Source organism: Lytechinus variegatus, chromosome 4 (assembly GCF_018143015.1).
Source record: "Lytechinus variegatus isolate NC3 chromosome 4, Lvar_3.0, whole genome shotgun sequence".
Classification (NCBI taxonomy): domain Eukaryota; kingdom Metazoa; phylum Echinodermata; class Echinoidea; order Temnopleuroida; family Toxopneustidae; genus Lytechinus; species Lytechinus variegatus.
The window spans coordinates 54,331,218-54,384,894 of NC_054743.1; the positions used below are offsets into that span (position 1 = coordinate 54,331,218).

At 36.5% G+C, this 53,677-nt stretch overlaps 2 protein-coding genes and 2 long non-coding RNA genes across 4 annotated transcripts in view; 2 read left to right on the forward strand and 2 right to left on the reverse strand.

Moving 5' to 3' along the window:
* Positions 1-7,606: 7,606 nt before the first annotated feature.
* On the forward strand, positions 7,607-9,000 carry LOC121413068. Its single transcript, XM_041605828.1, has 3 exons — positions 7,607-7,821; positions 8,221-8,385; positions 8,989-9,000. Exons 1-3 carry the CDS (start codon positions 7,612-7,614, stop codon positions 8,998-9,000), a joined length of 387 nt encoding a protein of 128 aa, XP_041461762.1. The 5' UTR covers positions 7,607-7,611.
* An 8,135-nt stretch (positions 9,001-17,135) lies between these two features.
* Positions 17,136-26,503, reverse strand: LOC121412749. The gene is made up of 3 exons (XR_005969662.1): positions 26,465-26,503; positions 25,823-25,898; positions 17,136-17,330 (listed from the first exon to the last, which is right to left on the reverse strand). It is a non-coding gene; the product is annotated as an uncharacterized LOC121412749 (long non-coding RNA).
* An 11,349-nt stretch (positions 26,504-37,852) lies between these two features.
* LOC121414342 lies at positions 37,853-43,737 on the reverse strand. The gene is made up of 4 exons (XR_005969836.1): positions 43,465-43,737; positions 40,665-41,040; positions 39,215-39,330; positions 37,853-37,957 (listed from the first exon to the last, which is right to left on the reverse strand). It is a non-coding gene; the product is annotated as an uncharacterized LOC121414342 (long non-coding RNA).
* A 7,883-nt stretch (positions 43,738-51,620) lies between these two features.
* LOC121412750 overlaps positions 51,621-53,677 on the forward strand; it is a 2,430-nt gene continuing 373 nt past the window's right edge. The window contains exon 1 of the mRNA XM_041605518.1: positions 51,621-51,998. Within this exon, the coding sequence (XP_041461452.1) occupies positions 51,670-51,998 (329 nt within the window). The 5' untranslated portion in view covers positions 51,621-51,669. The remainder of the gene's footprint in view (positions 51,999-53,677) is intronic.

Genomic DNA, 53,677 nt, shown 5'->3' on the forward strand with positions numbered 1-53,677 from the left:
AGAATTTAACCCAAAATCTTCCATATTTTGGTCAACCACATCTGATTCAGAAGGTACTTTCCTCATTAGCCTACGATTCACTATCTTTGGATTACCTCCATTAATAGGTCGGATACGATAAATATCCTCAGTAGGATTTATCCAATCAATAACATATAATTCATCAAAATAAACATTCTCCAACTTGTGTCTTTTACTAAAAGCACACTTCTTTAAGTAAACAAGAGATCCTATGCCCAGGGGAGGGGAACTTGCAGAGATATTTGCATCAGCTCGGGCCTTATTCCGGGCTGCTACCTTGTCAGTCCTTTCTCTGACAACCTTTTGAGCCCTCTCAACCAACTCGGCTTGTTCTTTAACAAAGTCTTGTTCCCATTCTACATCAGACACACCCAACAAATGATCTAAAGGAATACGCTCTTTCCTACCAAACATAAGAGCAAAAGGGCTGACCCTCGTAGTTTCGTGGGGGGTGGTATATGTAGACAAGATGAGGCAATAATTCAGGCCATCTACGTCTATCACGCTGATCCTGCGATTTGATTAGGCCAAATAAAGTCCTATTGAATCTTTCAGCCTGAGCATTACCCTCAGGATGATATGGTGTTGTACGAGTCTTACATATACCATAAAGCCTACATAATTCTTTTATCACCTGACCCTCAAAATTACGTCCCTGATCACTATGAATTCTATTTGGAATTCCATACTTTGTGAACCAGTGCTCTTGTAGAGCTTTAGCTACTGTTGAGGCGTGTTGATTTCTACAAGGGATTGCCTGAGCTAATTTCGTATATACATCTGTAATAACAAGTACATCCTCAAATCCTCCCTTACCAGGATCTAACTTAACAAAATCAATAGCAATAATTTCCAATGGACTAAATGCCATTAGATGTCTCATTGGGGTTCTTACCCGAGGCTGCATCTCCCTTGACCTAGCTAATTGTTCAGTTTTATTTCTACCTTGATGTCCCCATTCATCATGACATCCAACTAAAATACTCTTACGCAAACACTGTGGGAGTAAAATTTGAAATATATTACCAAATAAAGGATCAAGAACCTTCCTTCCTAATATTCCATCTTTAACAGTAAAATTAGACCATTGACATAACCATTGTTTCAAACTTATCTGGTTCTGAAAAACGTGCGGGAAATTCAACCCCCGGTTTCATCTACCGGTTTCCAGTTTGCGCACCCGCGTTCCACCGTTCCCACACAAATCTCAGTTCTGGGTCCATTTTCTGCATTTGAATGAGTTGTTCAGGCGAAAAGGAAGGAAACAAATTAAAAAAAGTGGGACCTAACAAATTTTCCTGGTCAGAAACACCAGACTTCGATTGGATTTCATAAAAGGCTTGCTGCAAAGATTGCACAGTTTGTTTCTTTCCAAAATATTTATGAAGTAGTTCAATAATACTTTTAGCATCCAATGTCCCCGAAAAAGAACTAACTTCTTTACGTGCTGCACCTTCCAAATTTGCTTTGATTATGCCGCACTTTTTGAGTTTCAGAGATTTGGTATTGTTCACAATAAAGATCTATTTCTTCTAACCATTCGGTAAGGGAAATGCCACCTTGCCACCAGAAAATCTCTCAAAGTCTGGTACTTCTACCACTAGGGGTAAACCTACACCCTTGTAATGCTCCGGTTAAACCGGTTACTAAATCTTCAACTAACTTTTCAGCCATAATTTTACTATGTATATGTGAATACTACTGAAAGGAGATGCAACCTCAACTACGATAAACCTTCAGTTATAACACACTTATTAAATAGTCTACTATCTAACTCTGGGAGAGAAAGGTAACCAATCGAACCAGACGCAGAACCTAGGAAAAAAGGCATTTAGTTAAAATTGTGACATGTGTAAGTCCAGACCACAATAAACATTGGGGGTCTGACATAAAGGTAAGCACAAAAGACTGCAAATTCTATATAGATTTTCTGAAGATGTATTTTCATGTGTTGCCCAAGAACACTACCAGAATCTAGATTTTTACTATTATTATTCTGTCTAATGGTGTATTTGCATAATTTATTTGTGCTATCTCCTTCAGATCCCAATGCACACTAATGCAAAACAGACATAATAACAAACTGCATAGCTACACACATATCTTAACACATCGTCATGTTGAGAAGATAACGAGTTCATATCTTTTCAGATACAGATCAAGCATATCTTATAGTTTGTAATATGAGAGTCTACATTAAATGTGAATGACTGTTCTGGAAAAATCTTAACAAGGGCTTCATTACATACCAGCGACTCCTGCTGCTTCACTCGCCAAGGCTATCGGCTTCCAAACGACAGTGCCAGCTTCCACCGTCGAAGATATCGAAGACGGGTCTACCACACCACGTCGATTACGAAGATGAAGGGCCGTGTCGAAGCGTTGGTTGGAAGAACAATGTCTCGGAGCTCCTCGATAGCGTCCAACTCCCCGAGCCGGACTAGCGCCTGCGGCCTTCAGTACCTAACCTCAATCCATCCTCATGAGACGACCAAAGGAAAAGCAATCGCCCTGCTGAGTTCCTTTACAGCCCCTTCCAAGACGATTCTCGCGCAGTTAAACGACTCCTCTCACCGCAGTGTAATGTGAAATCACCAGACTTCGTCGGTACCAACTAATCCGGAGGGTTTTAGTGGAAACCAGCTATGCTACCCCGTCAGGTCTATTTGCAGTGGTTTTCACAGGTCCCTCGACTCCTCGCTACAATGCAGCCACGCGTGAGTCCCAGGACGAAGGGTTCTTTCTCCTGAGCTCAACGGCACATGTAAGGTCCCAACGTCGAAAACCCGGGCGATGTGGGGGCTCAATCCAACCCCTGCAGCTGAATTTCTCTCTCCAACGTTAAAGTTAAAATAATATCAATTCACATCCTCGAACAAAAAATAAGCCGGAACCGGTGACATGAAGTGAAGCTCTCCTTGTTGAATTTATATCAATGTCCGATAAACATTGTGTTTATGCGTAAAACCAGACTGAAGGACTAAAACGTTCCCCGAACATGCTGAAGATGACGGTCGACCCCATCCGTACTACCAATTTTGTAGCGGCACAGCTTTGCAAGACGGCCGGTGGCCGCCCACCGTCTTGCGCTGCCCACGTACAAAAAAAAGACGGGAGTCAAAGAATGACAAGTTCGATGAAGTTAAGTTGTGTATCAGGTTTTATTCTAAATCAAAGTCAAATTACATGCTGGATAATAATATATGTCGCATCTCTGGGCTGGACGACCGACGACAGACAAAAATTAAACCGACATGGCCTACGGCGGCAAAACAAATCGGGAACGAAAAACTGCCCCTTGGCAACTAATCACTCCCTTTTTATCCCCTTTTTGGTCAAACACCGCGTGGCGAAAAAAACCTTTCCCCAAGTCGACCCTATCACTTTTGGTGTAATGCGCGAAATTAATCCGCCTATAATGTAAGTATATAAAACGGAACTTAATTATTGTGTACTCCGATTCCAAATTCAAGTTCTTCGGCTTTCCATTATTCTTCCAACTTACGTAACTCTCTTAACCACTCCCCCAACTGCTCTCTCAGTCAATTAATCCTCTTTTGCGACTCTTGTCACTTCAGCCACTCCCACTCACAGCTCACTTCCACCAAGGAATTCACTCCTTGCTTCCACACCTGTTCACATTCTCGCTCTCTCTCTAATCACTGAAGAATGCAAGCGAGCCGAAGAACATGAATAAGAAGCAAAGTAGTAAAATAACTGAAGTTCCAATGGACTTCTATTAGCCCTGAACGCCTAGCAACCCAGTCAGTTTGCCCTCTTTCACTTCCACATTCCAATCGCTAGCCTGGCCCAGAAAAACTAGCAAACGAAATCAACACCTTTAAGGAATGTAAACAATGGAAGAAGGCGAACGAACTTCTTTACCCAAACAAACAAATCTCTATTTTCCATCCCGCTATATTATTATTTCATTATAATCCGTTATTTATTCCAGTAAACCGAAATGAGCAGACATTGCTTCAAAGTGGATTCCCTTTTCTTTTATGTCCTTTATATTTCACTTGAGTTTGTGTTTGAATAGAAAGAGAAGCAGAAGAAATTAAGTCAATCCCTTAATCAATCATGATAATCTTAATTTCGCCATCTTAGAGTGACATACCCCAGCCCGCAACAATAAAGGGCTTTCCTTCCCTTAGCCCGAGAATCATTCAACGTTAGCCTATAAGCCAGTTCGTAGTTCCTTTCTGCGCATGATCAAAAGATTCTACGCATGATCAGAGGAAGGTTATTTGTACTAAAGTGACATGGTTCTTTAAAATCTAACGAGATAAGCACGAACTTTGATGTCTTGGTTATTCATATATTCTTTTAAATTGTCGTTTTCATTTACATCCACAAAAAACAACAATGCTTCCACGAACGACTAGTATTTCACAGTTTGCAAAGTACATTGTGCAACATGCTAAGATATGCATTCAAAGAAGGGATGCAAGAAATGCCTTCATTATGTGTTCATTTGTGTGCTATTCTAGTCACCTGGTCTATCTAATTTCTTCATCCTGCTATGTAAGACAAGCTTACGCAATACCTTGCTTTGAAATTTCCCTATCATGATGAAAGAAATGAAAGGTCATTTGACCAAAATTGTCCATGAAGTAACTACGAACTGGTCTTATTGTCTGCGGTTTTGTGTGTGTGCGTGCGGGGGGTGCTTGTTGTTTCCAACCATCCGTCGAATGGGTAGAATCAAGCATGTTTTCATCCAACCATTTCTTAACTTTGCGTCAATCATATTTTACGCTTTGGGTCTCATATGGAAGAAGAGATGGCTGATTGATGTATGACTTTTTATCCAAACAGATAGCAATAAAAGCCAGAAAAACTCACTCAGAATTGCAAATTTTCTCGTGCAAATTAGATTGGTAGCACCATTTTCCATTGTTTTTACTCAGTCATGCATGCGTTATAGAAATGTTGAGGTGAATATCAAATAAAAGAGTTTAAGCATAATTATCTTTCCATTCATTTTAGGAGGAAAATTTATGATTCTAATGGCAAAAATTACATTTGATTCCGGTGTCCCTCTTTTCGGTGACGCACTGTACTTTACATTTTCCTTCTTGAATAATTGAAGACAATTACTTGTTACTCTTTTCCCCTGTTGACAATTACGTATAAAATAGAAACAAACGATTATAGAACAAACAACATCAGACGCATCCATCTAGTAATGTACATAATGTCTAAAATATTACGTTCAAATAATCTTTAGCATCATCTGCACAGGTATATATTTTTACCCCTTCAAATCTATTTTTACCTTCTAAATATTGAAGCGGCTAGGGATAAGCATATATTCATGATAGCCTTGGTTTCGTTTTAATCATGATAATCTTGATTTAAAGCTTTCTTTTTTGTGTGTGTTTTGAAAAAAATAAATCTAGTTGCATATTGCAAGGTTCATGACAAAGGCAATTGTCATTTGAAAATTATTATATAGCCATCAAGATGCTTACAATATTCGAAATGACAAACATTAGTCCAGTCATTTATTATGTAAAAAACAGGAAATGTTTGATTAGTGCTAAAAAAACAATAATAATAATAAAAACGATGAGAAAAAAATATTTGTTTTAGCGCATTCTCTACATTACCCATATGAACCAGCACTTGTTTAGGGTAAAAAGCTCGTTTCATTTGTGTTGTTCATGAGCATGGAAAATCAAAACAAATTTCGTTTTTTTCTCTCTGGTTCGTTTCTTTGCATTTGTTTCATTGAAACTTTACATGTATATGCATTCGTATCTTATGAAATTATGATGTTGTCTAATAATCTTTTGCATAAGGATTTGTATTATAAATGAATGTACCTCAGACAATGGCCCAATAAGTAAAATTTGCGTTTACTGTTCAGTCAAAACTTTTATTTTTTTAAAGGTTATATTAATTTGCCAGTATGATTTATTTCTGTGTAATAAAACAAAATATGATAAACACATCCAGAACTGAAGTTGCTTAAGTTGATAGACTCGTCCAACATTAACAATAATCTGTAGTTTTGCAATCATTAATTTCAGTATGTTTTTGATGTATTATTTTTCAGGCCGTGCGAACTGAAGATCTTTAGAGTTATACTCTAAATGGAACAAGCATCTTGAGCACAGAACCCGTCAACATAATTATAAAAAAAATGATAGGCATTGATATAGCGCCATCTATAAAGACATAAACTAATCCGAGGACATATATCGCCCTCGCTATATTGATATCACCCTCGTCTGCGACTCGGGCGATATAAATCTAGTTTGGGCGATATATGTCGTATTCCCCCGAGGCCAGTCAATATTGCTTAATTATTAATCGGATCAGACATCTAAGCAGGGCAACTTTGAAGCATTGATGCCTGCTTAAGACTGGGATCAAATTGCCGGTCAATACAATTCCAATTGTTTTTTTACGGGCCCAATGAGAAAATGAGTCGTAATGTAGCGGGCAATAAAAAGCAGCGCTAATATCCGGGTATTCTACGCGTTTCTGCACGCGTCCTTGAACGGCGCAGTGCTATACGTCATGATGGTAATCAAGTTAAGACAACGCTGGATACTGCGTCCCCAGGCCAGGGACGCGGCATTTCAATTACGTCACAATGGTAAAGTTCAGAGGTCCAGTATGCTCAACATGATAAACTAGATTCTCATTCTAAAAAATTAATATATCTAGATTTTAATGATTTTTGCTTTGGATGCCTGATTTGGTTAATAATAGCAATATTGACTGGCCTGGGGGCAAAAGGATATATCGCACTCACTAAATTGATATCACCCTCGTCTGCGACTCAGGCGATATAAATCTAGTTTAGGCGATATATGTCGTATCGCCCCGAGGCCAGTCAATATTGCTTCATTATTACTCGACTTTAGCTAAAGCTGCCTTTCAGCACTCAGTGCTTTTGAGAAAATTCATTCTGCCATGTGTCCATTAATGTTCCTCACTTTGGTTGGGTGCAACACAACGTGGATAAATTGCTTGCTGAAGGAAATTACGCCATGGCTATGAATCGAACACACGAACCTTTGTTTCAAGACTAATACACTGGGCAACAATGCTCTACATGTAAATTATTAGTACTTAAAATCCAACCTTATTATTCATTGTTTCTTACGTTATTCGAATTCAATATAGTTATTATGATAGTTTTATTCAGCAGTTAAAATATCAAATCATATTTTGGTTTCACTGGTGTTAATGTTTTCAATAAACCACTTGCAGTCCTTGAAATTAAATGAATAGATTTATTTACCAAAACTTGAAAACTTTTTAAAAACATTTTAAATGTTAGTTACTCATAAACCCACCAAGTAATTGTGCTATAACCAAACATTCGTTTCATCTGACTAAAAGGACTATATATTTCACCTTAAGTTTTTATTGTTTATTTACAGTCGGGCCGATACTTAAAAAAAAACTGAGTGTGGTATATGCAAAACACGATTTCCATTACGATTTTCTGTTATGATATCATTTTGTATTACCATGATTACAGCCATACTAGCTAGATTGGTGTGTTGTTTAGTGGATAATTTTCATGATCAATTTGATGCTAATACTCCCATTTCTGTGTACGAATTAATGTACAGTAACCTTGATTCCATCTTTATTCAACCATTCTATCAGATTGAGATTCTTCATCACTATGATTATCTCAATATACGTCCGTCTGCATCCCGTGATCTCGCTCAGTTCATCTGTAAGATGAATCATCTGAAGAACCTCAAACTCGACGGTTGGTATCATGATGACTTCTACTCAACATCATCGTCGATGGCATCAACTACAAAGGTATTTATGTTAGGAGGTTTTTACATGTAAAAAAGTAGCACTTACAAGCAAATCATGCAAGTTCTGATTTTTGTTCATGCTCCTCATACGGCTTTTTATCAAAACCTAAAATATTTCACCTTAAGTTTTTATTGTGTATTTTCAATTAATAATCGGGCCGATACTTTCAAAAATATGGAGTGTGGAATGTAAGCAGATATGCAAAACGCGATTTCCATTAAGATTTTTTATTTTCATGACTATGATAACAATGTTTATTACCATGATTGCAGCCATAATAGATTGGTGTGTTGTTTCGTGAATAATATTCATGCTAGATTTGATTTTTATATCCCCATTTCTGTGTACGAATTAATGTACAGTAACCTTGATTCCATCTTTATGTTACTATTATATCAGATTGAGATTCTTGATCTCAGAGAGAATCTCAGTGAACGTCCGTCTGCATCACGTGATCTCGCTCTGTTTATCTGTAAGATGAATCATCTGAAGAACCTCACACTCCGTTTTCAGTATCATGATGACTTCTACTCAACAGCATCGTCGATGGCATCAACTACAAAGGTAATATGTGTTAGGAGGTTTTTACATGTAAAAAAGTAGCACTTACAAGCAAACCATACAAGTTCTGATTTTAATTGATTCTCCTCATTCTGTTGCCATTAATTTGTCTAATGGGGCTGTGATGCCTCATTTGTGGCGACATTGTACATATCTATACTCAATTGTTTTTCTTGTTATTCTTATTTGATTCTTTCAAATACGTTTAGGGTATTCAAGTAAAACACCTCTTATTCCTGTTCATTATAGAGTAATATGACTTTTTTTCAACAATTAGGTTTCATTGGTGGTATTGTATTCAATAAACCACTTGCAATTCTTGAAATTAAATGAAAAAATCAATTTATAAAAACTTAAAAACCTTAAAAATACACTTCAAATTAGACCGTCGGCCATTGGTCATAATTCTTAACTTTCATGACCCACATCGAGTAACTACTAAATTTTAAAATATTATTGTCCAAGAACATGTTTAAAAACATATCATATAACTCGGCAATCTCAGAACCCCACCATTTAAAAAAAAATGGAAAAAAAGCTCAATAATTTCGACAAGAACCTCGATAAAATTATCCAATCATAGTTGTCCTTTCATAAACGCATCAGATTCTCCCGTAAGGAACAGCCAATCAGACATATCAGATAACGCGTTTCAAAGAAGCGACTCTAGAAAACATGGCGACATTCACGTCGTCGTCAGATGCTGATGCTAGTAGTAGTGCATCTGCCGATGAATCAGAAGGGACATCATCTGGATTTTGCTGTATGCACGTCATTGCAACCCACAGCAGGGTTATTCCTCTTGCCGAAAAATCCTTCAAAAAATTCAAAGAATGTGCTAATCTTTGGAAGGAAATAAAAAAAACGCCCGAAAGCAAAATAGCTAATAGCACACAACGCAGACCGCTATGAGTGGGACAGTGTATTAGCGGCAGAGGCACCGGCAGATGCAGCTGCAGAGCTGCCAGACGGAATACGACTGAGGCATGTCGATGATGACGCTGAAAGAAGTGGGAGGTACGTACCTAGATCTCGACTAACTTTTTTAGTATAGAACCCTATAATTTTTAATATTGGTATCATTTTTATTAATGAAATGTTGAGTGTGTTTACAATTACAGTGTAACTGTAAGTACTTAAGTCTTAAAGTAGTGTAAGCAACCAACATGAAATGATAAATATTCCACCACTGTTCCCAACCATGTACAATGTAATAAACAACAGTGGGCGTTTTGGCTTGCGCCTGTAATCCAAGCTGTGGTAAAGTTACAAATTGATGCAGAGGTTCGAAGTTCGAGCCCTGGTCACGTCTTTCGGATGGTGACGTTAAAGGTCGGTCCAGACGTAAATAATCATATCTGATTGATACACGTCTGACAAAACTCATATACACAAAGTGAGGCAAATCTTAGGGACCGGAACGCGCACACATACTCAGTTGTGTGCAAACAAATGCAGCTGGTGGCAGCGGCGGATTTGGCGGCGAGGGGGACGATCTGCACAAGATTCATTGAAACATTTGTGAGTACGAGAACATTTCTGGCAAAAATCAAAATGATTTTCACCACGTACTCACACATTTGAAAGCGGAGAGGACAATGTTATATATTAGAACATAATTACCTGATTAAAACATATTTTAAAGTAATTTTGAACTTGATTATGGACTTGTCACATACCCTGACTTTCGGCTGTCTCTGCCGATCTCTGCACAGTACGAATGGCATGCGTGCGCGTTCCGGTCCCCTATTCTCCGGGTTTGCCAACAGTTAGATCAAGACCATGTAATAAAGTTCATTTTTTAAATAAAAAAACAGTATTTGGGACTTTTAAAATTTAGAGTTAAAAATTAATTTTTCAAGTATTCCACCTTTGTCTTAAAGTTTAATGAGTTTCATAATTAATCCTTTTTTATTGTTTTGAATTATTAGTGAACCATATAATAATGGTACCTAGACAGTATGACTATATTATTGTTAGGAATAGTCAAATCTATTAATAATTGACTACCAACCAGATCCCTTACCGACATTTGAAACTTTGGCAAAAAGAAGCTGCTGAAAACTGTTTTTCTAAAAAAAAGAGCCAATGGAGTAAATTAGAGAGTCAAAAGGGGCCTAAGCTTTCGATCCTAGCAGAATCTTCGTCGGAGGCAAAATGACTGTCATTTTGCCTCCGACGAAGATTCTGCTAGGATCGAAAGCTTAGGCCCCTTTTGACTCTCTAATTTGAAACTTTGAACAATATAATCCAACACCTTAAATGCCTTATTTCAAATGTATCAATCATTTCATCATGTAGCAGACTTTCGTGTAGTTTAATTTTCATTGATTTTTGTGATTCATATTTTCAATATTGTTAGTATTTTTGTGTGAATTTAATTGATTCATGTGACCTCTACACTGTTTTTCAGATGTATAAAAATAATACTTTCTATGTACTTTAGGATGATGCCCATAGTATTTTTAGATATTTTTTAAAATGTAATTTACATTTATTATTTTTTCTAACCTCAGGAGAAAATGAGGCACTCCAGGATATCATGCTGAATGCTACCGCCAATTTTGCAATGTTACTGAGATCAACCGAGCCATTCGGAGGAATAAAAGGCAAAAAGGTAAAATATACTAATTTTATTTATGTTTTCTCAACTAAAAAAAAATACCCGGTAATTTTGCAATTGTGTTCTAAGTGGAAAACCAAGAACCAAATCACATTGAAAATAGTCATACTCACATAAAGGGGTAATTATAAGTTGGTACTGTATTTTCCAAAATCAAGTTTATTGCCTTTCATTGATCGACCTATCTTTGCTTAGTAATTCTGTAACCATAAATTATTAACCTAAATGAGCTTTTTTGTGTGTAGATATTTCTAATTTGTAATGCAATAGGTTACAATGTATATCATTTGTAATTGATTATTTTACAAATTAGTAAAGGAAAAAAAATCACATCTTGCAAATCATATATTTGTATGTATGTGGACATTCATAATAATGAATATGATTTGTGTAATTTTCAGAGGCTGCAACGAGCACATCAAGACTGGCTGTTATTCCAGAAGTTGAAGACTCGCCAGATGAAGAAGCCCCCAAGAGATGTCTTCGCTCTTACATTGATAAAGTGACACCATCAGTTTGCAGGACGTGAGCATGTGTTGCCAATACGATATGTCATCTGCAGAACCAACCAGTAATATGTGAAGGACTCAGGAACAGGGAAAAGAAAGGTTGAGAAATTAATGAATTGTGAAACCATGAGTGGGGGACAATTGTTAAATGCTGCAATGATGAAACAAGATTAAAGGTTGTGTTTAGGAAGCCATATCAACCAAATGTCTGTATTTAAGGCATGAAATTTTTGTATTTATATTTGTTTGAATATTTCCTTATATCACACCAAGGAAATATGGAGATTGTTGTGTTCGTAATTACATATTTTTGTTGTCAAATTTATGGAAGAAATGATTGATTTTTGTTTAGAGCCTTTATTTAGTGTTTAAAACGAAGGTTTCAAGAAGTGACCCAAACATCAAATGACAGTAACCAACAGTTAGTCATGTGTTGACGATTGAATCCCATTCTCGTAAAAAAAAATCAGGGACAGGTAAAGTACTTGTGAGTCATGATTACAATGGCAGGGACAGTGAGATGCAAGTGTTGCATTTTTAGTGATCCATAGTATTCATTCATTTGGTTCAGGAAGTGAGATGGACAGCTTATGTTAAATTGACAAAATGTGGAATTATATGATCTTTGATATAGTAGTCAGTATGTTTGAAATCAATATTTTAGTATTCATCTATTTGGTTCAGGAAGTGAGATGGACAGCTTATGTTAAATTGACAAAATGTGTATGTATATGATCTTTGATATAGTAGTCAGTATATTTGAAATCAATATTTCAGTGGTGTACCAGGTGAAAATGATTCTTACATGTATGTAATCCAAGTAGATTGTATTGCTTTTTGATGGATGGTTGTGTAAAACTGGGGAGTAGGAATACAAATTAAAAATCACATTTGATATAATATTGTTTACAACTTCTGTACAGTAGTATTTAATGTGAAAAGAATTGAAAATTTCAAAAACAAAACCGACCTTTTCTTGTGAAGCTGAGCCTGTTTTATGTACATCAGCAGTGTTGAAAAAATGTCAGACTGGTCTACTGGATGCCAGGATATATTTCTCTGTGCAGATTTACACGTACACAAAAGTAAATGTAATTCATCATCATATCAATTTTAGGTTTTTTTCTTAGTGTCGACACCACTTTTCTTGTAGTAATGTATCGTATGTGGTGACTCACTCCCAAGGTTTTGTAATGAAATTCAATAATTGTTTTGCATGAACTTTTCAATGTATAAATATATTAAAAGTGAAGAGTAGATTTAAACCATGTATCTTCCTTTTGACAAGAAAGGAGCCAAATTTATACTCCGTATACACCATGATATTTTGTTGGATACACAATAAAACACATTGTGGACATGATGGTAAACAAGTCTGAAATATTTTAGTTATGCGAGACAGATATGAGTGAGTGAATGAGAGCTGGATAAGATTATTAGGACTTAAGAGTGGCCCTTCCCTTAAGGAACAAACACAGTATTACCAACGTATGAACCACAGTGTGTTCACAGTGTGTAACACGCGTGTTAAATATATTGCCACACAGTCACCACATAGTCCGAAACACACATTAAACACACTGTGTACCACATGTTTATAACCACATAGTCCTTTACACTGTGGCATTCACCACCACGCTATGACATATACCACATAGTCCACCACACTATGACATATACCACATAGTCCACCATAGTCAAAAGCCGTGTCCCGTGAACGCTGAATACGTGGTCAAAACAGCACGTATGCGTACGTATGGGACTACCGTGACGCTTCCATTATAATGGTAGTTAAAACAGCGCGTTTATAGGATGAAATTATTAATTCCTATGTACGAAAACATTTTCAGTACCGATACATGATAACTTTTCAAACTGAATTCGTTTTAGGTCTAAATTTGTTTCCATTAACGCAGCAGAGCTCAAAGACCGTGCCAGCTATCTGACCCTGTTTGGGGCCGGCAGTTTCAATTTAATCACTTATACCAATTTTAGTGCATGAAATACAAATTCAATTCAAATCTATAAATAAAGCCCTTGAACTACATTTTTTTCATAATTCAAGAATTATGATCAAATATATTTAAAAACAATCAGTAGGCCTATAGAATGTTTATTTAACCCTAATAAGACTGGGACAGGCTCATTCAGCCCCCCCCCCCTGTCATTTTTCGTGATACATCCACTGCTCAGTTTTTTTTACCGCGTCACAAACTTTCCTTTTTCGATTCTCACGCAACTTTTGAGACCAAAATTGCAACCCCCTGGTATGCGGTTCTGAAATTACGCAACATTTTGTAAGTGCATGCAGACCCCAAAATGCTCAAAACGTGAATTTGTGTACAAATCTAAATCAATAGTCTTTTTAGCCATAATTCATAAATATGCTATTATTTTTCATTTTATTGATTAAAATCAATTAATTTCACCTTGTTTATGGTCAAAATATAGTCCCTGACTATTTCCATTGAAAAAACAATAAAATACATCAGAAAAAAATGTGATGTTGAATTTTTTTTAAAAGAACATTTGATCAGATTCCTATAAAGAGCCTGTAAACCAAAAATGATAATTTCAGGGGCATTGTTTAGTTAATAAGAGCAAACTTTTGATATTATGCATAAATTAGCAATGAGATTTATGCAAAATGTGATTTATAGTTTGTTTTAGATTATGCCATGGGTAATGCATATGCCAATTTTTGTTGTGATCCCGCAATCGACGGCCCAGATCATAGGCCCCCCCCCCTCTCAGTCTTCTTAGGAAACGAAATAGCCCAGTCTATTTATGTTACTGGTAATGTTTTTTTTTAATACATTTTTATGTTTATGTACGGATTTTTAAAACTTTTTTATTACTAATAGAAATTTTTGACAATTTTCCAATCATTAACAAGTAAAAATAATGATACAGACAAATTTTGGCAAGAACTCACATTGGGATTATACATGAAATCAATTTTTAAGCAATTCAGGATCTGTTAATATGCACTTGTGGTGTAACTGCATACCCATGCATACATCCCAAAAATAGTTTTGAACGATATGGCATGGCCCTGTCATGTTTATGGATTTTACATTTTTAGGGGGCCATTAAGCTCCCCTGGAATTGTTAGAGTTACGGTTCGCTAGCTGATTATCTTATACTGTTGAAAGTACTTTTCTTCATCTTTATGAAGTGCAAAGTTATACCAACTTTTGTGTGTACCTCAAGAGTATGATGTCAGGTTTACAGAATTTGTAAAATATTATTGTGCTTGTGTAACACTTCCATTTCTGTACATGTACATGTATTTTAGCTTATTTTAATAGTGTTTCTTTACCTGTCCAAAAAATGAGCATATTCTTAATATGGAAGAGGAACACGACAAAGCAATTGAGAAAGAATGAATAAAGGGGGAAAGAGAAAGAGGAGTGGTGTTGAAAAAGAGTTTTAGTTAGAAGAAAAAAAATACACCACTTCAGAAATAATAGTATAAAAAAAATCACATCCATGCAAATGTATAACACACAAGTCTATGCGGTGTTTTAAAACACCGTTATTTTTGTAAAAAAAAAACGGGTGTTTTAAAACGCGTTTTAAAACATGTTTTAAAACACACCGTTTAAATCGCGCCAACCCTGGTTGTGGAATGAAATTCCTGGTTGTGGAATGAAATTCCAGGCTTGTTTGGGAGAACAAGCCTGGTATGAAATATTTCTTAAATGGAAACATATTAACAGGGTGTTCCAGGCTGAAATAATACAATTATAACAAATAAAGTAAAATGAGACAAATAAAATATTGAAAATTTCATCAAAATCTGACAAGGATGACAAAGTCATTACATTTTTAACTTTTGCATTACTACGGCAAAACAGTGCTATGCATGTCTTCATGAATAAGCAATTCCCACGTAATATTTTGTATTTTATTTCAAAAAAATATGTTTAGTCAAATTTTGTCACCAAATATAATAAAAAAAAATTGGATTGACAACTGATTTAGTTTGTAAGAAAATCATCGTGCCAACTAATTTTGTTACAAGGGAGACATGTCATGTACACATGTAGGAAAATATGAAATGATCATGATTTTATTAACCCTTATGATCTCGGCCGCCGATCGCGCAAGCGACGCAAAAATTTGCACGCTGGTAGTGTGCGATGTAATCTACAAGGCTGTATGGTAAAATTTTCCAAAATAATGAGATTTTATTTTATATGAATTATGCTAATTTATGCATAAATCATACTTTTTGCTCTAATTCACTAAATGAAGCTCCTAGAATGCTATTTTTTGGTAAAAATTTTCTTTGTAGCATTCCTAACATCGTAATTTAAAAAAAACTTTGGTTTGGAAATAAATTTCTTATGTATTTTATTGTTTTATGAATTTCTTATGTATTTCTGTGTTTTTTTACTTTTTGTTTTTTATTGTTTTTTCAATGGAAATTGTTCCAGACATAATTCTGATAATAAACAAGGCAAAATTAATTAAGTTTAATCAGTAAAAGTAGAAATAATGATACATTAATGAATTTTGGCTAAATACGCAATTTGCATTGGATTTGTACATGAAATCACGTTTATGAGCAATTTTGAGTCTGACATGCACTTGCATAATGTTGCGTAATGTCGTAACCACGTACCCGGGCGTCACAACTTTGGTCTCAAAATTTGCGCGAGACTTGAATGTAAAGTCAGTGAGCTGGGAGGTGAAAAAAATTCGCGCAGCAGATACATCGCGAAAATTGTTGAGGGGGGGCCATTATGGCCCCCCCCCCCGGGAGAGTTAGGGTTAAATAAAATAAGAAAAAGGAAGGTGGGGACATGACATCATTACTTTACCAATTACACATTCATGATGACTTGCATATGACTATTTTCACAAAATATTGCTAAGCTTGAAATTCTATAACTTCGCTATTTGCTATTAGATTTTCAGCGTTTTGCTCGGTGGATTTTATTTTTATATGATTATTTTCAGCCTGGAGTACCCCTTTAAGGTATCTAACATTTATGAGTCTATAACACTATATTCTGACAAATTTATCGTTGAGGGTGTTCTTCATTCAAATGCAAGTATCTTCATTCGAAACAAGACTTGCAAGGTTACAAGTGATGAAAATACCGAACTAAAATAACCTGTTTAACCTTAAAAGAAAAGATTACTTGAAAAAAAAAAGTGGAACGCCTCTGACAGTCTCGCCTGCGTTACGCAATTCAATATAGCAGCAATGCTGACTTTGAATAAAAAACAGTGATACTTGATTACCCTAATGTTCAAGTTTACTTTCAAAGTTATGAAGACATTTCTAAAATTACTCCCAACATAGTCAAAGTTCTTTGACGCTAAATGACATTTAACCTTAATCATTTGACTAAAAACTAGTGCAAGACTATCAATGATACTTGATTACCCTTATATCCAAGTTTCATGAACCAGATCCATAAACTTTCAAAGTTATGACATTTAAAAAAATATCTCAAGCATGGTCACAGTTCATTGACCCTAAGTGACCTTTGACCTTAATCATGTGACCTGGAAACTCATGAAGGATGATCAGTGATACTTGGTTACCCTTATGTTCAAGTTTCATGAACTAGGTCCATATACTTCCTAAGTTAGGACATTCCATAAACCTTGGTTAAGATTTCAATGCAGATGCCCCAGCATGGTCAAAGTTCATTGACCCTAAATGATCTTGATCTTAATCATGTGACCCGGAAACTCATGCATGATGATCAGTGATGCACGGACATCTTTCAGCTTCTGGCCCATACGTGCACGTACTTGGCCCGTTGAAGTGCAGGGAAATTTGCTTGTTGTGTGTGCTGAATATAAGAAAATGAAAGGAAACAAAAACTGGCTCAAAGTCTCAAACTTTTATCAGACTCTACATCATTTATAAATATTAATTAAAGCCAAGTCAAGTTCCGTCTGTTTGTGACTGTTGGTTACTCAGCCGCAGTGGAGTAGGTAAGAGTCACAAACATAACAAAAAAACATGCATGCCCATGAAACAGGATTATGATATTAGGGGCAGATAAGTTAAAGCAAGAAAATCAAGATTTCAGGCTCGGTAATTTTATTTCTATAGTCCTACTTGATTGAAAATATCTTATGAAATGACAAGGAAATGACTTAAAGGAAATTAATTTCTTAAACTGGTTGATTGTCTAAGCCTTTGACTCTGTGAATTTCTAATTTCATTGGTCCGCCGCTCTGGAAGAAATTGTAATGGTGACAGACAGCATCGTTGTAAATGTAAAATGACAATACACTTGTCAGGGAAGATCAATCACTTACTTAACCCTATCTAGGCCGGGGGGCGCCTCGGAGGCCCCCCCCTCAACAAATTGTGCGATATTTTCGCCGCGCGAATTTTTTTGACCGCGCCGCTCGCTGTCTTTTTACATTCAAGTCTTGCGCAACTTTTAGATCAATTTTCGTCACCCGGGTACGTGATTCCGAAATTACGCAACATTATGTAAGTGCATGTGTGGAGCCGTGATATGTGCAAACGCCGGGATATGTGCAAACAACGGTATATGTGCAAAATTTCGCCGGGATTTGTGCAAACGGAATTTGTGCAAACGCCACGCCGGGAAATGTGCAAATCTATCAAAATTTATCAACGGCATCTGTGCAAACGTGACGACGGGATATGTGCAAATGAACAATTTTCACGGGAAAAGTGCAAACCTCCGGGATATGTGCAAATCACTGCATTTATCCATATAAAGGCTATTTCTAATGAAATGTTTCATAAAATTACTGTTAAAAAATGAGAAACATGCCTGCATAAAGGAGAAGCTATACAGTGACATCGGCAATGAAAAGCTATTCAGAGAGGCAGGGGGGGGGGACTGTTGCACCCACCTTGTAATAACGCCCACAAATGTAATAACACTTTACCCACAAATGTAATAATTTTTGATCGCCCACAAATGTAATAATTCCCACAAATGTTATGAATTTGAAGGGCTTTTTGGCAAATCCGTTCTTAACTAAAATCCTATAGTAATGCGTTCATATAGCACACAAGTGCAAAGTCTCTTTTCCTGACCCGGTTATTTAACAAATTATAATATAAATCCAAAGTCTTTATTCCAGACCCGGTTGTTTCAAAAATAATAATATAAACCCAAAGTCTCTTTTTCCAGACCCGGTTGTTTAAAAAATAATGATATAAATCCAAACTTCTTTTTTCCATACCTTGTTGTTTAAAGAATTATGATATAATTCTAAAGTCTTTTTTCCAGACCCGGTTATTTAAAAAATTGTAATTGAAGTCCAAACTAAGATGCAATAATGATATTCCAGTGGAATAAAAATGAGAATCGAGCTTAGTTTTTTCTTCAGCCGCTAATAGTAAATTTAGAATCAAGCATAGTCTTTGCTCCAGACCCGGTAACTAAAAGCTGAAACCCTATAGTAATGCATCTATATTGCACAAAAATGCGAAATCTTTTTCCATATCCACTTAATTCAAATATCATAATATAAGTCCAAAGTCTTTTTTCCAGACCCAGTTATTTCAAAAACTTAATTAAAAAAAAAAACAAAGACCCATGATCCTATTTATGCTAAATAACGTTGTTGTTGTTAGCTTGGGTTTTGAGGCGCGTGTCATTCAGATATGAATGTCATTCAGATATGAAAATATAGCGTAGTCTTTTTGTCAGACCCAGTTATAGAAATCATTAAAACACAACAATAACAACAAAAGAACGACCCTGCAAACCATAAAAAAATAATTTCTTGTATATTCCTTCCTTTTTTCTATGAAAAAACACAAATAACAGAACTTTTAATACATATGAAAAACACTGATAAATAAGATATCAGTAACCAATAGGGGGATTACTTCCCGAAAACGATAAGGTTGTTGATCAACGATCTATGATATATTATATAAAAGAAAAACATTTGATTAAGAGGGAATAACCATTCCATTCCATGTTTTCATTTGGCAATAAGTCATGATTGACTATTTTTGCCACCCACTGTATGAGAAGCAGGGTAACAATTTTAATTAGTGTTACTTTTATTACATCTTTTTAGCATTATTATTTCTTATATATTCATTCCTTTTTTTTTCTATGAAAAAAACAAAACCTTAAAATATAAACAAAAAGCTGAGGAATAAGATATCAGCACACAATATGAGGATTACTTCCCAAAAACGATAAGGTTGTTGACCGACGATCTATGGGATATTATATAAAAGAAAATGATTATAACAATAGGGGATAACGTTTTAACAAGTTCTTCGGTACTTTAAATTTTCAGTGGGCAAGCACCATTTGTAATATATTCAGCATTTTTTTATTAGTTACAATTCCAATAATCTCAGAGGCCTAAGATATATTTTCTGGGGTTATATTGACCCGTAAAGTAAAGAGAGAGACAGAGAGAGAGGATTTATGTGATCAAGAAGTGATAAGATAGGGAAAAATGATTTTAAATGACTGAAAGAGAGACAGGCATAGAAAGAGGAGCCCCCTCCCACACCCGTACCAGAGTTACGGGGTTAGGCTGTCCTGTCGATGGATTCAGGTCCATCAACATCTTAAGGTTTGATCTTTCCAGGGGACAAACGTCTTTAAATATGGTGTAGTCTTTGCTCTAGACCATGTTATTTCAAAATAGGAAATTATTAGAAAGGATAAAAACAGACAAACAATATTAACAAAGACGCCCCAATATCATTAATGTAGAATAACGTTGTTATTTTGGGTTTTTAAGGCGCGTACCATTCAGATCTGAATATTTACGCCTTTTGTTAATTTGTCGTTTTTGTGGTATGCGTTATCACAGTTTTTTTATAGTTTGGGAGAGGCTGGTGTCTAAATTTTCCTGATTACTCTTTTGCTTAATTTGTATTTTTAAGAGAACTGGGTGTGGGGTAGAGACAACTCTCTAAACCCAAGCATTTTAACTGGGTTTAATTTTAAAAAATGGTCTTAGCTTTGTTTTTTTATATATTTTTTATCTTATAAAGAAGTCTAAGCATAATATCCATGTTATTCAACAGGAATAAGAATATGACAAAGTCTAATGTTTTTAAGAATGTTTAAATTAATTTCTTAATGACTGGGTCTGTAAAAGAGACAACGCTCTAAACATGTGCTTTTCTACTTGGTCTTAATTTGGAAGATTGTTTGTTCTTAGATTCGCTGTTGGGGGTTGGGTTTTATTGGGTTTTTTATTCATGAAATAATTGTGTCTGGAGAAAAGTCTACAATCGATCTCCATGTTATTCCACAGTAGATAGATTATTGGGTATTCGTTTTAGAATATGGGTAAAAACTATTAAAAAAAAATAATAATAACAAAGTCTGGAGAAAGGACGTTTGCTATATCCATGCATAATTACAATGTTGTGGAGGGGTCTTAGTATTATTATATAAAAAAAACTGGGTGTGGGGTAAAGACATATTTTTTTAGTGGGTGTAACTTTTGAAAATTGGTTTTAGATTTGATTTTCTTTTTTAATTCATTTTTATATGACCTGGTCTGGAGGAAAGAGAACGTTTTAAAACTTGTGTTATTCCAAAAGAATGTGATAGGGTCTTATGTTAGAAGATTCTTTTTCGTAATTTTTGTACATAATGATTAGGTCTGGAATAAAGACAACGTTCTAAACTTCTGTTTAAAAGAGGTTCTTAGGTTCAAGGATTGCTTGGTCTTAGATTTGGAGTTATTTCTAATTTTACTATTAGCGTTATTTTGACAAACAAATGACTGAGTCATTATCCAGCATTAATAAGATTATGGAGTCTTTATACAGTTTTTGTTGTTGTTGTTTTGTTATTTACAATTTTTGATTAACAGGGTTTGGAGAAAAGGCTAAGCTCGATTTTGTTTTTTCCCCACTGGAATATCATTATGGTATCTAAGTTTTGACTTATATTATAATTTTTGAAAATTACCGGGTCTTGAAAAAAAACTTTGGACTTATATTATAATTTCTTGAAACTACTGGGTCTGGAAACGAGACTTTGGACTTTTGTGCTATATGAAGGCATTACTAGAGGGTTTCAGTTTCTAGTTTTAAATAACCGGGTCTGGAGAAAAGACTATGCTTGATTCTCAATTTACTCATGGCGAATATATTCACAATACATTCCGTATAATTCAAAACAACAACAAAGACATTGATTCCACCAGTTTTAATTAACTGGGTCTGGAGAGAAGACTAAGCTTGATTCTTATGTTTATTCCACTGGAACATCATTATCGTATCTTAGTTTGGACTTATATCATAATATTTGAAATAACGGGGTCTGGAAAAAAAGACTTTGGACTTATATTATAATTTTTTAAACAATCGGGTTAGGAATAAAGACTTTGGATTTACCTTATAATTTTTTAAACAACCGGGTCTGGAGGAAAGACTTTGGACTATATTATAATATTTGAAACAACCGAGTCTGGAATAAAGACTTTGGATTTATATTATAATCTTCTAAACAACCGGGTCTGGAGAAAAGACTTTGGACTTATATTATTATTTTTTAAACAATCGGGTCTCAAATAAAGACTTTGGGCTTATATTATTATTTTTTAAACAATCGGGTCTGGAAAAAAGACTTTGGACATATATTATAATTTTTGAAACAACCGGGTCTGGAAAAAAGACTTTGGACATATATTATTTTTGAAACAACCGGGTCTGGAATAAAGACTTTGGATTTATATTATAATCTTCTAAACAACCGGGTCTGGAGAAAAGACTTTGGACTTAAATTATTATTTTTTCAACAACCAGGTCTCAAAGACTTTGGGCTTATATTATTATTTTTTAAACAATCGGGTCTGGAAAAAAGACTTTGGACTTATATTAGGAATTTTTGAAACAACCGGGTCTGGAAAAAAGACTTTGGACATATATTATGATTTTTTAAACAACCGGGTCTGGAAAAACGACTTTGGACTTATATTATAATTTTTGAAACATCCGGGTCTGGAAAAAAGACTTTGGACATATATTGTTATTTTTTAAACAACCGGGTCTGGAATAAAGACTTTAGATTTATATTATAATTTGTTAAATAACCAGGTCAGGAAAAGATACTTTGCACGTGTGTGCTATATGAACGCATTACTATAGGATTTTAGTTAAGAACGGATTTGCCTAAAAGCCCTTCAAATTTATAACATTTGTGGGTAAAGTCATTATTACATTTGTGGGCTATCAAAAATTATTACATTTGTGGGTAAAGTGTTATTACATTTGTGGGCGTTATTACATTTGTGGGTGCAACAGTTCCCCCCCCTGCCTCTCTGAATAGCTTTTCATTGCCGATGCCACTGTATAGACCAATTTCACAACGTGAGAGGGCAGCAGACTGGTCGCCATGCTGCGGTGGGCGAATCAACTTTTATAGTACACAAGTCAATAGGGTATTTGGTACATTCGTTCGATTTTTTTTTTATTTTGGACCAATTGAGCAGATTTCTTGTAAGATTCACAATGAGCATTAATCGGAGAAGTTCAGGTCGCAGCTGTGCTGTGTTCAATTGCCACAACAATTGGAGAAAGCTTCAGGATTGTAAGCAAAGTGAATGTGAAATTCACTCGCCTTGGACTCATGAAGCCCGTTTGTGTGTGAAGCCGTACTCCCTGCATAGGTTTCCATACCAGGCCGTGATGAAGGAATGCGTCGCCAGTGACCCTCTCTTCCCCTTCCTCCTTTCTCCTAGCTTCCTCTCTGTTTTATTCTCTTGTCTTGCCCCCTCCTCTTGGATCCTTACAGGCCTGCATAAAATGTGGTGGTGGTGGTTTTTGTGGGGGAGGGGGAGGGAGGGGGATTTATGTGATCATGCTTAGATGGAAATATCAGTCCCTCTCTCCCTCTCTATCTCTCTCCCTCTCTATCTCACACTATCCCTCTCTCTCTCTCTCCCTCTCACTATCCCCTTCTCTGTATTACATTATCCCCCTCTCCCTCTCTCTCACACACTCTCTCGCTAGCCCCCACCCCTCTCTCTCTCTCTCACTACCCCCCCCCCTTCTCACTATTCCCCTCTCCCCTCTTACTATCTTGGTCATCATCAACTCACTTTTACTGACAAAACTAAGGGGAAAAAGTAGCCAAAGTGCAAAAATTCAACACACCTTCATCGGTCAGATATGGCCATTGTCTTACATCGTCTACCCAGGTGTCCATGCTTTATTTTATTGATTTATGATGAAGTTAATGACACAATATCAGAGCTTATCTGTAATCTTTCATTGAATTTGTACACAGAGCCAATCGCGGTCAGCGCACTTGCCCACCGCAGCAATGGCGTCGCCGATAGAGGGCCAAATACATAAACCGGCCGTGAAATTGGTCTATAGCTTCTCCCTTATGCAGGCATGATTCTCATTTTTATTAGTAATTTTATGAAACATTTCATTAGAAATAGCCTTTATATGGATAAATGCAGTGATTTGCACATATCCCGGAGGTTTGCACTTTTCCCGTGAAAATTGTTCATTTGCACATATCCCGTCGTCACGTTTGCACAGATGCCGTTGATAAATTTTGACAGATTTGCACATTTCCCGGCGTGGCGTTTGCACAAATTCCGTTGTTTGCACAAATCCCGGCGAAATTTTGCACATATACCGTTGTTTGCACATATCCCGGCGTTTGCACATATCACGGCTCCACAGCATGTCAGACCAAAAATTGCTCAAAAACGTGATTTCGTGTACAAAGTCAATGCAAATTGTGTTTTCAACCAAAATTCATAAATGCATGATTAATTTTAGTCTTGCTGGTCTAAATGTAATTATTCTATACTTTTTATAATAATAATAATAATAATAATACATATAATTTATATAGCGTCTTTTCCATTTTGATTAAATGCTCAAGGCGCTTAAGAGAGTAAGACATATAAGTAAAGAGAACTAAGTACAAAAAAGGGCAAATTTAAAAATGAGGAAATTTACTGTCTTCAAACCTACAAACCTAGTACCTGCTGGTGAACAAAAGCGATTTTAGGTTGCCCTTAAAGGATGTTGCAGAGTTTGAGTTATTCAGCTCCTGTGGTAGTGAATTCGACAGGGCTGGTCCTGTTATGATCACAGAAGAGTCCCCAACAAATTTCATTGAAAAAAACAATGAAAAACGAAAGGTCAAAAAACAGAGAAATACATAAGAAATTGCAAAAAACAATATAATACATAAGAAAATGATTTGATATTGCAATTTTTTCCATGTACACTTGCTAAGAACAGCACAAAGAGTTTCTATACCAAGAATTAGTACAATTGGAGCTTTATTTAAGGAGTTAGAGGAAAAAGTATGATTTCGCATACTAATTACGCATAAATTAGCATAATCACGTAACAGCAATTCGCATGAAATAAATTACTATACGATCTTGTACATTATGTCCCAGGCAAATCGCATGCCAATTTTCGGCACTATCGCGCGGTCGACGGCCGAGATCTTAGGGGGGGCCTGGGAGGCCCCCCCCCCCCCGGCCATATGAACTCCCAAAATACCCCGGCCTAGATAGGGTTAAAACATTAAAATGTTTTCTATGGTTACGTAGATTCAAATCAAAGTCGGTGTCCTTTTCCTCCGTTTTCTGTTCGTTTGTTTTTGTTTCCACGTCAAAAACTTATTTTGTAGTTTCTATTTCAGGGAGATTCACCCTAACCCTCCGCCTTGAAATTATTGACAAGCTTGGTAATATGAGAAATTACAGAGCATCTTCCTATTTACATTTAAATATTTAAATATGATTTTATGATATCACAGACGATATTTATTGCCCAAAATGTCATTTTCTCAAAAATTGAAAGTGATTTTTTTATTTTTGCGGTGGATATATCATCAGACACATCATTTCATAGCCCCTTGTACTAGAATTTACCATAATGCAAATCTGTGTGTGAGACAGTGTTATTTGTGAATGTCGATATGCCAGGGCTAGCAATGGAATTCATCCGTTTAGAGTGCCAATATCCTACAATCATATACCAAGAAAGTCAGAAAGAAACTTTAACATAAAAAAAAATCACCAATTCAATGAAAAAGCATGTCCGGAAAACATAACTCTCATATAGATGTATGTCCTGAAAGAGCATCTACTCCATCGTAATTTTAGATACCATTTTTATGTGGTATATGTTTAACCTTGGATAATTAAGAGGTATTCTTTGTTGTGATGTAAAATTCTATTTGCACCAAAAGCATGAATGCAATGCTCTGGAGAAGATACTCTTTCTTGACATATGATATTTTGTTTTCTGGTCATGGTTTTCCATTTAATTGGCCACAGAATCTTGCCGTAAATAATAAACTTTTAAACTGACCATCATGGTTCCGCTGGTCTTCAGTCTTTTTCTTCTTTAGAAGCTCTGCCATAGCAGATCTGTCAGCTTTCCCAATCTGCAACAAAAAAATGGAAATAAAATATGAACACATATGGAATATGATTAGAATTTTGAAAATTGAAATTCAATTTAGCCCCCCCCCCCTGCTCAACATTTTTCAAAACCATTCAGCTGCGATTTTTTGGGGTGACCGCGCCGCGCCACTCACATTTAAGTCTCGCATATCTTCTGAGTTCAAATTTGTGACACCTGGGTACGCGGTCATGTGCAAATCCAATGCAATTCTGTATCTAGACTAGGAATCCAGACAAAATTCATAAGTGTATCATTATTTTTAGTTTTTCTAAAGAATTTTCTTTTATTGAAGTAGTACCACCAATACTTTCCAATTCCATCAATTTTTTTTTCAAGTAGAAATTTAAGAGTAATTTTTTGAATCACCACTGGCAGCGATATCAAAGTTATGTAGAAGTCATTTTTTTGCAAATCACAGAATAAAGTCTGGCCTGCTTCAGGTAAACACTTATCACTTTGGACTAAATTTCCTGGCTAGTATGCTTCAAAATTTCCTGATCCATGCACATCTTAAAAATTTAAGTTGAATGTAAAGTTTCAATGTACCCTCTTTCTCACATCTTTTTTTGAGGTTGAAGCCTCATCATCCATGTCCTCATCTGTGGCATCAGACTCATCCATAGCCTCATCTACTCTGGTTGCGGTGTTTAGGAACTCCTTCTCTTTCTTTAGTACATCAGCTTTTTTTCTGTAAGGGACAGGCACATTAAGGACAGACATAAATAATCAGAGTAATTTCAAAGAGCCATTAATGAAATGCATTGTAAAAATGGGGTTTTAGGATTATTAGATTTATTACTACAGAGTACAGACAAGTTATCAAATCAGAATGCAGAAACCAGTTTTTAAGTTATAGACGTAAATAATTTTATCTGAATTCTGTACACACAAACTATTTTGAGTTGTAGACATATTTTTCAGTATATCTAATTAAGATAATTATTTAAAAACTAGTAAGAACTTTCACATTATTGAATTTGCCCCCAAATTTGTTAATTAACCGATGTTATGCTAATCCAGTCTAGCCAGGAGGCTTCTAGACAGTAAAATTCATTTACTAACGTAACTTACTCTCATACGAAGCCAGGGCTTCTATCGTATACATGTGCGTGTAGGCAGCCAAAACCTGAAACTTTCGCCCCTGAGATTTCTACTTTCTCTCTAAAAGATCTAGCCCTAAATAATGTACCTGGGATACTTCATTTCCGACATTTCTATGCTATGGATTTTATTTTTAGACAAGAATTCATTTTAAAAATGACAAAAATATCATGAAAAAAAGAGACTTGCCCGATGTTTACACCGCCATCTTGTTTTCTATTGTTCTTCACCCACGATACGGACGCTTGCGTCGCATAACGTGGGTGAGAGTAGCCAGGCGGCTTCTAGAGAGTAAAAATCATTTTTTAACGTAAGGTTACTCTCATACGAAGCCAGGTCTTCCTTCTCATAGACACGTGTGTCGGGTAACGTTGACGAAGAACAATACTCAGTAGGAAGCAAGATGGCGGCGTAAATATCGGGCAAGTCTCTTCACAATATTTCTCTCATTTTTTTATGAATTCTTGTTCAAAAATAACGAGAGTGCAGCCGTCACATGGCAAAACGATGTATCTGAAAATGTTGACTTTTTCAGGTTTTGACATTAGGGGGGGGGGGGGTTCAGGGAGCTCTTTTCATTTATCTTACTCTCATAATTACAGGTGTTTTCCTTTTCAAGATAGCATGGGCTATCTGCAGTACTTTTTTTCAAATTTGCCAACTCGTTTGATGGTAGAAGGATGTATCTTACAGATACACTCCAAAAATGCCGCAGTAGAGCGCAATGTTTTTCGATAAAAAGGTGTATCTGTTAGTTCCACTTTTCTGCCATCAAATGAGTGAGCGCACCCAGCTTCGTGAAATATGGCAAAAGGGTGCATCTGCAACATGCATCTTTTTACCATAATCGCTGAGCCACAAACTTCATAGACTAGTTTATGGCAAAATAATGTATCTGCAACATACATCTTTTTCCACAAATTGTGAGCCCCGAAAGTCAGAGACTAAAAGAGTGCAGGCGCGGATCCATGGGGGGCGAGGGGGCCTTGCTCTCCCCCCCCCCCCCCCCTCTCGGCCCAAAAAAGAGAGAGGGAAAGAAAGAAAAAAAAGAGAAGAGGGGAAAGAAAAGAAGAAAGGAAGAAAAACAGAGAGGAAAAGGAGGGAAAGAAAAAACGAAAAGAGAGAGAGAAGAGGGGGAAAAGAGGAGGGGGAAAGAGGGAGGAAAGGGGGAAAGAAAAGAAAAAGGGAAGAGGGGGAAGGAAGGGAAGGAAAAGAGAGAGGAAAAGGGGAAAGGAATAGAAAGGAAAAGAGAGGGAAAGGAAAAAGAGAGAGAGGGAAAGAGGGGAAAGGAAGAGAAGAAAAAGAAAGAGGAAAAAGAGGAAAGAAAATGAGGAAGAGAAGAAAAGAAAGGGGGAGGGAGAGGGAGGAAAGAAGAGAAGAAAAAAAAGAGAGGGAAAGAATAGAAGAAGGAAAGAAAAAAGAGGGGAAAGAAAGTGAAAAAAGGGGAAGAGGGGGAAGGAAGAGAAAGGGAGGGGGAGGGAGAAAAAAAAGAGGAAGAGGGGGGAAGAGAGAGGAAAAGGAAAAAAAAGAAAGAGAGGAAGAGGGAAGAAAGAAGAGGAAAAACGAGAGAGAAGGGGGAAGAAAAGGGAAAAGGAAGAGAAGAAAAGGGAGAGGGAAAAGAGGAAGAGGGGAAAAAAGGAGGGAGAGGAGGAGGGAGGAAAAAGAGAAGAAAAAAGAAAGAGAATGAGGGAGAAAGAAGAGAAGAAAAGGGGAGAGGAAGAGGGGAAGGACGAGAAGAAAAAAAAGAGGAAGAGGAGGAAAGAAATGATGTTCGAACAAAAAGGGCGCTGAAATGATGTTCGAAGGAATGTCAAAATGTTGTTCGAACTGGGGGCAGAATTGATGTTTGAACGGGGGGGGGGGGGATGAATACATGTTGGACGTATATAGGGGCGCCAAGTTGATGTTGGAACTGGGGCGCCAAATTGATACTCGAGCTGGGGGGGGGGGGGGCGAATTGATATTCGAACTAGGGGCGCCAAATTGATGTTGGACCTACATATAGGGGCGCCGAATTGATATTCGAACTAGGAGGGCGCCGAAATGTTCGAGGGGATGTTAAAATGATGTTCGAACTTGGGGCGCCAAATTATTACTCGATCTGGGGAGGGGGGCCTCTATGGTTTATATCGTTCCTATATTTTTGTTTCATGTAGTAATGCGTAAAAGACAGCTATATACAGTTGATGATACGACACCTTTTCGTTACCAACCTACAGTGGGCAATCACGTTTTATTTTTTTTTTAACGAATTCCACTGAAACTATTACATGGATTTACTCACGCCTAAACCGCATTGCTATCATTTACATTTATTGTTACATCTTGAAATAGTGGATGTATACAAGATACATGGGACCTTGGAATTCATGTTTCACTAGTATTGTATGAAAGAGAGAGATAAGAACTTATCGTCCAAAATGATGCGAACTTAAGAGCATTATTTTGGACGATAAGTTCTTTATAAAGACACTGACAATAAAGTATATTTTTACAGTATATTTATCTTTAGTATCTTATATTCTTTTTATATACACCGTTTACATGCATTCTGTTTCTTTTGAAAGTATATTTGGAGTATATAAAATTTGAGCAAGATTATAAGATACATAAACTTTTGATACTTTATATGATTGTTGTAAGATTGTCAAAACGCATCAGCTAGCGCTGCTATGCTTGCATTTTTGATTGGCGGGTTATGTATGTCTCAATATTGATTATATAACAAACTACTTAAAATCCCCTTTTCATGACAGTTTATCAAATATTTCGGCTCGCGATTTGCGCTCGCACGAATGGTTTAAAATATATCAAGTAATTAATGATGCATCCTATTCATGAATAAAAAGGTGCTTGAAATGTTCAGTGTTCAGGCCATAATATCATCAGATTCTGCACACTCGTTATGCATTAATACTAAGATATCAATTTAATAATTAAATTGTCCCTTTTGTTTTATCTCGCGCTTAGCAAGATGAATAGGAAGATATATAGTCATCATATTCAATGATAACATGGATTTCAAGGTCCTATGTCTCAAAATTTAAGTAATAATGAAACATATCAGCTGATTCAGCTCTTTATCAAGTGCGATTTATATCCACCTTACAAGTTTCCTACAAACATGACAAAGTGTTTGAAATATCAGATCGGAATATCAATATTTTTTTTCGCTTTTTTTCATGATAAAAGATTGTTTAGAATGCCTAGATTCTAGGTCTAAATCTGAAACACGTGCGTGCATTTTCATTCAGATATCCAGTTTCAGATTACAATTTCAATAAAAATTCTGCTCGCCCTTTGTGCTCGTATCATTAATGTAGGAAGATCCCCTTTCTCATCCCTTTCATGATTTACAAAACACGAAAAGAGTATCCCGTTCAAGTTCGAAATCTCGATTTTTTATGCACGCGCTTCGCGCTCGCATTCATTTGATTGTGAAATATGTAATGTCTTCATGGCTAAATGCAAGCAGTCCTTAAAAGGCACTTTTCGATCAGTTCACAACGTGTACAAACATTTTCTGCTCGCGCTTTGCGCTCGCATTATTAATGTAGGAAGATCCCCTCTTACTCATCTTTTTCAGTATCCCCTTCTAGGTCTAAATCTAGAATTTTTCTCATTTATACGTCTTGTCCTGGGCATTCTATTGTGATGTGTAGTGTACTGATATTTATTTTGAATTGTAATGTATTATGTATTCCTTTGATGCTTTATATACGACAGTAAAGTGATGATTAAAGAAATTGTTCTTATTTGTACACTTATTGCACGTATACGTTCTAAATTTGACATGAATTATATAAAACATCTCCATTGCTTTAAATGATAATTAATTTACTCAAATTATTCTAATTTAATCATTAATCCCAATCATGAACAAATGATCTATACATCATCACTTTGCCATAGTTCGTCCAAAATGAACGAATGGTGTTTTTGCAGATACATGCCCTTTTACCATGATTTGACCATGAAAACCAATTGGTGTATCTGCAGATACATCCTTTTGCCGTGATTTGACCGTAACACCAAATGGTGTATCTGCATATACATCATTTTGCCATGATTCGACCACAGAAACTAATCAATGTATCTGCAGATACACCTTTTTGCCATGATATCGCCGTAGAAACTGTATGATGTAACTTCAGATACACCAATTTACCATAATCGTAGGACTAATATGGATATACTAAGTTGGATATTTTGGCTAAATGCTGTATCTACTAAAAACAGTTATTTTGATGAAAATAACAAGTTCAATATGATGAAAACTATTAAGAAAGATGATTTAAATGACATTCTAATGAATCTAACTAAATTCAATACCGGGAAATTTTCTTTTGAAGAAAGACAAAAGCTGTAACTTCAAAGTGATTTTTCTACGATTGTGCATTTTGCAGATACATCGTTTTGCCATGTAACGGTCTGTGTAGAAATGTCAGAAATGAAGTTTTTTCCCATGTACATGATTTAGGGCTAGATCTTTTCTACAAAGGAAAGTAGAAATCTCGGGGGTGAAAGTTTCAGGTTTTGGCTTTCGTCGTGTGGGTCAATGAGAAGACCTGGCTTCGGATGAGAGTAACCTTACGTTATTAACTGACTTTTACTCTCTAGAACTAGAAGCCGCCTGGCTAGGTGAGAGTAAGATACGTTAGTATAGTATTAGTAAATGATTTTTACTCTCTAGAAGCCTCCTGGCTAGAAAAGATGGGAAGAGCTTACGGCCGTGTTTATGTCGCCATCTTGATTTCTTTGTCTTTCGCTTGACGACAGCAGGCAAATTGCGCGATTCGTTTTTATGAATTCTTCTTTAAAAATGAAATCAATATCGCAGAAATGTTACACCCGGTAATCTACTTAGTACTTGGAAAATAAGTTTAACCCCATGCAGGTACATGTTTTAGGGCTAGATTAAGAGGGAAAGTAGAAATCTCGGGGGCGAAAGTTTCAGGTTTTGTACCAGTACGTGGGTGAATATAGCTCGGGATCCCAGGCGTCAGTGGGGAGTAACCCTGATTACGTAGAGTACTGAGTGTTGAGCTAAATTCATAGATAGATAACTTTCACTTTCAGACACCTCCAGGCTAGTCGAGCACTAGACCAAAAGCTTCAGTCTCTGTATTTTGGTTGTTCCGCTGAACTGCGTTGGCTCCACTCACCATACATAGACTGAAGTGGTTGGGGGTCCGCACTCACACAACATGCGAGGTTACTAACCTCGCACAACGAATGTGGTTTCAAAGTGGACTTTGACGTTTTCATTCATCACACGAATGTGAGGGAATTAAAAACGCCAAACGTTTCAGTATTTCTCCACTAATGATTTCTTTTTAATAGTTTTAGTTAAAAAAAAATGAAGTGGAAATTATTTATAAAACTGTTTTTATCGCTTACCTCCAAGTCTCAACCAGGATACTCCGTTCGATCCGTCCTTAAAGGGGAAGTTTACCCTGAAGAAAAGTTTATTGTAAAAATAGCAGAAAAATTAATAAAAAATATTGGTGAAGGTTTGAGGATAATCCGTCAAAGATTAAGAAAGTTATTAGAATTAAAAGTTTTGGATTTGTGACGTCATATGCGAGCAGCATTCCTACATAGCGAATGGTAAAAAAATCAATGAAATGTCATTTTCTCAGAAAATTGAAAATGGTTTTTACAGCGCCTTTTGTATATCAATAGACAAATCATTTCACACCCGATCATAGATAGAAAACAAAATAAAGTCATCAGGAACCATACAAAATTTGAAATTCATTGATCTTTTACCATTCGCTATGTAGGAATGCTCCTTGCATATGACGTCACAAATCCAAAACTTTGAATTCTATTAACTTTCTTAATCTTTAACGGATTTTCCTCAAACCTTCACCAATATTTTTTATTATTTTATTTTTTCTGCTATTTTTACAACAAACTTTTCTTCAGGGTGAACTTCCCCTTTAATACTGAGGTGGAAAGTACGCAAACAACAATCGAAAAGCAATTTTTCGTATCGAACATTCTCAATTCAAGTCGTCAGCGCGTAATAGGAAATTGTACCAAAAATCAACAGGTTGCATCTCATGTATATACTTATTGGTAAAGTACGCCATCTTTTGACAAGATGATGATGAAAGTGGATTGAACGAGCAAGAAAATAATGCTGATCGCCTAGAATGCAGCTAGCTTGCAACACCGTAAACAAAGGTACGGTAGGCACTTAAGAACCAAGTTTGAAAGGACACTCGTAAAATTATGTCACTCTCGCGATGAATATTGATTAGATCCCGTTGTGCTTGTTCAATACAAACTCTCTGCATGCATGCACTCGGTGTGTATTGAACACGCACGACCACGATCTAATGAATATTCATCGGCGAGAGTGACATAATTTTACGAGTATCCTTTCAAACTTGGTTCTTAAGTGCCTACCGGCTTGGTGAATAATATCGCGCGCCCTCTTTAGGCAAAAGTTGATATCAACGCTGACCAAGAGGCATCTACGTGAAGATCACGAAAAATGCTCTTATTTTATTAAAACAAACAACAAAAAGAATTCAACAAACGATCCATATGGTTCGGTAAGTGTTATAGAAAAATCATAATTCATAGCTATGATGTAAAGTCATAGTTATTTTAGTAAAAATGGTGTGAAAGATTCGCGTGCACCAGGTGCATATGAATCCTTCACACACGAGACGATTTGAAACCATGAGTGGAGGGTCCGTGGCTACAGACAACGTATAGTGAACTAGCGTTTTATAGATCGCGATTTAAAACTGTTTTTTGAGCGAAATTTAATTATGAAATTCAGGGAAATACAAATAATTTAAGTAATTGCATACCTTGGACCGGATTTATTGATAAAAAATCCACTGGATGATTGAGAAATCTGTCATCTAAGCCATTTTCTCCTGACCTGACGGTTTATCTTGCAAGTTGCCATCTTGAATGACGTCATTATCGTTAATGTCTCGATATATCGCGATTATAACTATTATCGTTTGTCTTCGTGAGTGTATCATATCGTATTATTGCCTTGTAGGTGTGCTGGTGGAATGCAATATCGATATCACATTCGTACATTGTTGACGCCCTCTCCGCGTTCGTTTTCATAGTTTGGCTGCCATTTTGACCTGTTTTCCTGTGTCGTACCCAACTAAACATCGGTAAAGTATAATTTTCATGCATTTTCATCTATATTATTTAAATTTTTGTAAAATTGAATATTTAAATATTAAGAATGTTTAGTTTAAATATCCTTAGATTGTAACCTCGATGTGTAAAAGAACCTCAAACTTTGGACTCTGGTCGGACAAAGGTGCTGGGGTTATAACAAATGGGAGCCCACACGGACACTTTACCGTCGGTGAATGGGGATTACAGTAAAATGTCAGAAATTGTTGAATAAATCCACAGAAACGACGGTTATTCCTGTCTAGTCGAGCACTAGACCAAAAGCTTCGGTCTCTGTTAATGTTGGTTGTTCAGCTGAACTCCGTAGGCTTCACTCACCAAATACCGAGACCGAAGTTCAAGCGTGATCTGTACAGGGGACTCAATGGCCCATATGCTTATGTACTTAAGATCGGACAAAACGGGGAAGTGAATTTGCGTGACAGCCTTGTTACTTGTTACTTGTCACAATAATCCCAAAACGCAGCTCCTTGGAAGCTATACTGGGATGTCGATAATGTCATGTGCCAATGGAGGTGACAAGGTGCAGGATTTGGGTTGGCTCACATATATACAGTAAAAATGAGCATGCAGGGGTGCGAGTAAAAACATGCATTGGTCCATTTATAGCATGTGGGACCCAACAGGAGGCTGCATCATGCTGATGATAGGTAGTGCAGCCTCTCTCAACGTAGTTGGGTTTCCATGGAGAATGACATGTCCTGGGGCGGTATTCTGAAAACGTTCTTATCTTAATTTTGTTCTTATCTACGTCACGTTCTCAAATTGGTATTCTGAAAACGTTCTTATCTTTTTCTTATCTTTTGTTCTTATCTTTGTTCTTATCTTGCTTTCCATCCAATGCTGAGCGCGTAAATTTACAACTCGCGCATATGATACAAAAGCGCGCTAAAAGATAAGAACAAAATGAAGATAAGTGGTATTCTGAAAACGTTCTTATCTTTTTTCTTTCTTATCTTTCACGATATTTAAGATAATATTTAAGATAGCTAGAGGGTTATCACATCTCACGATGTCCGCGTTCTTTCTTGCTAAAAATGGATAGCCACTGGTAGTAACAAGTATTCCTCCCACCCTTTCTTTCATTCACCCTTTATTTTGCCTGTCACTTTTTTCTATCCTTTTTTCTTTCTTTCTTTATTTCATTTATTTATTTTCGCTTTTTCTTCCTTTCTTTCTATTTGTCTTTTTTCCTTTCTTTCATTCTTCATTTTTTTATTCTTTTGAATCTTTTAACTTCTTCCTTAGTTTTCTTTTGCGTTATTTTATCTATTCTTTCTTTTTCTTTTCTTTTTTATTGAATATATTTCCGTTAAAACAAATAACAATACATATAAAATGATACATGTGAATTGATAAATGAAAAACGGGAGGATGGGCCTACACAGCAGCATCAATCCCATGATTGGGAGGGGTCCTTCCTTTTTTTATTTTCCCTTTACGATTTTTTTCCTTTTTTTTCTCTACTAAGTTTTTATTTTCTTTCCCCTCTTTCCCTTTCTTTCTGTTTTTCTTTTCCTTTCATCCTTCACTTCATGTATTTTTTAAATCTTTTTATTTCTTCATTCTATCTTTCATTAATTCTTTCCTCTTTATATTTGTTGTTTTTTATTTATTCATTTTAAGTGTTCCTTTCTTCTTTCTTTCCTCCTTCCCTTAATTTTCAATTTTTTTCCCTTCATTATTTTTTTCTGTTTTCTTTCTCCTATAATTTCTTTCATTTTATTTTTGGGGTTCTTTTTTTTTGCACTCGTTCATTTGCTCTTTCTTTCATTCTTTTTATTTCTGCTTTATGACACTAAATGTGTGCCCTCTTTCTGACTACTTTCTTCTTTATTCTAATTTATTTTTTTTGCTCATTCTCATTTCGTTCGTTCTTTATCTACTCTTTCTTCTATTAATTTCTAAAAATCGTTTTCTTTATTTTTTCCATTAATCTTTCTTCGTTTCTTTTCATTCATTCTTCATTTTCCTGCCTTTTTATTTTCCCCTTCTGTTTCTTTCCTTCTTTGAATTTACCTTTCTTTGTATCTGTATTTAGTTTTCAATTTTGCTTTAATTTTCCTTTCATCTTTTATCTTCTCTCTCTTTATCTCTTTCTTTATTTCTTTGTTTCATTTTCCCCTTTTCTCTCTTCCTTCACTTTTTACATATTTTTGTTCCTTTTTTTAAAGTTGGCTTTCGTTCGTTTTTTTTCTAACTTTTTTTTGTTCTTTATTCCTTCATTTTATCCTTTTTAATCTTTTTAATTTGTCCTTTTTCGTTTTTTTCCTTTAAGTTTCTTTCCTTTTCCTTCTTTATTTTTCCTTCAATTTTTTAATTCCTCTTTTTATCATTGATTATCATTTTATTCATTCCTCCTTTTTTATTTCTTTTGATTTTTTTTTATTTTCTTTTAAGTTCTTTTTGCTTGCTTTCTTTCGTTTACCTTTTCTTTCTTTCATTGTATTTTGCTTTGATCCTTTTATTTTTTTAATTTCTGCTACCTACTTACTTTCTTTCTTCCTGTTTTATTCTTATTCGTAACTGCTTTCTTTACCCTTTTTTCTTTACTTTCTTTCTTTATTTTGTGCACGTGTCTCGAAATAATAATCAGTCATTGCGTATAAAATGCCTATTTCGCGCAATGCGCCAGAAACAGTGTACGCGCAGCGCCCATGATATTCTCTTCACAAATAAGGAACGCTTCTATTGGTTAAACTGTCAATATAAAGCGCATTTTGATTGGTAATATCTTAAAAATGGGCGTGTTGAAGATAAGAAGGAGGCAGTCCTTACAGAGATAAGAACGCGTTAAGAAGATTTTCAGAATACCGATTTGCAATGATTTTAGCGTCTTCTTATCTCATTGAGATAAGAACAAAGATAAGAACAAAGATAAGAACGTTTTCAGAATACCACTCCTGGGGCCCGTTTCATAAAACATTTGCCGCAGCGGCAACTCCCATTTTCAGCGGCAAATCTGTGTTTCTGCGGCAAATCTCAAAACAGCGGCAAGTTTCCGTTTCATAAAACTTTGCCGCAGATACTTTCAGCGGCAAATGACAATTTCTGCGGCAATATTTGACGCAGCTACTTGAGCTGCGTCAAATATTTGCCGCAGATACTTTCACCGGCAAATGACAATTTCTGCGGAAATATTTGACGCAGCTATTTGAGTTGCGTCAAATATTGCAGCAGAAACAGCTTTTTTATCAAAATATCAACAATTTTGAGGGCCTAACAGCCATATTGCTAAATTTTTTGATGATTTTGATTTGATAAATTGCTTTTGTCATTCTAAATAGAAAATACAGGTATTTTTACTAATTGACAAATAAAAAGTAGATATTTATTGAATCATCATTCATTCCTATTAAAGTCACATTTATTTCAATAAATAGATACATATAGGAACATCCATTGTGTTCCTGCAAAATTTACACTTTCAAAAAACCTTTTCTTTATACTGTAAAAGAATGAATAAATGATGTCTCATTTTGTAAAAGATTGGCTTTTGAGTTTCAATTAGATTCATTTCATAAGTGCTGTTTTTGCTGATGTGTTTGTTGAAACTCGAGTAGAAGATGTGGTTGCTGTTAACGCTCCCGGAGGGGTTGTTGGACATCTTGATGTTGTTGAGATTGCCAGTGTGGTTTTTGCATCTCCTGCAGAAATTGTGGGAAGCTGCTGTAGTTGTTGGTCAATGTAGTCGTTACATCTCCCGTGTGTTTGCTGCTGTTTTTGCTCCTGCTACTGATCATGTGATTGAAGTACCTGAAATAGTAATTAATTTATAATGCATATAAGCAAGATACTAAAGTTATTTCTAATTTCACTTTCATTGTTAACCCTTAACTCCGGGGGGGGGGGGGGGGGGCCACTTACATTGACGAGTGGATAAAATGCGCGACCAAAAAAACACGTAAAAAGGATGTCTTTTTCACGATAGGGCACGTTACGTACGTAACGTGATAAGGGTGTTAAAAACACCAAAATAATGAAAAAAGGTATCTATTTAGCGAGAAAAATTACGTGTTTAGGGTCGAATTTGCGGGGATGATAACGCAAAATTAAAATGTTTTATAACTGATGTCCTTTTTGCCCCAACACTACGTATTTAGGGTCCGATTTGCGCGAGGTGTAGAAGGTGGGTCGTACTAAACCAATTATGGTAAAGCTGACGACCAAAGGACCCGTAACAATATAACATTCCTTTACTTGTTTAGGGGTTCATTTCAGTGAATATTTGCCAAGAGTATCGTTTTGTTTCCAATTATTGTTAAGGGTAGGGTTTCACATGCCAATACTTGTTAAGGGGTGCATGCATTTTCAGAATGTGGAAATTACCTGTTTAGGGTGCTTTTCGAGACCCCATGGTCGCGCATGGTATCCACTCGTGAATGGAAGTGCCCCCCCCCCCCCCCCGGGCCTTAATAGACACCTTTTGATACTTTGCAAGATTTATCCAAATGGACAAGATCCTCAGGCACCCCCAGGATGACCTACCAGAATAGCCTCACCTAGTAAGGTGTATTAACAGGATTTTGTACTCATTACATGCAGTTGATTTTGTATGAACTCAATTCTTCAAATGAATGTAAAGGGTCTAACAAATTGTGAGCTACTTTGGGTAATCTTTCTGAGTCCTTTTACACCTTTACTGAAAAATTAATACCGGTAATTAAAAACATGATGAAGTGAGTTTGACAGTAATTTGACCTGTTACATCTTAGGTGGTAGTGGTGTGGGTCAATCATTATAGAAATGCAGAATATTCATGTACATGCAGGTTGTGTACATGTACCAATTTGGCAAGAGAAAGCAAGTCACATTATCTACCAATGATTGATATTGGTTTGTTACTTTTGCAGCTCAAAAAAAATTCATCAACACCTCAAATTTAGAGTTTAATTCTAAAATTTGGATTCTTGACGAAGAGCAAATCAAGAAGACAAAAATCATTCAAATTGTTATCATGTGACTTACTTCCTATGCCAAAATGAATCAGAATTATAAATAAGTTTAACTTACTGTTAAATCACATTTCTAGGCTCTTTATCTGGCTCTCCAAACCCTTCAGTCATTGATTTTGGCATGGCTTTCTGATACCATCTTGTGTCTTTCTGGAACTATGGACAAAGCCTCACCTGAAGGAATAAATTAAACTGAAATTTTCAAACAATGTTTGGCACTATAATTTATTTTCTCACATGGATACATTGCATGTATATCAAAGAAAATAAAAGGAAACTTCATGTGACTACTAGGTTTTTGTCAGGGGTGGGGGTAAAGGGGTCAAGATGGTTTAATATGATGAACAAAACTGCAACAGTAAATAATATATAGGGAATCTCTGGTTGAGAAACGTCACTTCATGCAATTGTTCCCATAATTTATCTTGCACACACATATACACATAGTGAGGATTGGTGATGGAGAGAGAGAGCGAGCATTGTCATTGTACATGCAAAAAGTATTAAATCCATCACTGGCATATAGATGGGGGGCCAAGAAAAAAAAGAAAAGAAAGAAAGAGAACAGGAAAGGGTGAAATAGAGAAGTATTTACTGAACATTATTACGTCAAAATCTTTCCAAATATTTTATTTCTGTATCAAAAAGTTCAAAAATTTTGCTCACTCCCTTCGCCCTCTCGCATCTTTGGAGAACTTTTGTTCCATCCGCCATATTTAGCCCTCTCAAAATATTTGGCTCATAACGCCACTCCATTGTAAGAATTTTGTTTGCTTATCTAACCCTAATAAGACTGCCAGGGTATTTTGGAGGCAGGAAAGATGGGTGGAAGGGGGGTGGGGGCCCTCAAGATTGACAGTTAATTGCGCAATTGTGAAGGAATGCAAAATGCCAGCCACAGATGAAAAAATTGTATATTTGATCATTCTAAAATTATTTAAAATTATTTTCAATTAATATAATTTACGAAATCATCCATGAAATTAGAATTTGGCTGGAAATTTATAAACAAACCCCTTGAAGTTTTTTTTGTTTAGAAACATAAAAATCGATTTTTTTTTTTTTCCTTTCTGAAGTATTTCTTTTTTTTTTTTTTTACTTTTTTTTATATTGTTGACAAAATTTTCTTATCATAATAATCACCATGAAATTAATTGATTTTAATCAGTAAAAATAATTATTAACCGGTATGATGCAATTATGAATTTTGGCTAGAAACCGAATTTCCATTGGATTTGTTCAGGAAATCGCATTTTAAAGCAATTCTGACATGTGCTTACACAACGTTGCGTAATTTCAGGACCGGGTACCCATGTGTCAAAAATTTTGTCTGAAAACTCCTGAATCTTTAAAAAAAGGCATATAATCACGCGGCACCATCTTTCACGTTGTTGATTAATCGTAAAAATTTTTGGGCCCCCACCACCTTTATAGGGTTAAATCAGATTGCAAATCATGATGGGTTTTACTGATATTCATTCTGCAACCCATATTTCAAAGCCTATTACCTGTGGTAGTTTGTTAGTCTCTGCATTTCTACAACTGTGGCCAAATATTCTGCTAGAAGTTCTTTAGATGGGCCCTTGGCAATTTTCTTATTGTAGGAGACCGGCAAGCCCTGGCTTTGAAGTTCCTGGTCTATCCTTCTCCAGCTGCAATATCTGGTCAGTTGAGGACTTGGGGGCTTTGTGTCAGGAGTGGTCTTGGTAGTGGCGGTGGCAATGGTGATGGCAGTGGCAGAAGCAGACTGGTGGTGGTGGCATTAGCAGCACTGATGGTGGTGGCAGCAGTAGTGGTGGTGACTGCAATTGCAGCATTGTTGATGGTGGTATATGCCTTATCACAACCAACATTAGCTCCTGCTGCCACGCTGCTGGTCTCCATCTATTATGTTTTAAGTAGAATAAACATTTGATTATTAACACATCAACTTCAGAACACTAGCATATTGATAATAAAACTTGTAGATATAGCAGTCAAAGCATAAAATGAACTTCCACAGAAGAGTACTTGCACCTTCCTCTAATAGAATTTCAGACCACCTTGAGGATGTTATGCTCAAAGCAAGGTTCTTATTTGACAACATTGGTCAGAGGAACATGGATTTAAATGTCAGAATACAAGAACTGGTATCATTGGTTGATCAATCATACTGTATAATACCCCATTTAGATATATGTTGACCAATTATTTCTTGTTGAAACACATGTCTTTGTTATCAATCTTGTAGGGTATAGAGTGCATGCTGATGCTATAGTTATCAGTGTTGTATACCGAGGCTGGCCTCGGGACCAGAATTTGCATCCTCGAAGCCTGATGTCTCGGCCTCGGTCGCTCTGTCTTGATATTTCAGCTATGAGGCTTGACAAATGCGGTCATTTCCAGCAGATAAATTGTGTCCATCATCAACGTAATGTGCAATTTCTAATGCACACATTATTAGATCTAGATTCCCCCCCCTCTATAGATTATATATACGGTAATATATTTTGCCTGTTTTTTTTTTATTTATTCTATTTTCAATATTTTTATTTCATTTATTCATTTATTTTTTTCTTGAGGGGGGGTCAATGGTCAATAGAATTCAACAAAAAACATGCAAATAATGCTCTAAATAGCCCTTTATTCCCTTCATTTTTGTTAATTTGAGCCCGCTAAATGTGCATCCGCTGGATCGAGCTAGTGCTTATCTTGTTGCCCCAGTCGAATTCTACAAGTTCGGATAGGTGGTTACCCTGGCTAGACCGTCGGGATATCCCTGGGGGCCCCTTGAAAAAATACTTTTTTTAAATTAAACAGTGCTCTTAATAGCCCTTTATTCCCTTTAAATTTTATTGAGCCTCCTAAATGTGCATGCGCCGGGTCAAGCTAGTGCTTATCTTGTTGCCCCAGTCGAGTTCTACAAGTTAAGATAGGTGGTTACCCTGGCTAGGCGGTTGGGTATCCCTTGGGGCCCCTTGAAAAATAATACTTTTTTTAATTAAAAAGTGCTCTAAATAGCCCTTTATTCCCTTTAAATTTTGTTATTTGAGCCCCCTAAATGTGCATGAGCCGGGTCAAGCTAGTGCTTATCTTGTTGCCCCAGTCGAGTTCTACAAGTTAAGATAGGTGGTTACCCTGGCTAGGCCGTTGGGATATCCCTTGGGGCCCCTTGAAAAAAATACTTTTTTTTAATTAAACAGTGCTCTTAATAGCCCTTTATTCCCTTTAAATTTTATTTGAGCCTCCTAAATGTGCATGCGCCGGGTCAAGCTAGTGTTTATCTTGTTGCCCCAGTCGAGTTCTACAAGTTAAGATAGGTGGTTACCCTGGCTAGGCCGTTGGGGTATCCCTTGGGGCCCCTTGAAAAAAATACTTATTTTAAATTAAAAAAAATGCTCTATATAGCCCTTTATTCCCTTTAATTTTGTTAATTTGAGCCCCCTTTAATGTGCATGCGCCAGGTCAAGTTAGGGCTTTTCTTGTTGCCCGAGTCAAGTTCTACAAGTTAGGACATGTGATTACCCCGGCTAGGCCGTCGGAATACCCTTCAGGCCTCTCAACAAAAAAAAATTCATACCCTTTTTTTCACTGACTTTTGTCCCCCGAAAGTCCTCGTATTAGGGCAAGCCAGTGATTTTATGGTTGCCCGAGACGTGCTGCACCTTTTAAACCCCCAAGCTAGCTTTCAAAAAAAAATAATTTTGCCTTTTTTGATCACTGTCTGGCCACCAAACTTTTTTATACTCGCAAGCCCCCCCCCCCTCCTGAAAACTATAAGAAAAACAATCCCTCACAGTTACAGAGTAAATGTTTGTGTTAGTTACCCCCCCCAAAAAAAAAAAAAAAAAAAAAAAAAAAACATGCCCAAGCCGAGGCCAAACTTGAGCGTGAACACCAATCGAAACCCATTCATGATTCTCGAGACTTGACTGTATTTTTGTCGCCCACAACAACCCAAGCCACAAAAAATAAAGGCTCACTCTCACACAGCTTTTCACATATCGCACTGAATTAGGTAATTAAAGACTAAAGTCAGAAAGAAAGACAGATGCAACTCTCAGAGTCAAGACAGTACAGTCGCAACGCCGCTCATTCGAGCTCCACCCCACACACACCAACACTACTACGCGGAAGCTCCGGGATAGCGATCACTCGGCATCTCGATGATGCCTCCACGATATCCCCGGGCAAAATGCATGTTTACCTCGTAGAAAACGGTGGAAATATGATATGTATTATCAATGTCATTCTTTCGGAAGTGATTTATTCATTACTTTATCAAATGATGTAATAATTGAATAAACACGATAATTAGAAAGTACTTACATCTCCGATTCAAATTTTCCGTAAATTCTGTCACCATCAAAATTTTATTGCAGACGACGTGTGTGAAGAAAAAAACCGGCTGTTAGCTGCATATCAGGCTCGTTCACGAACTATTTTTCATTTAATTATTTTTATTTACGATAACAATTTGTCATTGCTTTTATGAAACGGATATTTGCAACTATGACAAGTTGCCATTGCAATAACAAGATTTGCCATAGATATGGGAGATGTTACAGTTGCAAGTCAAAAGTTTTATGAAACGGGCCCCAGGTGATCTGTTCCATATCCGTACTGTCCTAGGGAATATTGCATATTTGTATGTGTCTATTGTAGCTTTGGGTATGGCATATTTAGCTATATGGTCGTGCCTAGCAAAGTAGGTTGCTGGAGAAATGACCTGTGGCAAAGGCAGTTGATGGTGCATCCGGTGAAAAAGGGAGCATTGTGCTAAAAGCCGACGAGTGTGGAGGCTGTTCCATCCAAGGGTGGAGACCAAGGCTGAGGAGGATGTTGTTCTCGTGAAGTCACAGTGAACGAATCGGGCCGCAGATCTTTGTACTTGTTCCAGTGATTTAACAGCTGTTACAGTGTGCGGATTCCATGCCTCAGAAGCGTACTCCAGCTGAGGACGGACTAACGCAGTATATGCCTTGGCCTTAACCTTTTTGGAACACGGTGATAGAGTTCTGCGGATGAGGCCCAGTGTACGACTGGCCTTTCTCCTGATGTCCTGACAGTGAAGATTCCAACGCAGATCTGTAGTCACTGTCACTCCCAGGTATTTGTAGTTGTTGGCTCTAGGTATCGCATCGGAGTCAAGATAATAATCATAGGTGCGAGGAGAGCGTTTACGTGTGATGGAAAGTACAGCACATTTCTTGACATTAAATTTCATTTGCCATGTAGCAGACCAGGATGACAGCTGTAGTAGATCTTGCTGCAGGATGTGAAAGTCTTCATCAGTCACGATCTCTCTGTAGACGACACAGTCATCAGCAAACAGCCGAAGAGAGGATTTGATGTTATCTTGGATGTCGTTAATGAACAGAAGGAAGAGAGTCGGACCGATGACCGAGCCTTGGCGGACACCAGAGGAGACATCCCTCCATGAAGACCTTTGCCGTTAACAACTACAGACTGCTTCCTGTCTGAAAGAAAAGCCATTATCCAGTTGAAAGTGTCACCTTTGATGCCGTAATGCTGGAGCTTGATGCCAAGACGTTCATGGGGCACTCTATCAAAGGCCTTTTGGAAGTCTAAGAAGATAGTATCAACTTGACTGCGTTTCTGTAAAATGAAAGACCAGTCATGAACGGCTAACGACAGTTGGGTGGTAGTTGATAGCCCCTGGCGGAAGCCATGCTGGGCATCACTAAGAATCTCATTGGATGCAAGATGTTTGGAAACATGGCTGAGGACTATGTGCTCCATTATCTTACAGGCAATACAGGTGAGGGATATTGGCCGGTAGTTTGATGGGTCACTCTTGTCGCCCGACTTGTGAATTGGTGAAACGAGAGCCTTTTTCCATTGTGATGGTATAGTACCTGTATTATAACTTTGTTGAAATAAAAAGGCAAACACAGGGGCAATCTCACAGGCTATAAGCTGAAGAAGCTTGGGTGGGATTTCATCAGGCCCGCTAGCTTTGGACGGGTTGAGTTGCTTTAACTGCTTTTCTACTCCTCTCCTGTCAATGTGTAGATGGCCAATAGATGGGTAAGGAGACTGGCCCTTTGATGGTAGACTCTGAGTATTTTCTTGAGTGAACATGGTGTGGAAAAAGATGTTCAATGCCTCAGCCTTGTCTGCAACTACGGAACACAGTTTTGAAGCTGTGCGCAGGGGAGGTATTCCAATCTGTTCAGTGCGGCAGCTTTTGATGTAAGACCAAAAGGCTTTTGGATTATCAGCCGAGGTAAGTCACTGTTTTTGTTTCTTTTAACTTGATTTTTCTCCATTTTTTGGCAATTAATGCCAAGAGGGAATATTAATTTGCATTTTGATTGCAATAATTTTCAATTTTTTTATTCATTAAAGACAAAAATTGAAGATCCCCAACGGGGGGATTTTGCATTGCAAGTCCCCTAATGGTGGCTGCACGATAGCGAGCCGTCTGTGTAGTGTACGAGGAGAAATAAAACAAACGTTAGGCTTAAAAAAAACTTCTCGAAACAGACGGCTGCCAGCTGTCTAGTCGAGCACCACATATAGATCTAGGGCTATATACATACGGTTCTTGGACAATTACCCCTGGACAAAGGGAGAGCATAAATAATTACATAGTAGGTACAAATCAGGATATAATAATGTATTTTTACCACTGGCCACTAACACCTTGGCCTTCCACATCCCAGCCAATGTTTCGGCCGTTTCTCTGCGGGGTTCCGGACTCCACCAGGCCCTCAACTCAACTCAAGTTCGGGTCCACCAAGTTGACAAACATCTTTTTGTTTGTTACAAAATCGCTTGAAGTAACAGTTTCTTCGTTCGTTTCCACCCAGTGTACTAAAACCCACATGGTTGATATCCTTATCAATTCAAGAATATTAAGACAAAGTGCAGTAAGATCAGATTCTAACAGGCGTAAATATTTGATGAAGCGATGAACTGTTACGGGCGTCGGTAAGCTTTCGCTAGTGAATTTGAAACGCACTAGCGCGAGCGCCTAGTAGTACTCGCCGAAAATAGATTTCCGATGCCGAGATTTACCGAAGAGTTCCGGATATCTAGTATAGATCTATAACTCTAACGTTAGCCTTTACTGATAGTTTATCCATTGCGATGATGATCGTAAAAGAAAATAAAAGAAATCATAAGTATAATATATAAAAAAATTGTATAGAAATGTAAATTATTTTTATCTAAAAATCGAACATTTCCGAAAGCGAGCCCCGAGCTCACGCTCGACGCACGTGCAGAGTACATGCAGAAGCGAACATAGATCGATCAAGAGAAGTGGAAACTCGTGTAAATTATTCAAATGCATACTGTACATGTGAGTTCTAAAGCTTAACAAAGGGATGCGTAACATTCCAGTAGCTTTGAAGTTCCATTATGCTTCGAGCCGCTGTTACACTGTGGGGAATTTCGGAGTCCAGGCACCAGTTATACATACAAAATATCAAATTACCGGCAAAATTTCAGTGTATGGAGATTGTATTGGGAATAGTGAATCAAAAAAATTTTCAAGTTTATTACTCCTCCCTGCTCCCCCCCCCCCTGACGAGCTTGAAGACTCTTTTTTCCTTGTTAATTTTTTTTTCGGGTACGATTGAAGAACACACTGTGGTAACACTGTGTTTGTTACCCAACTATGTGGGCAATATGTGATTAACTATGTGATCTGAAGTCTAACACTGTGTCCACATAGTTTACACATAGTCAACTATGTGAACACACTGTGGTAACACTGTGTTTGTTACCCAACTATGTGGGCAATTATGTGATTAACTATGTGATCTGAAGTCTCACACTGTGACAACACTGTGACCACATAGTTTATACATAGTCAACTATGTGAACACACTGTGGTAACATTGTGTTTGTTACCCAACTATGTGGGCAATTATGTGATTAACTATGTGATCTGAAGTCTCACACTGTGACCACATATCAACTATGTGAACACACTGTCGTAACACTGTGTTTGTTCCATAAGGGTTGTAATTGTTGGGTTTTTTTAATAGCAAAGGGGTGACAGAGAGATGGGAGTGGGGTGGGATGAATTGGGCTCATTTGCAAAGATACATTTCATTGAAGAGCCAGTGAATACTTTGAAAATTCAAATGTACATGTATGTGTGTGTGTGCGTGAAAATGGGGGCACATTAAATTTGCAAAGAAAAGTTTCTTAGAAGTGGCAATGATTCCTTTGAAAATATTTCTGAAGAAATATATCAGTGAGTGTACATGTGTCTATTTTGGGGTTTGATGTACGTTTGTGTGTGTGTGTGTGGGTTTGGGAAGGGGTGTGTGTGTGTGATGTTGGTGGAATTACTGTTCTCTGTCATGTAAGTGTTTCTGTATTTCAATTTGTCAATTTTCCATTGGTTTCTACATGATTTTTCATTTTTTGACAAAAGCGGGCGCTGTGCAACTGGATGATTAATACTAATTAAGAATACTAATTAGTGTGCAACTTTTGGACTTGCCAAGTGGTGAATTCTTGTTTAATGATTTGTTATCTCCCATCAGACAAAAATTTGCTTAGTTACCAGATGTGGGTCACGAAAATGGTTAACTAGAATTATTTCCACTGCTTGGCTGGCCCATGGTCTACATCAACTACAAATGTGATATTTAGGTGGTTTTTACAGGTAAAAAAAAAATAGAAACCATACAAGTTCTTATTTTTGTTCATGCTCCTCATTCTATTGACGATGAAGTTGTCTAATGAGGCTATGATTAACTGTAGAGTGCGTCCAACAAAAAAAAAACCAAACCGAGATTTAGCGACGATCTATCATGCCTTAATCATAAATACAATAGACAAATGACCTATCAATGTAAAGCTTAGAATATCCTCTTTCTTCTGATATTACTTAGATTATTCCTTATTCATGCATGAGTGAGCCAAAAATTGAAGAAAGGATGCCAAAAACTCATTTGACGAGGGGTATCTAAATTTCAAATAGAAAATCACATGCCCAAAAAGTTCATTATCTACTTTTTATTTGATACCTTTCTCACAAGAAATGATCAAGAATTAAAGAAGTTATGGTCCATCGAAACAATGCTTGTATTTCCATAGTTTCAAGCCTTCAAGCATTATTTCAAATGACCAGACCTTTGTTATTTCTTGACTATTTTCTAAAATCGAGGTATCAAATTAAAGAGCTGATATTGAATTTTTTTTGAAATGTGGTTTTCATTTTGAAACCCAGATACAGCCAGCCAAATGACTTTTTGGTATCCCCTCTTCAATTTTTTTTTGCTCACTTATTCATGAATGATAAAAAAAATAAGTAATTTCAGATGAAAGATGAGCTTTACAATTGTAGGCCATTTTTCTATTGTATTAGTCATTAAGTTATGATAAATCATCTATAAATCTCGGGTTCGGTTTTTGTGGGACGCACTGTATAAAGCGAAATTGTTCATATCTATACTGAATTTTTAATATATCAATTGTCAATTAGTAGTTAATCGTAGCCATGAACCAATTTTATAAGTGTTTCGGCCATTGTTCACATTTTCGTTAAAGAATCTAGAACAAATGAGTAAGGCATTAGTGCCCCTTTATTTGATTCTTGAGCTCTACCAAATGATACATAATGAACTGATGATTAAGTAAGTTGATCTGTCAGAAAGCAGAGTTCGCACTGCACACAATAGTGCTAATTACGGCGTGCATGCGATGCGCAATACAATGCAAAACGACGTAACAATGATTGTAATTCCGAATGTGCGCAGTCATGCACGAAGCAGGCGAGGGTAGGAAACAATGCAAGCACAAAGCAGTCAATAGAAGGCGTGCGAGCACGAGTGTGGCATGTTATAGTAGGATACGTAGCGTGCACGAAGCACTCAATGAGTTAAGCATAATGCAATCAGATGTATGTGTTTTTTCCTATTAATTTTCGAATCGTATTGTGTTTTGATGAGGGCTTTTAAATGCAATAGATAACTTACAATTTCGGAGGTTTGGACAGCATTTTATCAAAGCTAAATTTCTTTTGAAAACATATCGAGTATTAAAACTGATTGACCCTTTAACCTCGTCTGCATTACTAGTGAAGTCATGATAAATATGTATCACATTACGCAAAGTTGTTATCTAAATTTACATTCGGATATATAACACTTACACTTCGTAATGCAGATTAAGATTTAACACTTAGCAGATTAAATAAAGGTGTGTTATGCGGGATATTTTAGCAGGATAAATTTTCCCAAAATGTGGTGCGTGACATTTTCGTTCTGGTCCTTCTCTATATAAATCAATTTCTCGTTTTCTTACCTCTGTATTGGGATCTGTGAATTAGATTTGTTTATTTTTTTTATTCTAATTTTGATTTCAGCTGTTATGATTAAACTACAATCTTGATACACTAGGGGGCATATCAGGCTCAAAAAGAGATGTAGATGTATTCGTCGGCATAGCAATAAAAGAACATCGGATTACAGATGAAAATCACAACATGATTGCTCCGTTATTACAAAGGCAAACAAATTTATTCGCTGCTTTCAATCTATCGCTGTTTTTTTTCCTCTCTTTCCACGCTCGGCCCCCTCAAATATTTAGTTCTTTCAATCAAAGATTGTGATTGCACTGATGAATGTACTAGGGTGTGGAAGAGAAATGCGTTATGTTTTCTAGCCATACCGAGCCCGCATACCATTTTGCTGCACTTCGAAGGGTTACATTGAATGAAAATAAAAATCAAACGAGCTTTAGTTTGTTTAAAAAACCGGAATTCAAATGAGATTTTGCTCAAATTCATAAAATAGTTATGTACACATTTTAATTATCAAGCAGATGAGGAAACCGAAGAAGTCACCCACTTACAATTGTATTTTGATATATTTCTCATCATGTAAAACAAATTTGAATTTGTTTAACAAATTTTCGGCATTACTCCTATTTGTTTAAGATCAGTATGCTCGATCTGTAATGAAAATCATAAGATCAGTATGCTCGATCTGTATGAAAATCATAAATCATAAGTCAGAAAAAATTGGAACCAGTGGGATTTGAACCTGCCATCTACTGCTTTCCGGGCAGCGACTCAACCACCAGGCTGTTCTGGTTCACGGCTAAGCCACGATGAAGTGGAAGTCAAATACCCTCGATCCTCTTCTTTCTGACTCATTACTATTCAAAGGCCGTCCGCCGTGGACAATAGATAGTAAATTAAGAGGCTTTTATATAGGAGGAAATTATAATTTGTTTAACAAATTTTCGGCATTACTCCTATTTGTTTAAGATCAGTATGCTCGATCTGTAATGAAAATCATAAGATCAGTGTGCTCGATCTGTATTTCATTACAGATCGAGCATACTGATCTTAGACAAATAGGAGTAATGCGGAAAAAAAATTGTTAAACAAATTATAATTTCCTCCTATATAAAAGCCTCTTAATTTACTAAAACAAATTTGATTTGTCTCTAATCAAGTACACGGCAAAAACTGCGGTGTTAACCGGTGTACTTAGAGGACCACACCAGTTATTTTACACCGGTGTCAAATTGGTGGTGTTAGTTTTACACATATAGGTGTTTTTATAACACCTTTTGTTAAATTTACACTCTTTGGTGTTATGCTTAATCTCTAGGGTGTAATTTTAACACCTCAGGGTGTGGTCCTCTATTAACACCAATTGGTGTCAGTTTTAACACCGCAGTTTTTACAGTGTAAATTGTCACTATTGTAACGTCATTGTGTTTTGATGTAGAGTCTCTGTACTGTAAAAATAAAAATATTGTTGAATTAAAACGAGAAAATACAAAATGGATAGTAAATTACAAGTATCGACTATCTCGTTTGCATATCGGTATGCTACGCATAGTGTGTTTGTGAAAACAAAAAAAAATCTATGCCATAAGCTTCTCATTTTAAATCAAATTTTGATGAAATCATCAGTGCTATGCTATTTCTTTTATTTGTCTCGCTTTATTTTCTGTGCTATTATAGGTTCGCTGTTCTTATTCATGAAATAATTTGCAAGACATGTTAGTTCATAAGTGAATTTAGCCTTTAAATTCGAAAGCATATTCTGAATATGGGGTGCAGGAAAAGTTACTAGGAATCTTAATGGTTTTTTAAATTATAATTAAAAAGGCAATAATACAATCGTAGTAAAGAAAACACTTCATTAATGACTTGTTAAGGATGATTTTTCATCTTAAGTGTTTTGAATAATTTCTCTCTCTCTCTCTCTCTCTCTCTCTCCATTCTCTCCTCCATTGTGTAAATTATATTGTTCATTTTACATGACTTTGTGAATTAATCTGTTGTCTTAAGTATGTACATGTATGTGCACGGCATGTACACAATTTCCATTTGTTGACAATTTGTGAATAATTATACTTTCTCATACGTATGCTTATATATTGTAAGTCGATGTGGATGGTAATAAATATAATGTTTCCACTAGTATGATGTCTTGTCATCTCTTAGGTTTATTTTTTTTATTTTTTCATCTATTGTAGGATGACTGCAACACGAGCTCAACTCTGACTGATCTGACCGTTACTGATATGGCACTAAGAGAATGGCAGGATTGTGGTTCGATGTTTGACAATGTGAAGAGGATCACCATACAGGTATGGTGCACGATCAGATGTGACGTCATCCACATGATCCATCTACCATCAGCGATTGAGTTCACCATTCAAGCACGTGAGCCAAGGTATTACCGGGCTTGTCTCCACGATGATTTCACTTCACTACCCAATGCACTTTGCAAAGTCTCATCTCAGCTTGTCAAGGTCACATTCACAGATCTCGACATTGGTAACAATCAGACCGAACGCATCATTCAAGCTTTCAGATCAACATACGATCTCAAACATCTGAGGATCCTAAGGTATGATACATTTAGTACATTTTAATATTTTGTTGGTTCATGACAAGCATTTATCGGTTGATAAGTCCACCGTTTTTGTCTCACCTGAGAAGCAAAGTGAGACTATAGGCGCCGCTTTTCCGACGGCGGCGGCGGCGTCAACATCAAATCTTAACCTGAGGTTAAAGTTTTGAAATGACGTCATAACTTAAAAAGTATATGGACCTGGTTAATGAAACTTGGCCATAAGTTTAATCAAGTAATACTGAACATCCTATTAGAGTTTCATGTCACATGATCAAGGTCAAAGGTCATTTAGGGTCATTAAACTTAGACCATGCTGGAGGAATCAACATCGAAATCTTAACCCGAGGTTAAGTTTTTGAAATGTCATCATAACTTAGAAAATATATGGACCTAGTTCATGAAACTTGGACATAAGGTTAATCAAGTATCACTGAACATCCTACATGAGTTTCATGTCACATGACCAAGGTCAAAGGTCATTTAGGGTCAATGAACTTTGGCCAAATTGGGGATATCTGTTGATTTCCCCTCATAACTTTGAAAGTTTATGGATCTGATTCATGAAACTAGGACATAATAGTAATCAAGCATCACTGAAAATTTTGTGCAAGTTTCAGGTCTCATGATTAAGGTCAAAGGTCATTTAGGGTCAATAAACTTTGGCCGAATCGGGGGTATCTGTTGAATTACCATCATAACTTTGAAAGTTTATTGGTCTAGTTCATTAAAATTGGACATTAGAGTAATCAAGTATTAATGAACATCCTGTGCGCATTTCAGGTCACATGGCCAAGGTCAAAGGTCAATGAACTTTGGCCGAATTGGGTGTATCTGTTGAATTACCATCATAACTTTGAAAGTTTATGGATCTGATTCATGAAACTTGTACATAAGAGTAATCAAGTATCACTGAACATCCTGTTCGAGTTTCAGGTCACATGATCAAGGTCAAAGGTCATGTAAGGTCAATGAACTTTGGCCATGTTGGGTTTTTTTTGTTGAATAACCATCATATCTCTGTAAGTTTATTGGTCTAGTTCATAAAAAGTTGACATAAGAGTAACCATGTATCACTGAACATCTTGTGCGAGTTAGAGTAGTATTCAAAGTCAGCCCTGCCGCTATATTGAACTGCGTGATGCAGGTGAGACGGCCAGAGGCATTCCACTTGTTTTTTTCAAGGTGTGGTTCTTTATTGTGGAGAATAGGCATGATAGGTGTTTGCTGATATTATAATAAGAACCTCTTTTGGAACTCCGTGGACAATGTTAAACATGCATACATGAATATAGTACATCATGCATATACAGTGCATGCGATGATAACGAAAAATAATGCTCATGTCATGCTGCTTTTTATCATACGGAGATAAAAGCTATGATACTTTAAAAATAAAGTTAATTTTCCCCTATGGTATGTCTTTCTACAATGTGCAACCGCACTTTCTGACAATCACGTATAATCTGATATGGTTTGGATCCTACTTATTATGCTCCTACATGTACATGCATGACATGAATTACTGGAATGATTTATTGCCCTATATTTCAATTTGCTTTGATGGGCAATGGGCATGCATGGGATAATGCTTAAGAACGATTTTATATTTTATTTAGTTTTATTTGATTTCAGTTGATATTTAAATAAATTCGTGTAGTTTCAATCTTATAAAT

Coding starts and splice junctions, on each gene's coding strand:
- LOC121413068 (XM_041605828.1), top strand. CDS start 7,612: ATGTACAGTAACCTTGATTCCATCTTTATTCAACCATTCTATCAGATT. Junction 7,822..8,220: donor CGATGGCATCAACTACAAAG/GTATTTATGTTA, acceptor CTATTATATCAG/ATTGAGATTCTTGATCTCAG.